At 37.3% G+C, this 72,089-nt stretch overlaps 2 protein-coding genes across 2 annotated transcripts; both read right to left on the reverse strand.

Annotated features, from left to right (window-relative positions):
* Nucleotides 1-37,930: 37,930 nt before the first annotated feature.
* Nucleotides 37,931-42,785, reverse strand: LOC145068392 (chaperone protein dnaJ 16-like). The gene is made up of 10 exons (XM_079015353.1): nt 42,409-42,785; nt 42,009-42,132; nt 41,845-41,927; nt 41,640-41,751; nt 41,442-41,546; nt 41,300-41,350; nt 41,098-41,187; nt 40,917-41,022; nt 40,608-40,810; nt 37,931-38,408 (listed from the first exon to the last, which is right to left on the reverse strand). The coding sequence occupies exons 1-10, from the start codon at nt 42,543-42,545 to the stop codon at nt 38,214-38,216; spliced, it is 1,206 nt and encodes a 401-aa protein (XP_078871479.1). The 5' UTR covers nt 42,546-42,785; the 3' UTR covers nt 37,931-38,213.
* A 15,931-nt stretch (nt 42,786-58,716) lies between these two features.
* On the reverse strand, nt 58,717-59,370 carry LOC145068245 (uncharacterized). The gene has a single exon (XM_079015203.1). The coding sequence runs from the start codon at nt 59,368-59,370 to the stop codon at nt 58,717-58,719; it is 654 nt and encodes a 217-aa protein (XP_078871329.1).
* Between the last annotated feature and the right edge of the window lie 12,719 nt (nt 59,371-72,089).

Consider the following 72,089-nt stretch of genomic DNA (forward strand, 5'->3'; position numbering starts at 1 on the left):
AAACCTTGGTGACCATGCAGACTTGGTGCCAAAACCTTGGTGATCATGCAGACTTGATGCCTAAACCCTGGCGACTATGCAGACTTAGTGCCTAAACCCTGGAGACTATGCAGACTTGGTGCCTGTTGTGTAGACCATGGCAACGATGGACTTCATGCCGATTCCTTAGGATGATCCTTAGGAATGAATGAACGAGGAATATCTAATTCTTAGGGTAAGTCCTTAAGAATAGAAAATATAATGGGGATGGGTAATGGGGTTTAATTGCTTGATTGTTTAAACATAATAATTATATTATTTTGGGTTGAAAACCCTATGTACTCACCAGGTTTCCCAACCTGACCCACTCAGTTTATTTATATCACGGGTGTTGATATGAAGTCACATTACACTGAGAGATTTAAAGAGATGTAGATCACTAGTGTAAATAAATGCAAGTTCTGTTTATGCTTATGTTTCTGTATTAACGATGACATCCCAAACGTTTTAAAATGAATAAAATACGTTTCTTCGAAAATGTTTTAATAACGTATTTATCATGTTTTTCTGGGGACAAATTCCGCAACATTTTTATTAAAAGAAGTACTCTGATTTTTATAAAGCATAAACAAAATCAGTCTTTTCTGGCCGTGAAAATGGGGATGTCACAGTAGAGGTCGTCGGGGTGGTGAAATCCAGCCATTTGACTGTACGAGAATAGGGTTATAAGAATTGAATAAAGTTTGGAACATGTAAGACTAAACATCTATGTTAAGCTATTTTATGTAATAAATACTCCTATAGTATTTAAATTCGTGTGTTTGCTTCTTTTGATGTTTTGGTAAGTTTTGACGTGTTGCTCACTACGAGCATTCCTCGATATACATTGGCCCGATCTCGGACAAATATAGTTGATCATGCTATATTTGGCCCAAATCTAATTACATATATAGAGTCTTAATCGTAGTGTCCAAGTTGTCTAAATACTTCTTGTATGGTTATAATTATGAAAATAAGTCGATGTATGCATGTATTTGTACTTAAATGAACTAACAATTTAAGTTAAATGAAACGCGGCTTAGGCGTAAAACAAAAAAATGTTTTGCCAGAGGGTATTTGCCCCTTAAGGATTTATAGTTTGTATATCTTATGTGGTTCGATATACTTAGTTCACTATAAACAATGCTCTGATACCAATCTGTCACACCCCCAAACCGGAACGGCGGAAACGTTCGGGGGAGGATAACTTCATGTAGTACTGTAACAATTGAATACATAGTAAAGAAAGCCACATAACCATCATATATATAATTGAAAGTTTACATTGTTGAAATATACATGTTCAAAACCAATTACAATATGATGTCAAAATATGAATTTAAACTGATGCCGCAGCATCCCTTCTGCAAAAGCTGTTTGTTACCTATAATTACTGAATCCCTGGGACATACAAGTAGTTTTGAAAGAGTAGATCAGCATTTAAGCTGGTGAGTTTCATAATTATTTAAATGACAATGTTTGTATGAACTAAAATGAAATGTTTTTTTTTGTTTGTTTCTTCCTAGAAAATCCCATATTTTCTACTAGTATAAATGTAGTCTTCTAGCAAGACCAATGTTTGTTTCTAGAAAATTTAAGTATGTGTAAGGTCACCAAAACGTCTGAAAAACCCCATAAATCAATGTGTTTTTAATACTCCATGTGATTTTTATAACCATGCTATTGACTGAATTTGCCTATACACAATGTTCTTCAGGCGTTGGAATGTTCTGACGTTTGTCACCCCAAATGGTGTACTGTAGCTAACAATCAGGGCGCGGGGTTACCAATCCCGTATAGATCTATACACAAACACCATGCTCCCCTCCAAGGGATTTTGGTATATAATACAGGACTTGAAATGTGTACTCGAACGTATGTGAAGTTTAATTTCTCACAAAAATTTAGTATAAAATAGATTAACGTATGAAAATGTTCGTTTGTTATTGTATATGAATGTATCTCCTTGAAATAGTGTTTCTAGTATGTAAAAGTTCGTGATGTGCTCGTAAAACTATACCTATTATAGTTTCCTGAAAGTGTGTCTCATTTGTATAGTACACCCTAGTGAAATGTTCACTTGTTATGAAAGTATAACTTTTGTAGTGCCAAAAATGGACATATATACATACAGTACAAGCAGGGTGTTTGACTTATATATATATATATATATATATATATATATATATATATATATATATATATATATATATATATAACAACATTTTTCATTTCAAAAGACAAGATGTTATCGTGATATATTTTGCATATGAAAGTTTCCTTATAATAGTTATAAATCACATATGATTCCATTGATAAAAAGTGTATAATAAAACTTTATATAACACATGATAATAATCGTGTGTTTTACTTGTATTCCCCCCCCCCCTTAAAAGCATATAAAAGTATTTATAAAACATTTAAAAGTGTGGATTATCGGGGTATGAACTCACTTGGAAGATTGAAGAAGGCGAGATGAAAACCGAGCAGAACTTCGACCCGAGAAAGCGGATTTTCTCGGGATTCTCGGGAATCTCGGGAGCGCAAACGACCTTCGGGACTTGAGCAAGGTAACCGGGACTTCGGGATATCACTTGCACGGAAAACGAGGCAAAATGCAAGGAAGTTGAGAGAGAAATGAGCCCTTTCTTCTGAACCCTCGCATCCCTTTTATAAGGGCTGGGAACCGCCTCGATACGCTGGGCGTACGCATGAGTCATGCATGACCGAATCCTCGACTGCCTCAGAGCTCGGATGGGACGGGGCATAGCCTCGCATAAGGGCGATGTGGACGATCCGAGGCCTAGTCCTCGAGTACGCTGGGCGTACGAACGTAAGCTGGGCGTAACTCGGATCGACTTGGTGACTCCTCCTTCGGATAATGCCGAGATTAAATAATAAAATTTATATTTTAATTACTTAATAAACTTCAAAAATTCATATCTTCTTCATACAAACTCCGTTTTCGACGTTCTTTATATCCACGCGTAGATGAGACTACGCTCTACAACTTTCGTTTAGATTCCGTCGGCAAATTTTGAAATTATTTTTATTATTTATTTTTAAAAGGTCGCGATAAGAAAATTTCGTTAGAAATTCATAACTTCTTTATCTGACGTCTGTTTTTGCCAGACTTTTTACCGTTGAAAAACCATTGTTGAGACCTGCGTTTCTCATTGAGGTCATTCCGGTCAAAAGTCTCTCGGTCTCTGTTTCGAGTTTTTAGCTGTCTGTCGCTAAGCCGAACTTGGAAAAATCATAACTTCCTTATACGAAGTCAGATTTAGGTGTTCTTTTTATGTACGATCACGGTTTAATGACATCTAACATAGTAGTAATTTATTTGAGACTTTTGGACATTTTATTTTCGAAGTTAATTTCATGATATCAAAAGTGGTTACAATATTTGACTTTTTAGGTCATTGCATAGAGTTGAAATATCGGGTTGTCACACTCTTGAACCTCCATAACTTGAGGACAAGACTCTTCATTTTTGTAACTATTGCCAACTTTTATGAGTTTTATGAAACTTAAATGTGACTTTTCATATAACTTGAGGACAAGTTACAAAAGCATATTTTAGAATCAACTCTTAGATTAAAATGGATTGAAAACACATAAGCAATTAACTTAGCTATTAATCTAAGCAACTCATATAAGCAAAGATAATTCACATCAAATTTTTTCATGTAATTAGCATAACTTTTAAACTGATACAAAACATGAATCTATTGACAATTATCTTTGAAATTGGATTAGCATGAACATTAACACATCAAAAACAAGTTTATAAGTTCAAAAACAGCTTATGGTAATGTTCCTAGTCCAATTCCAGCCAAAAATCGTCGAGTTCTTGCAATAAACCATGAACTCGTCGAGTTTTCTGTCTGGACAGCTTCTTGGCTTCGAAAAATGTATTTGCATCAAGTATAAGAGAAAGCAAGCTTAGGCTCTAATACCACTGTTGGGTTTTAAGCATTCTAACACTCCTAAGTGTACATGCAACCCTAAATACCTTGGATCTATGTTTTCTCTATTATACATGCAAATATGAACTTTCCAGGGTATTCATCCTAACTAGCATAATAACATTGATTCATGTGAATATCTCAAGTTAGAATTACTTACCTCTTTGATGTAGAATGTCCTCATGAAGCTTGAGTGCCTAGTGCCCCAAGTGTGACACCTCAAATGGTTCACACAACACCAAATACACATGAAATGACTTGAGAGAACTTCACACTTCATGAAATCAGCTAGCCCTTCATTCTCACAGATAGTCGCCGATTTTCCCAAGAATATGATCTTTATATAGTGTCATAATTAGGGTAAACCCTAATGGGTTTCCATTTCCTTGTATCCATGGGTTCAAATACACCATGGAGCATCCTATGGGTTTTAGCCCAACTTGATAATCCATGGAGTCTTAGCCCACTATACAAGTATGGATGATTTACACAATCAACCCATCTATTTAATTAGTCTTCTTTTGATCACTTAATTAATCCTAGATTAATTCTTGATCAATACTAATTAAATAATCTTATTAATATATTAGAACTTATAATATATTAACAAACCGTAAATGTTATTTCTCTCATTATGGTCTATCCAAATGCATGAAGCCATGCAACCCAAATGGACAATGCCGGGTCGGGTCAAGTCTTACCAATTATAGTTATGGACTTAGACATTAATCCAACACGGGTCACGCTTCAAACCCCAAAGTCGTAATCAGACAACAACAGGAAGAGAGGCTCTAACACCACCCTCGACCTGGGTCCATCCACATACCCGCAATGTGTCACTACTGATGTCTAATGAAACCCGAATATCCTTTCTTGTGCAATCCCTTAGACCAACGATTCTCCCCCACTTTGGTTCAACTGTGTGCTTTCAATACTCAAGATTTGACGGATTTCCAATTCATCTCACAACCTTATGATTCAAATTGTTGACAACCTGAGCTTAAAAATGTCAGCGTTCCATTACTAGCCAATATCAATGGTTTCATAAACTCTTAAAATCCAGATGAACACTACCCATCCGATAACCACAATCGCTTCCCATGATAGAGCACCGCATCCTGTGACATCCCCATTTTCACGGCCAGAAAAGACCAATTTTGTTTATGCTTTGTTTGAAAATCAGAAATAAAAGTGTTGTGGAATTTGTCCCAAAACAAAATATAATAAAGATTTATCCAAAGCATTTCCATAGAAATGTATTTCATAAAAAAGACTTGGGATGCCATGTTCGATACAGATCATAAGCATAAACAATACAGCATAGGCCTTACTATATTATTCCGTATTTACAGGCCTAAAATCCCTTAATTTCTCATCCCAAGACATCACATCTATGCTCATTCGCCACTACCTGTAATACAAGAAACTGAGTGGGTCAGGCTTGGGAGTCTGGTGAGCACATAGGGTTTTCAACCGACAATAATTAAGTTTATTAACTTTATCAAATCAAACAAACTCTATTACCCATTCTCGTTATCCTCACTTTACGTCCCTAAAACATCTAACATAAGGGACCTAGTCTAAGGAATTTCATCAGGATGGACACTACTGCTAAGGGGATTCCTCAGCAATAAATGTCCTTACGGCAACCATGTGGGGGACGGAGTACACCTGCTAGTGTTCCATTGGATTGCCTAGAATAGTCCATGGTCGTCATCTATACTCCGCTAGATGACGGATCATCAATAACATCTATAACGAGACCTCTCATCATTTTATTTTGTCACAAAGCAACTATTACAGCTACTCATGTTTTACCCAACACATTTTGTAGATATAAAATATGGATACATTTTAAATCATTTAAAACATGTATAAAATTGTTCATCCAGCATAGATAGCAAGTATACAGATAATATGCACACACAGCATGTAATTTATATAAATACTTCATATCTATGTGTAAGCTGAATGTAACTATGCACTCACTTGAAAGGTGGTGACTCAGCACTCGGACAGCGCTTCGATACTCTCAAAACAATTTTCTTTCTATAAAACCTAGTATCAATACCACTAGGGTTTAGTCTAACGATAACTGCGACAAATTAGTTGTCTAACTATTATTACTATTATATAAGCGTTAAACAAGACTTATATAACTCATAATAATAGCCCAAATAATTATTTTGAGGACCTAATAACATTACTATAATTATTTGAAAGCTATATTAAAAATTGCGTAAGCGTAGCTCACTTACAGCAGATTTTAAGGAAAACCGGGCTTTGCTCGGAGCAGCGTTTCGAAACCGAAAGACCCTTTTTCTCAGAACTCCGGGAGCCTTGGTGCTTCCTTTGGGTGCTAGGGATTTTTTTCTAGGGTTTAGGGGGGTAAAAGGGGTAGTGAGAGAAAGAGTTGTGATAATGTGTGAAAAATCCGGGAGAGTTCGCATGGTATTTATAGGGGCGAAGCCTCGGATCTACGTGTGGCGCTCAGCAGGTTACGCGGGGCGTAACTTCGGTTAAGGGTGCCAGCTTGGCACAGCTGGCTTGCACTCGCAAGAGGATTAGGTCCGAAGGTACGTTGGGCGTAGTAGTCTTGGACGTGTGGCGTAGGGTGAAGCGAGGTGGCGTTCATCAGATGTTAGACCGTGGGGAGAAAGGGAAGGCCGGGATTGGGCCACGTCATCGCGTCTTGCATCAGATTTTGCAAATTGCACTCTCGACTTTAAAAATTAGTAACTTTCGCGTACGAGCTCTGTTTTCGACGTTCTTTATATCCACGCGAAGGCGGGGATGCACTCTACAACTTTCGTTTAGAATCTGTCGGCTAATTTTGATATTATTTTAAAAGATATATTATTAACAGGCCGGGACAGAACTGGTCCGTTAAATTCTCATAACTTCTTCATCCGGCATCCATTTTCGTCTGTCTTTTTATCGTTACACTACAATTAACGAGATCTTCAATTCTCGTTTAGGTTGTGTCGGCTACAAACCGCTCAATCTAATATTCGAATTTCGGGTTGTACACTGCTAAGCCGAAACTTCGAAAAATCATAACTTCCTCATACGAAGTCAGATTTGGGCGTTCTTTTTATGGACGCTCTTGGTTTAACGTATTCTACGACTTTCATTTAGATCACTAAGGCTAAATCTCGCTCTATCGTAAATTCACTATTTACGCTTCTTGATATCGTGTCGGTTCCGTCGCGAAACTTCGACGGGTCATAACTTCTTCGTTATAACTCGGATTTCGGCGTTCTTTATATTCCCGGGATCATTGTTTCAACCACGAAAACTTTTTTTAAAGATATCGGGCTTATCTCACACTTTAATTTTTTCGATTATTTTTATCCTTTATTAATTATATCTTTATAATTAAGTAATAAGCACACAAATACACATAATTCACATAGAATTCAAATATTTCATCTTCATTACTTCTAAAAGATTTACAATAGTTGACCTAGACTATTACATTGTCTAAAAATGCTTAGCCCTGAAACTCGGGCATTACACATCCTTAAGTCCTTTATGCTAGTGACAAAGACTATATTCCTGGACCGGAACTCGAAAATCTTCACTCCAACTTCTCACTCTCCGAAGATCTCTGCATTCTGACCATCTTCAACCCTTGCGATTATGACATTTCCCTAGCACTTCCATTGTCCAAACAAACTCATGTGACTCCCAACTTAATCTTCTTGCTACTAATTCTTCCCTAGAAACAGTAGTGATTGGACCCAAAAGTCCTTCCATAGACGATTGTTGATCCTACCTAAACAAATGCTGACACGTTTGAACTCTGACTCCGTTGATGAACTAATCCAGCTAATTCGACCATATATCTTCCAATCGATACCCTTGAATTGATCCCATCAAAGAATCGAAACAACAACCGAACAAACTGAATCCCGCTAAGCAAGATACGACCCACTAATAACTCCTGGCATTTAAAACTGGCATATACTAATTCTCGATGATAACCCAGACAATAAAAGAGAAATAAACTAAAGATGATACTTACAAATACTGACATAAGATTCCAAAGCAACTATAAATACTGATAATAAGGCATGGAGGAATAAAAAAGATAACATACCCGTGACAGCATCTGATGAAACTCTGGTCTCCCCCGACTAACACTGATAAGCTTGGCTCCTCATTATTGGGGCTCTTGCCTTACCCTCACGACCCTCAGTGGTCCTCAAAGTAACTGGAGCAGGTGAACTCACTGCTCCACCCCTCAACATCGGACAGTCGGCCTTCTTGTGGCCCACCGGGTTGTAGTGAAAACACATCGCAACAGATCCACAGAGGCAATCCCTACTAAAATGACCCATTTGACCACAACTGATACTATTGGATTAGGTGTCTAAGCCCATAACTATAATCTGTATATACTTGAATTGATAGAAGCACAAGTCCTTTTGGGTTGCCTTCACTCTTGCAACTAGACAGGATGACTTTTGGAGATAAGTTAAATGCTTTATTCAAATGTTATGAAGATAATATATTAATTGGAAATCATGTTATTTAATTAATATTTAATCAAAAATTAATTTGGAATTAATTTTGGGATTACAGGAATTAGTTAAAAGTACATGGGCGGGTTTGCAAATCATTGATCATTGTGAAACTGGGCTCTTGGATTTCTTAGATAGGAGTGGACGAAAATTATAGGGTGGCCCTATAAGTTTTTTTCCAAGGCTTCATATTAGGTATTCCATAGGCTTCTTTGGCCTTAATCAGGGAATTAGGGTTCCCACCTAAAAACCCTAGCTTTGGGACTAACTAGTGTGCCTCCTTCCCTCTCTTTCTCGTCCTCTTGAAAAGAGTGTTTGTAAGCCATTAGAGGTGTCACATTTGAGGCACTTGCATTCAAGAGTTCAAGATCTACGAGGTTTTTCTTGTTATTACTACATAACAAGTAAGGTACACATCTAAACTCATTTATTTGGTCAATTTTTATTATATATAGTTCATTAGGGTTTACTATTTGATATTCAAGTTGTCATGTTCAACTAGTGAAAACCTAGATCCTTAATCTTAGGGTTGCATGAACACATAGGATTTATAGTTATGCCCATAACCCATCAGAAACATCATCGGCCTATCTCTCGAAATCCTCCCTCATGAATCCTGACTCTTGGGCCCGAATGTGAATCCTGACTCTTGGGCCTCTTCACGTTGCCCACTGCGATCTGAGTCTGCTTAGACTTTCTCTTCTGGAGGTGCTCCAAATTGACCTCCCACTCTCGGGCTCTAGCTATCATATCATTCAGCGTCTCGCACCCTGACAAACTCTTAAACTCCCTGATGTCATCCCTCAGCATGTCATGATACCTAACCTTCTTCTTCTTCTCATTTGTTTCATATTGTGGAACCAACAAAGCTCTCTCTCCGAATGTGGTAGTTATCTCTTCCACAGTCTCTTTCGTCTGGCGAAGGTCCTGAAAATCCCTCGCCAACTGATGTACCTCAATAGTAGGTGCAAACTCGGCCCTAAACTGGGTCGCAAACTCATCCCAAGTCATCGTCTCCAAGGATTCGCCTCCCAAAGCAAATTCTACCTCTTCCCACCAATCTTGGGCTCTGTCTTTCAAAAGACAAGAGGCTAATTTGACCTTCGACCCCTCAGGGCAGAAACTCATTCGGAAAGTGTTCACCATATCCGCAAACCATCTCATACTAGCAATGTGGTCCGTCTCTCCAAAGAGCTCGGGAGCTCGACAAGCACGGAACTCACGAAAAGAAAGAGTGTTACTGCTAAAAATAGCCATAACCTTGGTATAGAAGTCGCTCAGATGCTAATCTAAAATCTCCATAATCCCCTCCTTGACCGTTCTAAAAATCTTCAGAGTCCGCTCTAAAATAACGTCTCCAACGAGATGAACTCTCGCAACCGCTCATGAATCAGCTCAGTACCTGCACCTGAGCCAGAACCAGAACCTAAACCTCCTCCATGTGAGCTCATTGTCACTTTGAAACAAAACAATCATACGAATGATCAGAATATAACCAAATATTTGGTATGTACTTGACCCGAGAGTAGCATGGTCCATTTGGGTTGCACTTCACCCGGACAATTTGAAGGATGGAATTTTGAGAAGAGGATAATGATGATTTATTAATATATTATAATTTCTAATATATTAATATGAAATCATATTATTTAATTAGTATTGATCAAGAATTAATTTGGAATAGATTTTGTGATCAAAAGAGAGACTAATTAAATATAAGGGGTTGATTTGGTAAATCATTCATTCTTATAAAGTGGGATAATGATCCATAGTTCTTTATGTTTGACTAAACACATGTGGCGACCCATGGATACTCCATGGAGGTTTTAACCCATGGAGCATTAGGGATATGGAAGGTCATTAGGGTTTACATGGTGTAACCCTAGTTTGCCACACTATATAAGAGACCCTAAGGCTACCAAAATTGGCACCTAAGTGAACTTAGAAGAGTGCTAGATGATTTTGTGAAGCAAGGAATTCTCTCTCTAGTTCTTCCATTTGTTGGTGGTGATTTGTGGTTCCATTTGAGGCATTCACATTATTGGTAGTAGGCTTTTAAAGTATCAAGGTTTTGAACTACACTAAAAGGTATGTCATCTAACTAAAATTTTGTATTATAGATACTCCATTGTATGCTAGTTAGGATGATGCTTTGGAATTTTTAAAATTTTGCATGTATATTAGAGAAAACATAGATCCAAAGCATCTAGGGTTGCATGTACACCATAGGAGTGTTAGAATGCTCAAAACCCATCAGAATCCACATCCCACAGGTTTTCTAGATTCTCCAAGACTCACCTCAATTCGAGTATGGATAATGTGCTTTCAGTAGTACGAGCCCAATACTAACTTCCACACCTATCCATACTTTCCTAAAGAATCATCCTGAATCCTCCAAATCATCCCAAATCTTGGCCAAGAAACTTGAAATGAGCATGATGGTTGAACTAACTTTCTTTTTGGGCTTGCAGGTCAAACAACTAACTAATGGTATTTTCGTTTCTCAAGCTAAATATAGTACAGATATGTTGAAGAAGTATGGTTTCATCCATTGCAAACTGTAAAAGACACCAATGTCTTCATCAACATCTATTAGCACTAATCTAAGTGGAACTGATGTGAACGCAACTCTATTTTGAGGAATGATAGGCTCTCCACTCTACATTATAGCTAGTCGCTCTGACATTATGTTTTTCACCATAATGTGTGCTCGCTATCAGGCCAGTCCTAAGGAGTCTCATCTTCATGATGTACAGAGTATCTTCCGATACTTAAAACATACACCCAAACTTGGGTTATGGTATCCTCATGACTCTGAATTCAAGCTTGCGGGATACATTAACTTCGATCATGGTGGGTGTGTTATTAATCGTAAAAGCACTTCAGAAGGATCTCAAATGCTTGAAAATAGATTGGTAAGTTGGTCTAGCAAAAAAGAGACCTCAATGGCTTGTTCTACCATTGAGGATGAATATGTTGTCGTTGGAAGGTATTGTGCCCATATTCTATGGATTCAGAATCAACTCTTGGATTATGGTTTGAATTTCTCAAATACACCCATCTGCTGTGCTAACACCAGTGTCATTCAGATGATTCAAAATCCAGTGCAACATTCCAAGACTAAGCACATCGACATTCAACATCATTTCATCAGGGACATAGTTCAAAAGGCAAAAGTGGAATTGCTCTATATTCCATCTACTGGTCAACTATCTGATATCTTCACCAAGGCATTGGGTGAAAAGAGTTTGAAAAAATTAATTATTGATCTTGGCATGCTTTCTATGGTTTAATTGTTAATTAACTTCTTTTTGATCTTATGAAAAACTCAAAAACAAACAAGTGCTTCTTTCATTATGAATGCAAATTCTTACATTTACTATTTACATGTATTTCCTTTTCAAACCTATCTAAGATTTTTCTGCATCTTATTTCAAAGGATTGAAGCTGTCTTGAAGTATCTCAATGCTCTTGGTATTGAGAAAAAAAATGGCATCATATCCTTTTCCTCTTACCGATACCCTCTTTCTCCTCTACTCACTGTTATGGATGCAAAGAGCAACCATCAAAGCAGTAAGTCTTAGCTTCATCTACTGACTCACGATCCAATAAAACCTCATATGCCTTCGTGTTAATCTTGAAGACACAATGGTTTTATGGATTCAAGTCAGTTAATTTTTTTTGTTAAAAAGGCTTATCTTTGCTTCTCTCTTGCCCCTGATAAAGCTTGAAATCCATCTGTGACGCTTTAATGATAAAAGACTTCATCAATTGTGACTTGCTTGATGATGCACTTACCTTTTTTTTCTCTCTTTTATAGCTGAAATTTCATGTGGTAGATATCTCACAAAATGGAAGGGCATTAATGACCATTGAATTCCAAAGATTTGATGGATCAAGTCTTTATCACTTTTTATGAAAAAGTTGCACATTTTTTCTATTTAAACTATTTCTTGTTTGACTAATTCTTTTGTTTATATTCTTATATTAATCTCTTATACCATTCTATATAAAAGGAATCTGACGGGGGCAATTTGAGCCTAGTAAACAACTTTTAACATATCATCTACCCTAGAAGCATGTTGTTGTATGTGATTAAATATCTCTAAGTCTCTCATCAGCAAGACCATCTGTTGAGAACATTGAGTCGCCATCTCATGCAGATTGTCTAGCATTTTCTAAACTCTTAGAAGTGAGATAGCCTGGTCCAATGAAAAACATTGATAAAAAGGATAGGGTGTTTATTATTTTTGAATTAATCATCTTTACCTGAACCTGTCCCGGGAAGCATGTTTGATGTATGAATCAAGTCTCATCATTTGCTGAAACATTGAGCATAACCCAATGGCTTACCCTGATTCCATAGTCATTAGCATAAGAGATACTTGTCATGTCCTTAAAAGACAAAGGGTTGTTCATGTCCCTGGCCTCCTAGTTTGAGGTAGACATGGTACCATTATGAATTAACGGTGAATCTTTGATTCAAGATTGCAACTTACTCTATGATACGGAAGTTTAAACCACTTCTTGTTGATGAGTTAAATTGTTAATGATTCACGCTGATTTCACCACAGCGTGACTGAAACAATCCATTCTTGCCCTTATATTCTTCTTTAAAGTTATATGATTCAACTTAATGTACCTTATGCTGATGAGAGCATGAGAAATATGTGCTGACGGGTATATCATTGGCCGTCATATATGAAACCACATGCTGATGAGATCTCAAAATACTATGTCGGTGAATGGTAGTTTAAGCCCACACTATCAAGAGACATCACAATCTTACTAGACTACAAGTTGATATTCTATTCTGCTTGAAGTTAGCCGCTGATGTCAAAAGGGGGAGAGAATATTGGTAAAATAGGAAATCTTGTTGAAGAAATATCGCCACTAGAACTATAGAAAAGCATATTCTAATAGGGATTCAACTCAAGCTAAAGTTAATCTCTGCTCAATCTTACTTGTCTGTTGAAGAGCTAAGAGCATTTGTTAAAGCTAAAGAGTTAGAAGCATTCGTTAAAGTCGAAGAGTTAAAAGGGGAGCACGAGTCAAAGAATTCATTAAAGATTTGTTTTTATATCATCGGATAGGGGATATTGTAAGCTCACATCTTATGATTTAATGAGTCAAACACATAACATGTTGATCCATCAGCATCAACGTCTACGATTCTATAGCGCTAGCGCCAGCTTAACAAATTCAATAGTGTCGGCTTATAGTTGTTCTATTGTAATATTTTGTGTATTAGGGAATTATTATAGATAAATATAGAATAGATCAGATCTCGTATCTTTATGATAAGATCGGTTCTTAGTATAGATTAGATACAATCTCGTCAATCAAGGGATATACATGTACAGATTGGTATATATAGTACATTAGGGCACACCCTAATGTATAAAGGTTGAGTGCTAGAGTTCGTGGCTTTGTGTCAAATGTCTTTGTGAGAAACCCCATCTTCTTGGTGAAGACAAACCTCTTTTCTTGGTGAAAGTAACATTTGGAGTAATTCTTGTGTCATTTATTTTATGTTTCATTCGTACTTGAAGTGTATTCGATCATTGACAAACCTTTAATACCCTTGGCTCCAAATCACAAACCGGACTCCCAGATCATTTAACTTATCTTACCCACACCCAAAAGGGTCTAAATCTCTCTTTCCCAAAGGCCCTAAGCCTTATTATAACCGATCTTTGGGTCACAACCTCGTATTAGGAAACAATTCGGAACAGGGTATTACATGGTGGCAACCTATCATGGGTATCTTTTATAAGAAATTTATGGAATTCTTTCAATAATGGTTTTAGCTTCTCGGGGGGGGGGGGGGGGGGGGGGGGGGGGGGGAGGGTGCATTCGTTTTTTCCTTGTATTCTCCCTTCACAACTAGGGTAAATGTTGACCATGTCTCCTTGATTTCCACATAGAACTCATGGTGAGATTTTTTTATAGTTAAAAGAGCCTTACCTTTTATCTTTGACAGTGAAGGAATAGTAGTCCTTGTGGTTAGACAAACTATCTTCTATCCTTCACATGTGAAAATATACATATTTTTCCTTCCCTTATGGATCGCATTCACGTCATGTTGCCATGGTCTCCTCAATAAAACAGGCAGGTATACATGTCCACTAAATCACATATTACCTCCTCCTTATAGGTCTTTCCAATAGAGATAAGAAGTCTACAAATCTATGTCACTTTGATTTTTGGACCTTTTTTTATCCAACCAATATGATATGGTCTTGGATGTGGTTATGTAGTTAGTTTCAAGTGACTAACTAGGGTCTTTGACACAAGGTTTTCACAGCTGCAACTATCTATGATTAAGGTACAAACCTTCTAGTTGATTGAGCACTTAGATTGAAAGATATTGTTGTGGTGTGATGTATCTTGTAACTTTGGAGAACATAGAATCCGTTGGACCACAAAAGTTACTGGTTCACCTTCAACTTCAGTATACTCATCCACATCTTCATTAAACTCCTCTGTCATGATTTCTTCATCACCGTCACCATCAAAATCAACCAATAGGGTCTGTCTTTGTTTTGGACACTCATTGGATCAGTGACCCTCTTTTCCATACATATAACACTTAATCACTCTCGACTTGTCATATGGGTTGGTTGTAGGTTTAGGGCACTGACTAGTAATGGCTCTATTAATTCCACTTCTGGTAGGTACTTTTGGCCCCTTTTTGGGTTGCAAATGATATAATAGGGAAGTTTGGTTAGTTTGTGCGATACATAGAATTACATGTGTAGGTTGTCTCATTTGTTGATCAGCAAGGAACATAGGTGGGTCTGGACATCAACCTCTCTTCCTTTAGGGCTAGGTTTTGGGCTTGATCGACACACTAAATAGGCTGCAGACCCATGTGGTCCTGGATATTATACTTCAAACCATTGATGTATCGAGCCGATTACTGTTCATCAGTCTTATTCAGGTCGCATATGCATTGTAGTTGCATAAACTCTATTGTATAGTCAGCGACATATCGTGTTCCTTGAGTGCAATTGTGATACTTTTGGTAGAGGATCAGCTCATAATAAGGGGGTAGGAATTTTCCCTTGATCAACAACTTCATTCGGTACCATTCTTGCATTGGACATTTTTCATGTTACCTTCGTCCCTCCTGGACATGGTCCCACCAAGCTGCGACTCCAGCACGAAGTTTGTAAGCAAAAATCTTCACCTGGCAATCTTCTGGAAAGTCCATAATATCGAAGAATTTCTCGACCTCATACAACCAATCAAGGATGCCCTCTAGTTCAATATTGTCGTTGAAGTCAGGGATCTCAGCCGTAATACAGTAACTTGGCCCATAATCATTTTTTCCACGTCTACCATGCCGATTGTCAAAAACTTCTTCATCTTTGACATCAGAAAAGTCATTCAATTGGGTTGCTCTTCTATTGTTGACAAAAGGGCGACGACCTCGTCTAGCACCACAACCACGGTTGTTTTTGTATTATCTTTGATTTCTGACATTATTTCCAGCCTCATGATTTTCATGGCCATTACGATCATAACGCGTAGTTCTGTAAGTTGGGTAGTGAGAGCATCAACTACCTGCCAAAGATCCTCAACTGTGCGGCCCCCATCATTAGGGTTTGGTTGTGGACCACCTTCAACACATTGTTCGCCATCAGGATGCAAATATGTTCTGATGCCAACTGACGTAGAACGAAAGAAAACAATAGAGAAAAACTCAAAAGTTTTTTATTACTAAAATTCAAGATGCCTATATTGGCTTACAAGAACCCTTTATAAAGGGTGATGCTAAATTTGGCTGGTATCAAAAAAATTAAGGAAAGCGGATATTTTGTCATTAAAACAGAATAAAATAAAAATGGGAATTATTTGAAAATTAAGGAAACTGATATTATGTCATTAAAACAGAATATATTTCGTTTTAAGTTGGCCTCTTTTGGTCCCATTTGTCTTTCTCTCACTTGTGCATAAACGCTTCTGTCAGATCATCTATGTGCTCCGCATCAATACACTATCACATATCTTCAACACACCAGATCGACCATAACCTCTTAATCGATTAGTTTTCTTTAAACATCATCAGATCTCTATCTTTATCAATCAAATATATTTCGACATTTCATATCTTCAACTTCATCAATCAATTTTACTTCAACATCATCATATATCCATCATTGATCACCAACACAAATCTTAATGTCGATCATCACATTCAAACTTTTTTATGTCAAGACAAATATCAAAATTAAGGTTAGAAAAACAATAATTTGAGTTCTTTTATATCAAAATCTACATATCTATGAAGTTTAAATAATGTATATGTGAAGATTTTTCTAAATTTTATAAGTTAGTTTTCTACTCACCAATTGTTTGATGAAATGCTCTATAAAGTTTTGTTTTTTTTTTGAAAAAATGTTGGTTTCTTATAATTCTATATTGACCTATAGGTTTATAAAGTCAAAATAGTTTATATGTGAAGGTTTTTTCACAATTATAAAAGTAAACTTGTATGCACTCCAACTATTTGATGAAACGCATAAAATGAACATAACACATCATATTCACATGTGAATATTCCTTCATACAGGAACTAATATGTGTTTTTAAAAATCAAAGAGCAAATCTGCAAAGATTGTATGTAACTCGTATCTAAATAACATATAAATATTATATTCACATGTGAATATGTCATCAACTTATGTACACTCCAACCTTGTGATGAAACACATAAAGTAAATATACGATGTAATATTCATATGTGAATATTCATTCACCATGTTGTGCGTGTATATATATATATATATATGTGTGTGTGTGTGTGTGTGTATAAGCAAGTTCAATAGAGAACTATGTTGGTTCTCATGTCATTTTTCCCATATAGAAGGGAATTTATTTCCATTGGTTTTGAGGTGAGAATTCTTCCTTTATACCCCCTAACTTTCCAAGTATTTATCAGTAGTGCGGTTTCGATGACTTGATGATGTTTAGGCATGATTCAGATGTAAATAACATTCGGGTATTTTTTATTAATGTTATATTATGCCCAAATTCATAGGAGAATCCATCCTAATGACCTACAAAAAGAAACAATTCGATTTTTTTGGTATTTTGTTGAAGATTTAATGTTGCGTCATTTGGCCCGTTTTGTTTAGTCCATTTTGTATAAACAAGTTATGCCTGTCCACTCGTATTTACTGCTAGGGTTATAGTATATAAGGTGCATGCATGCTACGTATTTTTGTTAACTTTTATAATTATCTTTATAACCCTATTTTACGCCTCTATAGAATCAATTCTTCATTGAGTTCTTCTGAGGCATGACTGTTAATCATTCAGCACCAGTTTGATCACATTGTGTTCTTGTTTACCTGTTTTAATCTATTCGATCATTAAGGATTTATTCTTATCAATTGGTATCAGAGCAGGAGACTGTGTACTTAATACGCAACTCTTCTGTGTGAAGAAATTATTACGGTTTCCGCAAATATTGGATCTGTTAAGAGTCGTCACTGATTTATTGACGTTACTTTGTGATCTCAATATTAACCTAATAAGTGTTTACAGTCTGATTAATTGCAGGTAATAAAAGATTATTCACTATGCAGAACAACGATTCAAACATCAATTCCTTGAATATCTCAAGCAGCATCAGATCAACAACCAGAATCCCGATTCTTTTTCCTCATGAATATGAAGTCTGAGCGCTGCACTTTGAAGATTAAGTTTTAGGTTCAGAAGAGAATGGTTATCTGATTTTGAGATGCAATCGCTCTAGGTCTGTTTGTTCACACAAAGACCAAAAGAAAAATCAATACCCAGAAAGAGTACAACCAACTACTTCTTGATGTGAAGGACGTGCCTCATGACGAAAAAGACAAACTCATGAGCAACATTAAAGGAATGAGGATCATCAGATTCGCTTTGCAAGCAAATACTTTTCATCTCGTTAGTTCATGTGACACAGTGAAGGCTATATGGGATAGGTTGAGAGAGCTCTATTCCACAGATGTAGATCTAGAACACTTGACTCAAACGCTCTTGTTATCCGAGTTTGACGAGTTCGTTCAAAAGCCTGAAGAAACTCTGAGTGCCACTTTCAATCGATATAATCATACTCTCAGCAAGATGATGAAGCACGGGATTGAACTTGAACTAATTGAGAAAAAGGTCATGTTCATGAACGGACTACGATCATAGTGGAAAGCAGTGGTGTCAACTGTTAAAGCACACGAACAGTTCAAGAACTCTACTCTTGCGAGGCTTGTGGCAATTCTAAAGGCACGAGAGAGTGAAGTAATGAAAGAAGCAAATGTGGTATCTGGGATGGGGTCTTTAGCCTTAGTTGCGAAAGGCAAGACTATTGCTGATGACGGATATGATTCAAATCATTCTGAGTATGAGCTCCCAAACAAAGATTATGCTTTAATGGTGTCTAACCCTAAGCCATTTGCTAGGAAGAAGTTTCCCTCAAGAAAAAATAGGAACTGGCAGGAAAGCTATAGCTCAGAGAAAATGAGAGAGGAGAACAAAAGTGGTTCCCATAAAGAGGAAGAGAAGAAAGAGAAAAAGGTATTTGGTGACTCCACATATGATTGCAATTATTGTCATGGTAAAAACCATCTTGCAAAGGAGTGCATGTTGAGAAGGAAGAAGGAGAAGAATGAAGGAGAGGATGAGGAGGCCTATCACATGCGGAAGCTGGAAGAGATTAAGAAAAAGAAATCTAATGATAATTCTATGCCTAATTTTATTTTATAGGAAAACTTAGCTCAGGTTGAGTTTGGAGGATTGGAATTCTGGTCAACAGACTCAGAGGATGAAGAAGTACGCAAGCCCAAACACGGAAGGACGTTTGTTGTGAAAGAACAGAATTCGCAGTACTCGGGAAGATGCTTGATGGTGACTGATGGTAGATCACAAATGCAGGAGAATGCAAGTGGGAGTGGAAGGAGCGAAGATAGTTGTTTCGCGGCAAGGCATGTTCCAGAACAGATCAACGAATGCGAACAGTTGATCAATAAGGTAAATTCCATTCTTGAATCGCTTAATATTCCTGTATCTAGATACGAAACAGAACTTAACGATCTAAAATTCACCTTTTCAAGTATAAGCGATAGTTTAAAGCAAACTCGGTTATCAAACTCTAACCTAAACGATCAGTTGAGCAGGGCAACATCCAAGAGTGAGGAGAGACGTATGTAGATCCAGAAGGTTTAGTTGGATTTTTCTAAGTCTAGGGACTAATCTATTTATTTGCAGATACATAATTTAATGCTTTTAAAATAGCGAAACATTTTTTGTTTGATTGCAAAAAGTCTTTACTTTAATATCACTCAACTGCACCTTGATTGTGAAATCAATAAGAAAATCCATAAAATGATTTTTCCATTTCTCGAATAAAAGGAAGACGAAATAGACACAGACTTCTACAATTGCGAATCTATTGTTTCGTCTGAAGAAACTTCTGATGCATACAAAGTCGGACTTGAACGTATTGAAAATTACATTAAGTCCAAGGACCATAAAAACATGTTGAAACAAATTTTGGATGAAAATGATAAAAAGCAGATCAAATATGAGACTGTGCAAAAATTTGATTCATTTAACGCCAATTTGAGTTTAGAAAATAAAATAAATGCTGAAAGCACTTCGGAATTTGATGAGGATAGTGATATGAGTGACATTTTTGTAGAGGATGAGGTTGACTGCTCAAAGTTTGTTAAAAGTGAATCTCAACCTGCGAAAGCTCTTATTTCTGAAAATTTTGTTGAGTTCGCAAGAGTTGTTCAAAACAAACCTGAAATTTAAAAAGAAAAGGCAACTGTTTTTCCAAAAACTCAATCAACGCCAAATAAATTTTTTATAGTCAATGGGGTAATCGAAAATCTAACCGTCGAGCTGAATACCGTCTCGTTAGTTCATGTGACACGGCGAAGGCTATATGGGATAGGTTGAGAGAGCTCTATTCCACAGATGTAGATCTAGAACACTTGACTAAAACGCTCTTGTTATCCGAGTTTGACGAGTTCGTTAAAAAGCCAGATGAAACTCTGAGTGCCACTTTCAATCGATATAATCATACTCTCAGCAAGATGATGAAGCACGGGATTGAACATGAACTAATTGAGCAAAAGGTCATGTTCATGAACAAACTACGATCATAGTGGAAAGTAGTGGTGTCAACTGTTAAAGCACACAAACAGTTCAAGAACTATACTCTTGCGAGGCTTGTGGGAATTCTGAAGGCGCGAGAGAGTGAAGTAATGAAAGAAGCAAATGTGGTATCTGTGATGGGGTCTTTAGCCTTAGTTGCAAAAGGCAAGACTGTTGCTGATGACGGATCTGATTCAAATCATTCTGAGTACGAGCTCCCAAAAAAATATTATGCTTTAATGGTGTCTAACCCTAAGCCATTTGCTAGGAAGAAGTTTCCCTCAAGCAAAAATAGGAACTGGCAGGGAAGCTATAGCTCAGAGAAAATGAGAGAGGAGAACAAAAGTGGTTCCCATAAAGAGGAAGAGAAGAAAGAGAAAAAGGTATTTGGTGACTCCACATATGATTGCAATTATTGTCATGGTAAAAACCATCTTGCAAAGGAGTGCATATTGAGAAGGAAGAATGAAAAGAATGAAGGAGAGGATGAGGAGGCCTATCACATGCGGAAGCTGGAAGAGATTAAGAAGAAGAAATCTAATGATAATTCTATGCCTACTTTTATTTTATAGGAAAACTTAGCTCAGGTTGAGTTTGGAGGATTGGAATTCTGGTCAACATACTCAGAGGATGAAGAAGTACGCAAGCCCAAACACGGAAGGACGTTTGTTGTGAAAGAACAGAATTCATAGTACTCGGGAAGATGCTTGATGGTGACTGATGGTAGATCACAGATGCAGGAGAATGCAAGTGGGAGTGGAAGGAGCGAAGATAGTTGTTTCGGGCATGTTCCAGAACAGATCAACGAATGCGAATAGCTGATCAATAAGGTAAATTCCATTCTTGAATCGCTTAATATTCCTTTATCTATTTACGAAACAGAACTTAACAATCTAAAATTCACCTTTTCAAGTATAAGTAATAGTTTAAAGCAAACTCGGTTATCAAAATCTAACCTAAACGATCAGTTGAGCAGGGCAACATCCAAGAGTGAGGAGAGACGTATGTAGATCCAGAAGGTTTAGTTGGATTTTCCTAAGTCTAGGGACGAATCTATTTATTTGCAGACAGATAATTTAATGCTTTTAAAACAGCAAAACATTTTTTGTTTGATTGCAAAAAGTCTTTACTTTAATATCACTCAACTGCACCTTGATTGTGAAATCAATAAGAAAATCCATAAAATGATTTTGGCATTTCTCGAATTAAAGGAAGACGAAATAGACACAGACTTCTATAATTGCGAATCTATTGTTTCGTCTGAAGAAACTTCTGATGCATACAAAGTCGGACTTGAACGTATTGAAAATTACATTAAGTCCAAGGACCATAAAAACATGTTGAAACAAATTTTGGATGAAAATGATAAAAAGCAGATCAAATTTGATACTGTGCAAAAATTTGATTCGTTGAACGCCAATTTGAGTTCAGAAAATAAAATAAATGCTGAAAGCACTTCGGAATTCGATGAGGATAGTGATATGAGTGACATTTTTGTAGAGGATGAGGTTGACTGCTTAAAGTTTGTTAAAAGTGAATCTCAACCTGCGAAAGCTCTTATTTCTGAAAATTTTGTTGAGTTCGCAAGAGTTGTTCAAAACAAACCTGAAATTTAAAAAGAAAAAGCAACTGTTTTTCCAAAAGTTCAAAGAATGCCAAATAAATTTTTTATAGTCAATGGGGTAACCGAAAATCAAACCGTCGAGCTGAATACCATTGTCGAAAAAGACAACAAAGACGGATGTGATGAACTCTTCTGGTCAGTTCCCATAGATAATGTTGACAAAACCGTTGGTTTATCTGAAAGAACTTCCTGAAAAGTATATTCTTGGGTTATTCACTAACATCCAAGGCATATACGGTTCTCAACAAACACTCTAAGAAGATAGAAGAAACCTACTATGTCACGTTTGACGACAATTATCTAAAGCGAATTCAGTCGAACGAAATCTAGATCGTGGAAATCTTTCCTAAACCTTGTCCAGCCGTTATTCCTATTTCCAATCTTTATGAAGAATTCATGTTGCTCTTTGATGAACCTGAGAAAGCTATCACATCTGAAGCTAAGGCAGCGAATAATAAAGTCGATGAACTTAAGAAGATTATCAATGATGCTGCGAAAGACATGTCACAGCAACCATCCACTGCGAATGTCGCTCGAGACAGGCACACCACTTTCCAAGGGGAGAATTCTGGGTCTAACACACAATTCCAGGGGGAGGATGCTACACCTCTAACCATGAATGGTTCTCTGCAGGGGGAGGATTTTGCATCACCTATTTCTATTGAGCCTCCTTCTGGTGGAGATTGTTCCCCACCAACTATGACCCACGAATCTCCATTCGCAGCTGATGATTCAATTCCTGAGGTCAGCGAGTTCACATCATTCGAGGGGGAGAATAAAGAAGCAAATGATTTCCCGGACGCTCAATCTATTCAATCTGAATTCGAGGAAGTAAATGCTAAATTAAATCCATCCTTAGATCCAAATTATCCTCCTATGATTAAATGGACAAGAGATCACATAAAAGCTCAAGTTATTGGTGAATCCTCTACAAGTGTCCTTACCTTTGCTCAACTGAAAGCAAAGAAAACTACATTATTCTCGAAAGTAGAATTTTGTATGTTTAATTCGTTCATATCCAAGATTGAACCCAAAACCGTCAACACTGCTCTCGATCACTCCGACTGGGTGCAAGCAATGCAAGATGAACTCAATGAGTTCAAACGAAACAAAGTTTGGAGACTGATTCCAACTCCCCCAGATGCATCGGTTGTTGGTTAAAAGTGGGTTTTTCGAAATAAAATGGATAAAGAAGGGAATGTGATCAGGAACAAAGCTAGACTCGTGGTGAAAGGTTATTGCTAGGGAGAAGGAATTGACTACGAAGAGACCTTCGCACCCGTTGCGAGGTTGGAATCAGTTCGCATCTTCTTGGCATATGTACCACACAAAAATTTTGAAGTTTTTCAAACGGATGTGAAGTGTGCAGTCTTAAATGGCGAACTGGAAGAGACCGTTTATGTCGAGAAACCACCTGGATTTGTAAATGAAAAATATCCCAACCACTGTTATATTCTTGACAAAGCAGTTTACGGTCTAAAGCAAGCTCCAAGATCCTGGTATGAAACACTTACTCATTTTCTTAAAATGTCCAAATTCAAGCAAGGTTCGGTTGAACCAACCTTCTTTCGCAAGAAAGAGAGTGACCACTTGATGATCGTACAAATTTATGTTGATGACATCATCTTTGGATCTACTAATCGCAGCCTAATAGCTGAGTTCCGAAAGCTGGTGGAAACTAAATTTGAGATGAGCTCAATAGGTCCAATTAACTTTTTTCTTGGCCTAAACATTAGACAGGGACTGGAAGGAATTTTCATTAATTAGGAGGTTTACACGAAGACCCTACTTGCTAAGTTTGGAATGTTGGGAGACTCAAAGACGAAGGTTCCAAAGGCATTCGGAACAAAACTGACTCCTTCGCTGGATAAACCAGCTGCTGATAGGACCCTTTATCGTCAGATGATAGGTTCTCTCATGTATCTAATAGCTAGTAGACTAGATATTATGTTTTCAGTTTGTTATTGTGCTAGGTTCCAAGCCAACCCACGTGAACCTCATATGGTGGCTGTCAAGAATATCTTTTAGTATCTAAAACGAACGTCATCTCTTGGAATATGGTATCCTGCGAACTTAGGTTTTTTCGTACAAGCATTTTCAGGTGCTGGCCTAGGCGGTTGCGATTTAGATAGAAAAAGCACAACTGGTGAATGCCAATTTCTTGATGGCAAGCTGGTGAGTTGGCAATCAAAGAAACAAACATGTGTTTCGTTTTCAACAGTTGAGGCTGAATACATAGCTGTAGCTTCGTGCACATCTCAAGTCATTTGGATTTAAAGCCAACTTCGCGATTATGGCTTAAGTATGAGAAGAATTCCTCTCTATTGTGACTCCGAAAGTGCCATTCGCATTTGTCACAACCCAATGCAACACTCAAAGACGAAACACATAGCACTGAGGTATCACTTTACCAAGGATCATGTGGAAGATGGTAATGTCGAGATTCGTTTCGTAAGATCCGCTGATCAATTGGCTGACATATTTACCAAGGCCCTACCTGAAACAACATTTAATAGAATCCTTCAAGGGCTGGGAATGATGGAAGCTGATTCAATACCAAATCCACTATCGCACTCATAAAATCTTCACTGCGAATCAGTACGAATGTTCGCAGGCTTTCGTAGTTAACTGTTCATTCACAGTCCATTTTATTGATGCGAATCAATGCGAACATTCGTAGTAGTTTGCAGAGCACTGTGCATTCATGGATTGGTATTTCATATATCCTTTTGTACATTTTGTATATCATTGCTTATCTTTATTTTCAATTTGTATATTTTTTTGTAATTTAAGTTTATTTATTTATTTATTTATTTTTATTTCATCTTCAGAAAATCTCCAAAACCAAAAATAATTATTTGTTTTATTTTTAATGTTTTTCAGAAAAATAAAAATCACAAAAATATTTTTAATTTGTGTCTATTTTTATTTCTTTTCTTTTCACAAAATATTAAAAAATTGCAAAAACGATAGATTCACACCAAGATCATAAAAGAAGATGTTCACAACATTTATCAACTTGTGTGATGGGGCAGGTATAAATCTCGTTAGTTATGTATTAGCTAAGTGTCCCTAGAAGCATGCTGTTGCATGTTGACCTAAGCCTCAACGACTCGACTGTGAAGCCTTAATGAGTTGATACTACCAATCAATTCTACCAAATCAGACTATGAATTCACATTAGTCATGAGCTACCTTACTCTTCTCACATTAAGTTAAAAGTTATCTGGATGGTCACTTTCGCATTGCAGAGGTACTTTCACTTTCTTGTAACCATCTACTCTCGTCTTCATCATTTTCACATCCATACATGTAATCCTTGAGACTCTCAGGAATTACCACTGAGTTTTATGGTTACACAAACATCTATGTTAATGATCTTAGTTTCGTTCTACCATGAACTGAGTGAAACCCAAAATTCAATACCTTATATGAGTTGACGGTGAACAAGCAAACGTTCTAGTATTTTCACCCAAGAATTAAAGAAAGTCCCCATTCGTGGTCAGTACCAAGAAATCTCTTTTCTTTTGAGAGATCCTAATAAAGTGTTCTCATCCCAAGACATTTCTTCCAATGGATCTAGTTTTTTTTTTTTTTTGAGATTTCAATATTTTTCCAAGTCACTTACATAAATTCGAAACCTACTCGTTCAACTGACTACACTAGTCACACGAGTACCTCCTCTTTCGCACTTATGTCAAGTTCGTAGTTTGGATGAAGGATGAACCACATTTATAAGCCTTACTAAAAGATGCCTTTCAGTGTTTCTCATCAAACATTTGAACGTATTCAACAGGAAACCACACAGACACTTCTTCATCTCTCTTGACTACGAAGAAAGAGATCTTTGCTTGGGATCAATAGATTTATGACTCTCATTAGACATCAAACATCCCACAGATAAACTTTGTTTTATTTATTTTTCTTTAACACTCTTGCACGAAGATCCTAGTGATTATCCAAAAGTCTAGTTCATGGTTACAAATAATTTTCAGGTTCGCAGTTGTACTCATGATTAGTGACACTAAACGTCCGAGGTGTATGAATTCAACGTGCTTTCTTTACTGCGAAAGGAGATGAGCTGACGTGGCAAGTTTTAAAAGATAAGAATTCAAATGGGTGCGTGCAAAGTTAAACAAACAGATGTTAATATGTCGTGTGACGCAAGCTTCTGACTTATCACAACTGTCAAATTGCGCTTTTTCGGGCGACGGTTCATCATTCGAGATACTCTCTCTCTGGATTTTCCTCACCAAATCTAATCGTATATAAAGGTTTTGATGGTTCCATATCTCTTTACCACTTTCAAAATCTCTAAACGGTTTCTGGCGATCACAAAGCTCTCCACTGTTCATCTTCTTCTTTAAGCTTCATCAATGGCGGCTTCATCTGAGAATCTTTCTGTTCAAGACCAAACTACTCATTCAACTCTTCTGGCCATTAAGCAACATCAAAACCTCATCATCAATCTGGATCCAGCTAGATATGATCCCTTTCTACTACCTCTAATTGAGTGCCTGAAATACTCCCCTCTCACCATTGCTTTGACTCAAGTTGAGAATGTTCCCATATTGATTCTCTCCAAATCATACACAACGGCCAACTATGTCAAGGAAGAACAATGGATATACTTCGACATTCATAATCATACAACCTCGATTTCCAAAACCCGTTTCTGCAATCTGTTAGGGTTTCCTCAGTTAGAAAACATGGTCAACCCGAAAACCATTTCCAATGCTGCTATCTTGGAAATGTTTTATCAAATGGGGGTACAAGGAAACTCTCATTGTTGTTTCCAAGTTCAAGAAACCCAATCTTCCACCTATATGGAACACCCAATTCACTATCTTGTTTAAAGCTTTTTCTGAAAGGATCACTGGCAAAGACTGAGCAAGCTCTTCATGGGTCTGATGTTTGGCCTTTATACTGGTCAAAATGTTGACTACGGTTCTATCCTATGGGCTCAACTTATCCAGAGCACTCATTATGTTACTCGTCATAGTGAGATCTCATGTGCGAGATTCTGGACCATCATCGTTAACAAGGCAATTAAGCAGCTCAAAATTCCAGTCATGTCTGATGCACTGATGGCTTCTATTGCGACACTCCATACAACTAGTATCATTATGGCTGATAGATCAAAGTTTTCTTTCATTGAATCGATTCCGGAAGCTATGTTTCGTGATGTTCCTCCTTCCAGTAAAATTCTATAGGTTTATCGTTCTCTTACTCCTTCAGGACCTCGTCTATTGACTGAAGAATTTCAAGCAATTTTGGCTGAGGCATATAAAGCCAAGAAAGGGGGAAGAGGGTCAAAGAAAGCTGCCAAGAAAGACACTACGAAAGAAGGACCTTCTGAGGCTGCAAAACCTCCCTCTAAAAAGCGAAAGGCTCCTGCTGCTTCTAGTGCTGCACCAAAGCGAAGGAAGCAGCTAGCTAAAAGGCAAAAGTCTCCAACTCCTACTTCATCTCAGAGTGAAGGAGACAATTTTGAATCCGATACTAAGTTGGAGATTCGCATTGAGGAGGATCCCTTTGTTCGTAATGCAGTAGATGAGCCTATTCGCACTGAATCTCCATCTCCGAATCGTGAGTGTCACACCCCCGAACCAGACAGCGGAAACGTCCTGGGGCTTGTTCGTGACTTCATCTTGAAATATCATTACAGTGAATATAATTGAAACATAACATCATAATCATCACACATGTAATATAACAACATTCATTGTTTACACCGAGTATTGTATTTGAATATTACATGCCAAAATAGCAAGAGTATGATGAAAACAAAATATAACACAATATCCATTAGTTTGTTTCATTCATCCTGCTTCAACGGTTTTCTGAAAATACAAGTTATTTTGAAAATGGTCAACATAAAAATGTTGGTGAGTTCATAAGCATGTTTTTGAAAATGATTTGTATAAGTTTGAAAACCACCATAAAATCCGTTATTTTCTGAAAACTGTTTAGTATGTTTGTGTCAGATCTTGTATTAATGCATGTATGCTTTGGTTTATTTGACTAAAAGGGGTAAAGAGAATGTAGAGAGAATGTAAAGAGCATGTAAAGAGAATATTCCCAGACAACCCGATGTTTTCTGTAAAAGAGAAAGTTACGATACCAACTCCCGAGGTTGAGTACTAGTAAGAGAATGCTTCCGAGTAATCCAAGAGAAAAGAGAATGGTCTTCCGTAAACTTCATAACGTTAATTCCTATAAGCGAGTCGTGATAAGCATACTAATTAATGACAATTTCACCTGCCTAGCATCGTTGGACACCGACGGAAAATAGAATAAGGTTTTCGTCACCCTAGACTGAGTTAGTCTAACTGTAGTGAACAGCTCAGGTGTGGGGTGCCATCCCCATATAGATCTATACACAAATCCCCGCTCTCCCTTCAAGAGACTCTGGTGATAACTACAGGTTACGATCGTACACTTAATAGGTGCCAACCGATAAAAACTCACTAGATCCTTAATCGAATTTATGCGAAGAAAAAGTATAAACTCATTCTAGGCCCAATGATCCATGTAAGTGAACCACTAAGGCATCGCTAAACATGAAATCATTTCAAGACCCAATGAGATTATATAAAATGGGCCCGAAATATATGTAAAAGGACAAATAAGGCCCATTTCACATGTAAGGTATTTACAGGCCCAAATAGCACGCAAATAGTATCCAAGGTCTGTCTCACATGTTAATGGGTCAATGAGGCCCAATAAACATATAAATAGTATACAGGACCTATCACACATGAAAATGGGCCACTAAGACCCGATAACTTAGAAAATGATCAAATTAATCCATTTGTTAGTTTATCGTTGGTTTTGGTTCTAGTATTCACTTAAATAGCATAAAAGTCCACTTTTTGTAAAAATGACGTTCTTGGCCCAATAAGCGAAAAGTTTACAATTAAGGCCCAATTTTTGTAAGAATAACACTTTAGTCTCCATCTTGTTCAAAACTTGTGTTGATGACTAGTTTGTCGTAAAAATAACATTTTAAACCCATTATTGTCAAAAATATCATTTTTGGCTTGATCTTTGTGAAAATACACATTTTTCTGGTTTTGGGCTTTTCCGACCTAGTTTTTGGAAAATTTGTAGAAAAATCATCGTAAGTCGAAATTTGGATCCGTAAATTCTGGAAGTTTGGAACTTTTGTCTACTTTGTTCATAATTTTTAATAGCTTCTAAAAAGTGTGAAATTTCTCACCTTCACAGGTTGGTCCGAAAATATTTCAAATATGATAGACAGTTTTGTAAAATTTGCCAAAAATTGTAGAAAAATCGTATGAAAACGTGAGAGTGGTCATTTTAAAGGTATAAATCTGAACTCTATCCATGTAAAACAGTTTTGAATAATATTTCCATTAAGAGGTTCAAAACAATCCGAGATTGGACCAAAACGTTTCTGTCAAGGGCTGTTTTATGAGTTTAAATTATGGATCCTAGAACACAACACTCATTTTTGTTATTTAAAGTGTAGAAATCCCAGATCTACTAGTTTATATGTAATATATGTGATAAAACATACTTTTCTCAAAGTTCTTATAAATATCCAAGTGATAAACTTCAAGTTCTTAACATATTTTTAGATTAATGAAGTAATCAACACATAATCACCAAATAATTCATGGAAAACACACATAGTCATGCATATACACATAGATCTACACAAATCAACTTGTATTCTCCCCCAAAAACAAGTAAAAACCAAAAACAATGGGGTATGAACTCACCTTTCTTTGTTGTTCTTGGTTTGAAGAAGAAATGGTAGGAGGTGATGTGATTCTCGGCCCTAACAAGCTCCTTGAAGGAGTTTTCGAATTCTATGAAGTTTAAGAGTATAGATCATGAAATATTATGAGTTAAGAAGAGATTTTTGAACTAATAAAGAAACTAAATCATAGATCCAAGTATGAACTTACCAGAAATGATGATCTTAGTGGAAAAACCTTCTTGGAGATGCCCACAATCTCGAAAATTTTTAGAGGAGTATGAAGGGTTCTTGAGAGAGTTTGAAAGAAAGAATTAGAGGTGGTGTTGTGGGGTGTTTGGCCGAGAGTATTATGAAAAGAGGGGAGGATTGATTTTCTTGCATGGAGGGTAATAAGCTTCATAGATGTATGTGATTCCTAGATATATGTTAAACAATTATGTGTTGTCATGAGCCTAATCCATCCTCCTTCCACTTCTTTTCACTTTTTTTTTATAAATATTAACACATTGGGCCAAGAATGGGCTCAATGAATGAAGGTGAAATAGCTTTGGGCTCAAATCCTTGGATTTGATCGAATTTCATAGGCCTAATAATATTTTCCGGCCCATTGGGCCCTTAGGATGGTTCACGGCCCAATATGGTATAGATAAATGGGTTATGGCCCATTAGGGTTAATTAATTCATTTATGGCCCATCATGGTCCATTAGAGGTAGAATGAATTATTCTAGGCCCAAAATGTTATAGATTGATGAGTTGATGATTTATTGGTCCCTTAGGCCCAATAAAAGAATCCTAGTCCAATGTAAACTTGAACCGGGATGTCTAGGGTTTCTAACCCCTAGTTGAACATATGAGATGTATTTGAACAAGAATAGAGTATAGGCTTTTACAATGGATGATGCTTACATGGGAATAGAATTTCCTAGCAAAATGCCAGTTGTGACAGTGAGGTAACTCCACCACTTAATGATTATATTCCTTCTCCACCTCCCTCACCAAAAACAACTACTTTTATCCCAATCACCATCGCACCTCTTCCTCTACCAATATCATCTCAACCACCCACCACTATTCCAGTCTCAATCCCTATTTTTGCAGAATCACCTATTTCGTCCCACACCTATGTTGCACCTGCAAGTTCAGTCAACGTATCTGATAAGGGGGCTAACACTTCAGGTTTTTCAAGTCATGTTACACCACCCATCTCTCCCATTTGCACCAATGGCCCGGAAATGATTTTCGGAGATGATCAAGATGATGATTTGGACAGATTCGCTTATGGTCCTTTTCAAATAAGGATTGACAATGAAGATGAAGTCTCTACTACAAAAGGGGAACTCAAATCTCTTCATGAGAAGATTGACCAGCTGATTGTCGCATCCAAAGTCTCCACTTCTGAGGCTTACTCCAAAGCCGTTGTTTAGTCAATTCTTGAGCGCGTTACGAAGGAACATACTGCTAATGTCTCTACTTTTGTCCAAGGTAGTCTCTAAATCTATTGGTGTCTGCAAGACAACGACCGAAAAATTCGATAAACTAATTATTGATACAATAGAATTCATGGAGGATTACAAGAACATCTACAACGCCAACATAGTGACTACAAACAAGGCTATTCAGAATGTTGGTACCATGTTCCAAGCGGAAAAGGAGAACTTTGTCAAACTTCGAAAAGCGCTTCAGTCTGATCATAACACTGCGAAAATCACAAAGCTTCAGGAGGATCTGGTGGCAGAAAACAAGATTATGGATGCTCTCGCCATCAAGGAGGAAAAGTGTAAAGTGTTGGAAACCAAGCTTCACTACACTGCAAAGAAGGTCGATGATTTGCTAGTAGAGAAGGCAGTCACGAGAAGTTGTATCTTCGACGTGACTGGACTGCTCTCTTATATCATTTAGACTCGTGATCCCATGATCTCAATCACAGTAAAGACACATTTGGCTAAAAAGATAAGACCGGTGTTTGCTATGTTACACCGTTTGGAGGCTGTTTTGACGCCGATGTATTTTCTGAAACAAGGGGGAGAAGGTAGCTCCAAAGTTCAAACGAATGAAAACCCCAAAGCTCCAATTAAACCTCCTGTCATCAAGCAAGAACAAAATAGAAAAGAAAAATTGTTCAATGAAGAACCCATTATTGATGATAGCGAAGACGAAGAGCCTGATGAAGTTGAGCTCAAAAGGCGGAAGGCTCGCGAGGCAGAGATAGATGAACATGCTCGCATTGTCAAAGAGGCAGAAGAAAAAGAAAGAGCCGAAAAGGAAGCTCAGGCCACTCTTAAAAGCAAAATGTTAATATTTCCTAAGTGGACGCTGAAGCGCATTCAAAACCAAGTCGTGGATATGCCAATCCAGTATTGGTTGGATCCAATTGCTTCTTTTGAAATCTAAAATACACAGGATTCGCAATTGGACCTACCAATCACACCAAAGGTGTTCAGGTTTCGTCCTTTTGTAAAGGTTGCTAATGTACCTTTCACAGACAGCATTGCGGATCAAATGTTGTTTACCTTCTACTTGAAGCACATGAAGCCCCAGTTTGAGACTTGGAGTGCGAGCAAGATTGTTGCTGTGAAGGTCACTGGGGCAATCGAGACTGAAAGCTTCCCTAATGCGAAGTTTAAAGTTGCGAGAGGATCGGCATGTCAAGCCTACGAATTCACTCTCGTAGACTTGCCTTTCTTGAACCCCCATGACTGGATGGTGATATATAATATTCTGTTGAGACAAAAGGAGAAGTACAAACATGTGGTGTCCCATCTTGAACTTTTGATCAAGTCATATATTCAGGAAGTTAGAATGATGGATGTGGATATTGCTACTGTTCTGAGGCAAAAACCAAGTGTTGTTCCAAAGGAAGCTCCGAAAGACTTCGAGAAGCTCAAGACAGGAAAATTTTACAAGGAAGGATGGTTTATGGTATACACGTCTAGAGATCGTTCAGAAGAAAATCAACGCAAGTTATACTTTCATCTCAAAGACAAACATCTATTTACTACTACTTGTCTGGAGTTTATTTTCGAGCTGGTTGCGAGGTTTAAGGGCAACAACAAGGATGACGTGAAGCGTTTCACGGATGTGATTACATGGTATATTCAAGTTTCCAAGCTATTGTTGAGCTTCATTCCCAAAGTCTACGACGTGCAGAAGCGAATCAAGAACTAAATGGCTATGGTCTCAATTGACGCAAAGGGGGGGATTGTTGAAGATTTAGGTGTTGTTTGTTTTTACGAAGATAAAATGTCTGAAATCTGCGGACCACCTCTGCAATCCTCTATAGGAGAAGAGGTGGAACAAATGAATGCAGCATTTAATAAAAAGTATGTTTGTTTTTTAACGTCTACAAACTGTTGTAGTAAGTTAAACTAAGGCGTGAAGAGGTATGAAGAAGTTGGTTTAGTGCTGCGCCACGCAGCACACGCGTAGTAGTTTTTAAGTCAGAAGTCTTTTGAAAAATAAATAGTTGCGAAGGGACAAGTGTTGCGTGTGTGCTGCATGGCGCAACAATAAGTGGTCTGAAGTGGTTTTTTTTAAAAAAACAAACAAACAGCACCTTAATGTTGCATCATTGGGCCTGTTTTGTTTAGTCCATTTTGGGGGTAGCTCACTAAGCCCTCGGGCTTACAGTTTTCAGTTTATTGTTTCAGGTACTTCTGGAGATCATGGAAAGGCGAAGGCGTGACCGTACCGCTCCTCATCCTTATGTTATGATTTTTGGGACACTCTGATGGAAAATGATTTGAAAACATTTTGTAAACAATGCTATTTGGTTTTTATTTATGTTTGAAAAAGTTTAAATTTGGCGTAAAATTTATGGATGTTACAACGTATTTTTGTTAACTTTTATAATTATCTTTGTAACCCTATTTTACGCCTCTACAAAAGCAATTCTTCATCGAGTTCTTCTGAGGCGTGACTGTTAATCATTCAGCACCAGTTTGATCACATTGTGTTCTTGTTTACTGTTTTTAATCTATTCGATCATTAAGGATTTATTCTTATCATGTTTCATAGTTGTGGAAAATCCTAAAACTAGACAACCTGCAAGTATTGTTGGTATAGCCTTGCAAAAGTAGTAGACATAATATACACTGCCTAGGATGTGCTTTCATGCCTCTTGGGTAAGCTTGAGGAGGGATACACACATGAGGCATACCGGCCGACCCAACCAAAAGTCCCACTATGATCTTTTTAATTGTCACAACTTAAATATATGTTATCAAAGATAGAATTAGTAAATTATTTTGGTAGTTGGCACTAGCCTTGCCCTCCAATGTATTCTCATTAAGGGAGTTAGATTGTACTCATTTTAGACTCAATTGAGCCCATATTGTTATTTATTGTCACAACTCCTTGTGTTAGGATTGGATAATTTGCATGTATGCTTCCTTCGTTGGATGTGGTAGTTGTTTCTTAGTCCCTATCTCTGGATTCGAACCCTAATTATTTGTCACCTTGTCACCAACATAGTAGACCATTATCCTCCCATCGAAAGTTGATAGGAAAACAAATATGATTGATGTGTCGCTGACACAATGGCCGAGACATCCTTTGAGTTATCATGGATCATCACAAGAATAGGCAGATCCCACGTCAAACTTTTATCTAATAAATGTATTTCTTATAGAATTCATGGTCCGTTAAATGTATTAGCTTTCGAATTACCAAGATTATCCGAGGTAGTGGATATCATCAAATAAATCATAACTGATTTAATGAGCCATTCGCAGTTTCGTGGCTTGAATTTGTTCGTACTTACACATGAAAGACTTCCATATCCAAGAGATCAACATATGACTACCGGTAAGATCAACTAGGTAGCATTCATCTTCGATATAGCCTACCACGCACCGAAAAGTCGACACATGAAAGACAATCATTTAAAGAAGCAAAACAATTAGTTAGAGTAAAAAAGAACATGATCATGAAAGACTTCCATATCCAAGAGACCAAGCAACTCTCCATGGGTCATGCCATCGAAGTGTTGGCAATGACATAATCGACCACAAAGACCGCTTCAAGGTCTATTGATGCCGTGCATAGAGTAATACAAAAAGGAACCTTGTTCACAGGCCCGGCCCAAATACATGGGCGAGATGGGCAAAGGCCCAGTGCAGCACAAAAAGGAGGGCATCATCTTAGCACAATAACTAATAGTATGTATATATATGTTTTGGCCCAAAAAAACTAATATCCTTGATACTCTTTTCCAGCGCAAGGCCTGCAAGATGGGGCGGGAAAGCAAAAAATAATTAGTGGGGCGAAAGTTGTAATCCACATGTGTCATTGGCTGATTGCCAATCGAGTACACCTAGAAATCTAGAAGCTTTAGAAGATGAAGGGGCATCCTCATCAAATTCAAATCAATGAATGCTCGTTTTGAATCTAGTTTCTATTTTTCTTTTCTTCTCTCCAATTTCTAAATATCTTTAGGGCTTTGTAAGGATTTGGCGATTCCAGTTTCTCTTTTACGGTTAGATTTTTGATTTTCTGATTCATTGATTCCCATATGAGGTATACCATTTTCTGTTTGGTGATTCTTTTCTCCTATTCTCATTATCTGATCACTATTCTCATCTGGTTATTCCAGTTTCCTGATCTGTATGATTAGTACACTTGAAGTTCAAAATTGGACTGCTTGAGACAAGGAGGTCGAAGCCTTTGGTTCAAATTTCCGTATTTGAAAGAGTTGTAGAATGGAGTTTGAGGCCTTCTTACTTGGTAATTCTTAAATCCATGATTCCGTTTTTAGGTATATCATATAATAATCAATTGAAGTTACTAATTTTTGTTTTATGTTTTGTGATCTAGGAGGCTATATGTATACCGAATAATAATCAATTAGAATTCTAATTATTTTGTTTTTTTTATTAGAAGACACAAGTAGGTATATAATTTTCCATTGTTGCTATTTCACAATATTTTTTTTTAAAAATGATTCATTTTATGATTTCATTATTCATTTTTCAGGTCAGTTAACATCTTGAAAGTAAAAACATAAACATAAACTTTGGTTCTTTTGTTTCGGTCTTTCACTTTTCTGTTTTCAAATGACTTTTGTTTTTATTGCCCTTTATCTTGAATTCTTGAAAACGAATTTGGAGTTGGGTTTTTTCCCCTTTGGCTTTGATTCTTGACAGACGAATTTGCCAAGCAGATAAAGACTTTTCCCGGTTGCCCTTTGTCTTGAAGACTTGGTAAGACATAACTCATCAGTGGTTTCTTATTTTTATTGTAGTAAATAGCTAATTTACTTATTGTTTATTCATTTTTATGATTTTGCTGTTTTGTTAATTTTAACTGAGTAATGACTAATTGATTCTAATACCATTTTTGTTCACAAAAACAGGCTTGTATGTTTGTTTTGGAAGTGGTAAGGGATGGTGATTTTTAAATTGTTGATTCGTTAAATGGCTCTCAAGACAATGGTTCTAAGTTTTATGTAGCTTATTAAGGTAATTTAGTTTAACGGTTAAATTCTTTTAGTTTGGTAAATTAGGAAAAATTTGTATAATTTGTTTATCCAGTTTTATATTTGTACAACTTTTATTTTTAGTCACTTCTCTTCAAAATATCCATTGTGATAGGATAGTTGCTTTTGCTTGAAGAACAACTACAAATAAATGATTATTTATTGACTTTTAGTTTGTATGAACCTCAAAAGGTAACTGATTGCTATTAATTGTTTGATGGTTGCTTTTTTTATTCAACCACTTGGCATTAGTTTACATGGAGACGAGTTTTTTAAATAAAAAAGAATGTATGAATACGAGTTTCTAAATAAAAATTTTATTCAGTTACATTTTATAAGTTTACTAGTTGTGACATCCGTATATTATACGAGTTGATTAAAACAAAATGTTAAGTACGAACGATTAAATAGAAATTTTATTTGAATTTGAAATTGAAATAAATGAAAATTACGATGAAAAAAAATATGCAAAAAATAAATAAATTAAAATTATGTGTTTAGTGTATACTAAACGGGTTAATTATAACAAAATTATAAACACAAAGGTTTGAACTGTAAATTTATTTGAAATTTAAAATTTAAAATTTAAAATTTGAAATTAATAGTCATTATGGTAGGTTTAATTTATGGAAACTAAATTAATGATATATTGAAAATGAAAATTAAAGTAATGACAAGTGGAAAATAAATATATATAAAATTATGAAAAAATGACATGTGACTAATTTTATGAGAGAATGACATGTGGTAAAATCATTTTCATTTATTAGGGTAGATGGTGTGTAGTTTAGATATAGGGGCATTGTTAAGCCTTTTTGCCTAGGGTAACAAAAACCTATGGACCGGCCCTGCTTTTTCAAGTCACACGATGACGTCTATTAGGTATGCAACCGATGACCCCACTTAATGTTCAACGCTAAAGAGCCATGTAATATGTAAAAAGTTAATAAGACTCCTAAAATGTAAAGTTTTATCGAGTCACCAAATTTTAATTTTGATCAAGTTTTCAAATTAAGCTTATTTATAATGAGTATTTTCAATGTCCCCAAGCAATCAAATCTAACCGAAAGCCTTGGTATCAACCTAGCTTGGTATGATTGTCATAAAATTCTTGTCATCTTTTAATAAAAGGGAATGAATTTGTAGATATTTTATATGTACGATAGACCCACAAGTCTTCCCCAAAAAACGCCATTCACATGGATAATTATAAGCATGGTGGTAGGGATCTTCTGTCTTCATTCATCAATCTACCCATCCCTAATAATTCAAAACTAAACAAATATTATATCAAACATCACTCATACATTTTTGTCATACCAAGATCTTATTTGAATCCTATACTATTCTTACAAAAAGACAACAACCATCTTCCAAAAAGAGTAAAAACTAAATACCCTTAAACCTAGAAACACCTAAAAACGTCGACACTATTCACCGAGGAAAAAGACACCAAGAAACGTGTTTAACTTGAATTTTACTTTGTTCAATATACAGTTACATGCTTTTTATACCAAAAAGAAGAAGAAAACAAGACATACAGACCCTACCCCACCTAGACATATCCCTCCATCAAAAACGTCAAATTTGTGCATTAAGCACTTGTACATTACGTATCCAATTGTACAAGTGAAACATGCGTGGTGATGTGGCCAAGCTAAACTCCAGTCTTTTCTTTCTTTGTGTAGTAATTTTCAACAAGAAGACTAAATCTTTACAAGATTGATGACGTCAGCCGGGTTTTCTCTTGTCGAGCTTTACTTGAATATTGTACCATTTTTTCTTTGATCCATCTTTTATGGATGCTTTTTTTTCATCTTTTAAAACAACCTTTTTCTTACTTCTACTGCTACTATTACGCTTTGTTTGTGAGGTAACTGTGTATGATGCGTGTATTTCGTTTCTTTGTTTAAGAAGCTCATCAATCTACAAGAATCATAATATATATATAATATTAGCTTTGATTTAATTATAGATGAACAAAAAGGTAAATAACACAAACGACACTAAGTTTACACTAAAATTTCAATTTTTTTATAATTCTGATAACGTTACCGGTCAACCGAGTTACCAGCTGATGTGGCATGATGACATGTCAATTTTGATGACATGGCATGTTGACGTGTCAAAATTAAATTTTTTTACCTACAAGACACTAAATTTTCATTTTTTTCGATTTTGATACTAAGTTTAATTTTTTTTTTCCAATTTTGACACGATTTTTTTGTTCCAAATTAAACGTCATTTTTTCCAATTTTGTTCATTGTTGACAATTTTCCATTTGAAACAATATAAATATATTCTTTATTACATTTTAAACCGTATAAATACATTTTTTTTCGTTTAAAAACCACATTTTTGTTATAAATACAAGGTTTTTTTTACATTCAAAACAAGATGTTATGCATAAATATGGATTAGTTACATTATTTATAAAAAATATTTATACGATTTCAAATGGAAAATGGTCAACATTGAACAAAATTGGAAAAAATGACGTTCGATTTTGAGCAAAAAAAGTGTCAAAACTGAAAAAAAAAATTAAACTCAGTGTGAAAATCGAAAAACTGAAACTTAATGTTTTTGGTGGGAAAAAGTAAGCATGTAATGTCAGCATACAATATCATCAAAATTAACATGTAATCACGCCACGTCAGTTGGCAACTTGGTTGACCTATAAAATGGTCAGAATTAAAAAAAATAAATAAATAAATAAAATAAAAAAAAAAAAACTAACAGTGTCAAATTAGAATTTTGGTGTAAACTTAGTGTCTTTTGTGCTATTTACCGTTAAAAAACAGTCCAAAACTAAAACTGATCATGCACTCACAAGAACAAGAAACGGGGCCTAATAAAAAAAGAAAATTAAAAGTAAAAAGATAAAGAAATTGGTTTTTTTGTTTGGAAAAAGGAAATGTTTAATTATATTCTAAAAGGGGTCTTTGTGCATCTCTAGAGTTGATCTCACTATAGAATTTCAATAAAGAGAATGTGGTCAATGCAACAACTAACACTATACGGTTTGTATGTATTTTTAATGGGTAAAATCGTCTTGAGGGAAAATTTGCTTCTCTTATGTCATGTGGTTTTGGCAACCATTTCTAAGGATATGACTATACTCGAAACGGATGAAAGAAAATTTACTTAAAAGACAACTTTACCCCTTTACAAAGGTATCATGTTGTGATAGCATGTAAAAGAAAAGAGTAAATTACACGAATGGTCCCTATGGTTTAGAGTAATTTGCGTGTTTGGTCTCTGACTTATTTTTTTTTATCTCGGAAGATCCCTATTATTTGTTTTTGTTATGCAGTTGGTCTCTGTCTTACCTAAAAAGACTATTTTTTCCTTTGATTTTTTAATTTATTTAAATAAACACACACCCAACCCCACCCATTCACCTTACCTTACCTACCCCACCACTTTTCCATATTTAAATAATAGTCTCTTTAGGGAAGACAATGACCAAACGAGTAACAAAAAAACAAAAAGTAGGGACCAAGCGCGTAACAAAAACAAATAGTAGGGACCTTCCGAGTTAAAAAAATAAGTTAGGGACCAAGCGCGCAAATCACCCCAAACCATAAGGACCATTCGTGTAATTTACTCAAAAGAAAATTAGGATGTTTATGTAGGCAAAGAGACAAGAATCTAGGTAGCGTTTGATACGATGGAATCAAAGAAGGAATGGAATGGCTCATTCCATTTGAATGAAAAAAAAAAAAGAATGCGGTTTGCTATGCATAATGGAATGAAAAGGAATCTGATTCCTTTCATCCTTTTAATTTCCATTCCATCTTAGGATGGCTTGAAAATTGTATTATAATACATTCTTATATACAAACTATAGTTTCATTTTCTAAAACTAACTAGAAAATAATGTTTTTATTATAAACTTATTTGGGTTTTAGTGTAAATAACAAATTCTATCATTAAAATTACATAATACATAGAATATTGTTAAAACTTAAAAGTATACCTTTTATTTACATCTAACTTATAAAAAAAAAATAAAAAAATAAAAAATAAAAAAAAAAAAACTTATACGAATATCCATTCCTTCGTGATTCCATTCCATCCAACCAAACATAAAAACTAAAACAAGAAATTGATTATTAAACTCACCGTTTGCATTTCTTGTGCATATTTGTTTGTCATCTCTGTAAATTGTGCAATAACTTGTTTATATTCACTTTCAAATTTAGAAATTTCTGTTCTTTTTGAAGAAATCTGAGCTTCAACAACACGAAGATTCTCCTTTTCATCAACAAAAGAACCCGCACAAAGCACTTCAATTGTGTAATTAGCACTTTTAAAGAAATTGTCACCTAACCCAAATCATAAATTAATAACAATAATAATTAGAATCATGTATAAAATAAAACCAATATAATAATCTCAAATGGGTAAATTCATATATTTCATAAATCTAACCATAAACAGCAAATGTATGAACTCCAGCTTTTAATTCGCTAATTTCACATGGCTGAAATCCTTCGAGCTTTTTGAAGAAAGCAGCATCTGGGTCTCTTTTAATCATCTGGATCCGATAGATAATGAAATGAAATACAATTCAAATGTTAAAAGTTTGGGGGTATTTTCGTCTTTTACTCACTGTGTTAGATGGTTGATCCAATTTATAGACTGGGAAACCGAGGAAATACATCCCAGCAGATGTCAGTTTTCCTTTTTTTGCACTATCTTCCTGAAACATGAAAAGACACCTTTGTCCTTTTAGTTTTTTACTAATTGCGTTTTCCAAAACTACCCCTAACAAGAAGAAAAACAGAAAGTAGTCAAAGTACAATGGTGTATACCTGCAAAGCGAGATACAATCCACCATTTTCGTCTTGATCAAAATACAAAAGCTGCAAAAAATCAAAAAATCAAAACCCTATTTACGAGTTTTCACCCTTAATACGAGTTTTCTAAAAGGACAAAACAGTAAATTTGCAAAACCTTGAACTTGCTCTTGTCTGCTGATTGCACTCGACAAACTATTCCAGCCTGTGCTTCTTTCTCTGTTATCCTAATAGAATAGAAATGCGCACATTGCTTTTCAACCTGTTAAAAAAATACAAGATTTTATATGAACAAACAATCACAGTTTTTTTATAAAATTAAATTGGGTTTAGTTTTCAAGTATTCAGAATCTACCTTTCTAGAAACAGATTTCCCCAAAGTTAATGGAAGTGTAGGAACTGAACCATTTATTGCCTCCTCCAACACAGTAGCCGATACAATAGTTTTTATTGGAACTCCAAGTTTACTGTAACAATATATAATATGTATAATCTCAAGTTATTTATAAAACCGATTCAAAATCAAAGAAAAGGGTAGGAATCAAGAATGTAAAAAAGACCTAAAAATTGCAGCAAACATGGTGTTCATAGCTCCCAAACTTGAAAGATCGAGCTCCAAATCTTGATTTTCAGCTTCAACAGCCTGAATGATTATTATTATTATAGTGTCAAAATGAAATAAAAGCTTATAAATTTTATTAAAATTCAATAATGAAATGGTCACCTCAAAACCAGCACTATCATACTGTTGTCTTTTGTCTGGATCGGATAATATATTATAGGAATAAGTGATCTCGTTAAACATATCAGCTGATTTAGGGTCATTTGCATTTTTGTCTGGATGATACCTTGGATAAAGATAAATAGATACATCTGTAATTAATATGTATCATCGATAAAAATAAAATTGAAGTTTTTGAGTCTCAAAAGTGAAATATATGTAGCTTTGTAACGTATTTAATAATTACTATCCTTGAATTTACAGAAAAATAACAGGCCGATATTGAATATACGTGAATCTTATAATATGGTATATACATAGATCAATTGGATAAAAGGAACAATAAGATTAAAGAACCTAAAAAGGGGGAAAAGAGAACAATCGACAAAGTAAGAAAACATACTTCAAAGCTAATTTACGGTAAGCGGTTTTGATTTCTTGATCTGTGGAGCTACGAGAAACACCAAGAACATCATAAGGGTCTCTCCTTAATTGAATTTCTTCCTCGTTCTTCTCCGATTTTGATCTGTGAGCTGGCATTTTCAAGCAATTTTGAAAATCAACCTAAAAACCCTAAAATGTGTTCAAGAAAAGAGAAATCTTTCTCTACAAAAACTTGTTTGTGATCATGAAGAAGACGAAGAAGCATAAAACATGATCATTTGGAGAAACCCTGGTAACAGATCGCAGCTCCTTTGATTTGTTGGCAGGGCTTCCTCGTTGGAGGAGAAGATGTAGAATTCTTTTTGGGAAAACGAAGTTAGAAATCGAAGAAATGGAGGGGAAATTAGTTGGAACTCTTTTCCATGTAATCTCTCTCATTATTTATATTTTACACTTCATTACCTTGAGCTTTACATTATTAAAATTTAGTCCCTCTATTTTTCTCGATAATCATTTTAAAGACATTACAATAAGTTTCTATTTTTACGAAGTTCGAATATGGATATTTGTTCAAATAAGTTAGCTTAATTCTTTGTAGTCCTCCGCCCATTCAAAGGGTTTTGGTAGGTGATGTCATTTATTTCATGAAGGTCATATATAGGGGGGGATAAAAGTCATTTTCCAAAAAGTTACAAAAAGTCAGGTTTTCTGACTTTTCCAAAAAGTTGGTTATTTTTTTATCAAAAATTCAAAAGTTGCTTTTAAAAATGTTTTGTCAAACATCTTTTGGTTTTGATCTTTTACTAAAAATTCTTTTACATATGAAAAACTAAGCCAAACAACCCTAGATGCATATATTTATCACTTTTTCAATCAAGCTAGTTCAAATAGTTATGAGAGAATTTTCATGGTTAACTATCTATTTTTTTAGAACTATATTCTAACACAAGCTTACCTGATATTTAGTCTTTAGATCTCATAAGCCTATTCGATATGTTTAAAGGTAATGGCTCTTCTTTTCATGTTTCAATGTGTTTCAACTGTGAAATGTTGTTTGATGCTATAAGATATTTATTTATAACAAATGATCAAATATTGGAGGAGTTATAATTAAGTTACATTGTCCCCATCGAATCAGTTTGTAGTTGTGGTAGCCGATGTGCAAGGTACGTGAAGAATACATTATTGTTTACTATATATAATATTATATATAGTACATTTTATGTTATCATACATATAAACCAATATTTTTAATAAACATGGATTGAATACTAACCATTGGAAAAGGAAGTTTGAAAGTGGAAGGAACAATAAGAACAACGTTATTAATGGTTCCATCTCCAAATATATCCCGCGCGTTGCGCAGCGCAGTTTAAAAACATATTGTTAAAATATTAAAAAATATATATTTAAAATGGTTATGTTATTGACATTAACTTTGAAATACACTATATATATATATATATATATATATATATATATATATATATATATATATATATATATATAATTGCAATTATTTTGAACAATAATATTCATTGACATCAACCAACATTTTTCATTAATAGAATTAAATATAATTATCTATTTAGTATTATTTTTAACAATTATTATGATTGATTAATTATATTTTTTCTTATACGATCATTTTCTAATTTCAATAATGATGTTCATTTAAAATACAATTTATTTGTAGTTGAATGTAATTTATAATTTGATGTTATTATCTTTAAAAATTATTATTAATTAATTTTAAACCACTTATTATTAATAATAAGTTAAAGAAGACTCTTAAGAAATACTTAATATTATTATTAAAAGACAAAACTGTAAATTTGGTCCCTGTGGTATGTGGAAAATTGGAACTTTGATCCAAAAAGTTTTGGAGTTGCACCACTGGTCCAAAATAAGAATTCTATTGCATGTTTAGTCCAAAATTGTTTGAAAATATTTCAAATGACGGATTTGCCCTTTTAATTTTGTTTTTTTCATTTTCTTTTATTTCCAACAATTAAAGAAAATTCTAAATTAAAATACTCTATCTCTCTTCTTTCTCTCCCTCTCTCTCTCTCCACCAAAAAAACCATCTCAAAAATATGGCTCTCTCTCTTCTCTCTCTCCCCTTTTCTCTCTCGTTTATGGCCTTCTAAGGATGAATGCAAAACATGAATCTGAAAGATTTATAGAAAAAAAAAGATGAATGAACAAAAGAACATGAGTCTGAAAGATTTATACTAAAAAAAGTTGTTCTTGAGCAATGAAAATGAAACCAAGAACCACAAACACACCCGATTTCAGAATTTACAAAAAATACACCTTAAACAACCACAAACATGAAGTCAAGAACCACAAAGAGCATGAAAGATATACCCCTTTTCGTCTCTGTACCTAAGTCAAAATTTATTTCCCTTCATCCTTTCTTCATTCATACAAACACACACCGATCTCAGTTTTGATTCAAATTTAGGGTTTCGATCGGGCTCTCATCTATTTTTATATTTCCTGGATAATAGGTTTGGTCATCCTTTTCTAATCGATCACAATCCTTCACTCTTTTCGAATTTGATGTTGCAGATCTATCATTTCTGGAACTGAAGCTCTATCAAGAAAACAGTTTGTGTATGTGTGTGTTATGTTCTTGGGTCACAAGAATCCTTTGTTCCTCTGCCACTAGAATTTCCAAAGCCCCTTTGATCTGTTACCGATTTGACAGGGGAATGAACAGAAAATATAGAATTTAACCTTATTGCACCATCAATGGTGAGGGGATGATCACAGTGACGAAGATATAAATGTTTCTTGGAAGAAAAACTTAAGAAACAACCACCGTCTTCCGCATCCATTGCAATCTTCTGGTAATCCAACGACAAGGAAATCTCCCATGATGTCCCATTCCACCGCCAACCCAAAAAGGAAGGAAACCAATGACAACTTGCAAGTATTTCGAGGGTTGGTGAGGGATAATTCCTTGGCTACAAACCCTTTTATTAGTTCTTCGATTGTGAGATCGGGTAAAGAAGAAGATAGGTGTAACATCCCAAAAATACAGGCCAAAATTTTCATTTTTAAATACGTCATTATAAAACCAACAGTGTGATAAAACATCTGTAATACCATGTCATGTCAAAACCGAGTAGGAATAATCAAACGTTTTATCATAAAACAATATCAGAGTGTAATCCCAAAGATCTCATGTGCGGAAAACCATAGTGTGATGCGTTGCGATCAAGCCGACTCCTTTCCTTTAAACACGAAATACCTGAAACCAAAACTGAAAACCGTAAGCACGAAACTTAGTGAGTTCCCCCATCATACCACATACCATACAATCATATAATGAACAGCTAGGAGATACGGGCCTCGCCCAGGCTCATGGAGGTACGGGCCTCACCCACGCTCCGCTAGCTGGGAGATACGGGCCTTGCCCACACTCCACTATCTCTGAGATGCGGGCCTCGCCCACACTCAGCCACTAAACCATAGCATACAAGTATATACAATCATATACTAAACAGCTAGGAGATACGGGCATCGCCCACACTCATGGAGTTACGGGCCTCACCCACGCTCCGCTAGTTGGGAGATACGGGCCTTGCCCACACTCCACTATCTCTGAGATACGGGCCTCGCCCACACTCAGCCACTAAACCATAGCATACAAGTATATACAATCATATACTAAACAGCTAGGAGATACGGGCCTCGCCCACACTCATGGAGGTACGGGCCTCGCCCACACTCCACTATCTCTGAGATACGGGCCTTGCCCACACTCAGCTACTATCACGAATATCATAACACAAACATACTATCAAACATATTTGGGGTGTCCGAACTACCCTTCGGTCCTAACAACCGGACTTGGGGACTATTCCCCCTCCTACTACCACCATCACATATAACATATCATGCCAACGTATAATAGATCGGGTAGTAGCAAACCTAGATGATATCACAAAGACAATCATCTAACATACAATTCCTACTAGTGGGGTGGCATTGTGGCCGTAGACCCACCGCTACTGGAAGGTAACTCACCTCACACTGCTGAAGTCCCGAAGACACAATCCCACACTTGTTGTAGTCCCGCAGACTCGACCCCAGCTGTTGGCTGACAGATTCCCGAACTGTCAACACCAAAATAACACCTAATTAATAATTGGGTCCCAAAGCATAACCGCAGACTCGACCCCAGCTGGTGGGGCGGCATTGTGGCCGTAGGTTATTTAGGGCTTTATTGGGCTTATCAAGCCCACTAGAATGTCATCAAGTCCATTAGGGTTTTATTGGGTCAAATAGAGTCCATTAGACTCATTAGGGTTTTCTCTAAGCCCGTTTGGCTTCATTGGGCCCCTTAGGCTCACAAGGCCCAATAGGGTTTCAAGCATCCCCAATTGAGTCAACTCACAAGACGAGCACACCGCCACCCGACACGGCGGCCGGTGGCGGTAGGAGGCGGCAACCACCACCCTATGGTGGTGGTTTTCCATTTCTATTCATAATACCATTCTTGTTACAATTTACAATGTCAATCCGATAAACATATACACACACTAATCTAACTAGACACACACACAACCACCCTTGTGGTGGCCGGTGGTGGTAAGTGGTGACAGCTGCCATGGTGGTTTCCGGCCAACAAGCACACCCTCCTTTGTCCGACAACACCAAAACACCCACTCTCTTGAGCTGAGCATGAAAAAGAACACACCCATCAAGATCTTGCGATGGTGGCAGCGGTTGTGCGAGGTAAACGGACACCAGCAGCAACAACTATCGGTCTTCGATTTTAATGGATGTAGGGCGGCGACGTTAGGGTTTCGACGGTCACAGCATCGACGGAGCGGCGGCTAATCGCGATTCATTGCCAACGACAGAAGCAGCGGCGGAACAGCAGCAGGTAACGATGGTAGTGGAACGGTTGGGAGTGGTGGTAGGAATAAAACGGTCGGAGGGTGACGTCGGAAAGGAGCGGTCGCGACGCCCGGCGACTGCGACGTCTTCAACGGGAGTGGCAGCCACCTACGATTCCATCCCCGATCTTCAACAGCCTCCCTCGGCTACCCACGACGTCACCGGCAGCAGCTGTGGCTTTGGATGGCGAAGCAGCGGCGGTAGTCGGCTGGAACTCGCCGGTCTCACCTGGTCGGAAAAACACGAAGGTGGGGTGGTGGCGGCTAGAGACGAGATGTGGCGGATGAAAAATGGTCCTAGGGTTAGGGTTGTTTGAAGCCATGCTTTTAAATGGATGCCAAGAAGAAGGGTGATGGGTTATGACCCCGTCCAATTCCAACTTAAGCCCAAATTTCACTTTTAGTCCCTCCTTCTCAATTTCTTCTCACTTAGGTCTATAAGTTACAACACAGCCCCCAACATTATAAATTCTTAACAATTCAAGTCCCATAAGTTATCAATTAACCCTCAACATTTCAAAATTCTTTTCAATCCAAGCCCAGTAATTACCAAACGCACCCCGACTTCTGAAATCATTTTCAAATTAAATCCAGAGCTTACACTTTTAACCCCCAACTTCTAAAATTATAACATTTGGCTCCCAAAACCAACATCTCGTTGAATAATATGGATTTCAGGGCTACTACTCTTTCATAAATTTTATCTATTTATTTAATAAATAAACGGGGTTTTACAACTCTCCCCCACTTAAATTAGATTTCGTCCTCGAAATCATTCCTTACTAATCCTTGCTCGCTTGACCACTCTAGTAGCATGGTCACCAATCTGGGCACGCCCTAGCCTTCCCAGGGTAGCCATGACCAATCCTCGTAAAGCCCTAAAATTTGCAGGTGCCGAATTCCTTGCAACAAGACCACATGCACTCTGATCGAAATCTGCTGTCTCGAGATGGTCTGAATCCCTGGTAGACCACTCATACTAAATCATTACCGATGGAACCAGCCCGCTTATCCCTCAAATGACTACTTAACTTCTGATAGCATGTGGTTCCCACCATAAACCTGGGTCACAACCCAATTACCTCTGCAGATCACTTATTCTCGGCTAAGGCTCAGCTAATCTCGCTGTGAGTGACTTGTCACTCCCCAATAAACTAGTTATTCCGTGCGCATATGCAAGTAAAACACACATACTATCACTGCCCAAACGTTGAAACTGCTCGAACACTGAACTGCCTGAAGTAGTATACGCTGCTACATAGCTACTTACCAAAAAAATACCGAGACCTCCTGGGTCTCAATTCGTTCACCAATCATCTGAAATGTTGGGTTCCGGCCCGACTGCGGAGCCAAAGGACTCCCACTTAGTCGCCTGACACGACTTCTGAACGATATCCTCCTCTGGAACTAGTTGCAACTAGTTATCATGCCACTGTGACTCTAACAACTTTCTGATCTAACCGATCGAATCCATACATCGAATCCTGTCATCATCAAATCCAACGCTGGAGGTAATTGCTACCTGACCAATGGTAGCCTTATATCACACGCAATCTTATACCGTCCATCGCTTTCCTGATCCCATAACTGTAGTGGCGCTCCTACAGTCCTATCACTGGCTCAACCAGATCTAATCCATATGGGTAATTCCGATATCCAATCCGTGGATTTCCTTATCCTTACTGCTCCACCCGAACCGGTGGGTACTACCGTTCCTTTCGCGTTCTAACAACATGCTCAGGCCATCTACCACCCTAGTGAATGCTACGGCTACACCCGCAGACTTACAACACTCTAACACTATCTGATCGCTAGTGAATGCTACGGCTACCCCCGTAGTCTTACAAAACTTCCCATGATAACTAATTGCTAGTGAATGCTACGGCTACCCACGTAGTCTTACTACACTTTCCATACTAACTGACCACTAGTGAATGCTACAGGTTCCCCCCCCCCCCCCCGATAGTCTTACAACACTTTTCAAACTATCTGACTGCTAGTGAATGCTACGGCTACCCTCGTAGTCTTACAACACTTTCCATAATGGGTCGAACACGCACTCGACCTAACACACAACTGAACTTGAGTCCTAACCGGAACTCAAATCTGGTTCTCGAAACCTGTTATCACGTGACCCCATTGTATCAGTACCGTACCCATGCCCGTGATCAAAGCGTCACGGAAAACCACGAAATCATCTACACCCTATGGCAAGGTGAGAATCAGTGCCTCGTACAACCGTTGTCTGAGAGCCTCGAAGGCTGCCTGCTACCTAGGCCCCCAACGAAAGGCCACTGATTTCTTGGTCAGTCAGGTCAAAGGAACCACAATCTCGAAGAAGTCCTGCATAAATCTCTGGAAATAACCCGCTATACCCAGGGAATTCCGAATCTCAGATGGAGACCTCGGAATCTCCCACCGCATCACGGCCTCTATCTTGGCCGAAACAACTAGCACACCCTTCTGGTTGACAAGGTGGCCAAGAGATTGCACCTTGCGCAACCAAAACTCACAGTTGGAGAACTTTATAGAAAGTCTCTCCCCCACTTAGATTCGACTAAGTCTTCACGGCATGCGAGAATTGAAGGATTCCCAATCCGTCTCACTTTCTAATATCCCACCGATGACAAAATGTGCTTACCAATGCTAGCGTTTAATCACCGATTAAACCTTAAGATCTCCCATCCTCGGGAATCTTGATGAGTACCCTTGAAATCTGGTCCAATCTGACACCTTAATCTACCTCCCATGATGACAACTGGAGGCCTTAATTCTCACTCTGGCTGATGAATGCTCGCCCTCGCTTCCAATCTTGCATCACTACTAAACTCTAACTGAACACAGCCCATGCGAAAATACAATTCTCTTGAACATGCTATGACCAACCACTTTTGCATCTAACACCCACGACTGATACTACCCTTTTCATGTCACCAGCTCTGTCCTAGCAACGGTAGTGCCTTGAACTCCAAAGTTCATCCATAGACAATTATCGACCATAGTTGAACAATGATAGAATCCCCAAACGCTGACTTCATTGGAGAACAATCACTCCAACCCTGATCGAGTATCCTTAAAATAACACTCCTGCATAGATCCTGACAAAGATCCGAAATGATAACGGTGTGCGCGGAACCAACTCCGCAAGATGCGTCCCTCTTTGGGTTCATCAAGGACCTTTCGGCATGCAGGATGTCATATATGATCCTTGGTAACCCAAACACTAGCAGAAAACCGACCCGAGATTTGACTTATCCAAACTCACTCACAATTCCAAAGCGATATGTGTTCCAAACATCCACCTAATAGCAATAGCCGCAACATCTGGAGGAATACTGATCCCCTTCTGCTGACATGACCAACCCCGCTACCCTGTAACAGCCTAAATCCTTGGAGTGACAAACTCCCTCGTGCACTTTCTCGTACCTGTTGCACCGTCTCCGGCCCTACTGGCCTTTCACCTGATGATCAGAAGTCCTGGGTCTCTTCCCGGGACCTTCTACTATACACACCTGGCATAACCCTCTCTTTCCAGGGTGTTCCCAGTCGGTCTCGCATCTGCAACTCTTGGAAATCATATCCTTCAGGATCTGACACCCTGTCACGCTCACTAGCTCGCTTTGCCAATGGCTAAGCTGCAACAACTGGAACATCCTTTGTCCCTAACTGGGTCACAAACTCTTCCCTGAAGCTTCTTAGATTCTCCAAGACTCTCACTGATTCGAGTATGGATCCTGTGCTTTCAGTAGTACGGGCCCAATACTACCTTCCACACCTATCCATACTTTCCCCAGCAATCCTCCCGGATCCTCCAAGTTACTTCCTCAACTGGTACACCCAAGTCTAACTGAGCCTCACTTCTAACTCACTGAAATATATCCAAGGCTTCCCTAGGTTCCCGAACTCACCCAGTCCTCAACTACTGAAAGATTCCCAGTAATGTCAACTAGCTACCTCGTGAATATAGCCACATGCAACAGAGATCAGATAATCCTTCGAGTAAAAGACCCATCCCCAGAACCGTTGGACTCAGACAAGAGCTGCGCAATATGATCAAGTCTCGCACTATGAGATTATCCAGCCTGTGTCCCATGTGACCTAGCATATTCACTTAATAGTTAACTCACATTACTAAGAGTCCCACAAAGCACAGAGCAAGCAGCATTCAGACAATGGGTAATCTAACCATCATATTCCAATAAGATCATTCTATCCTCTAATCAGGAATCTGTACATGCAATTCAAAGGCTCATACAATCAGGCATAACCTAAATAGGACATCCTATCACTGACTGATCAGTACTACCATGCAAGTCTACAAGCACATACAATAGGCATGTAAGGCATCCTCCTAGATCTTTAGCCCTAAGCTAGCATGCAATTCTCATAATCATATCATATCATAACATCTCATAACATGTACAGATATCTTGGGGAAAACTTACTTGAGCTCGGTTGATTGCACGCATCACACACCTTGTTCTTTTCAAAGTCATTTTCTCTTTTCAAACTTCTTTTTATAAAATGCTTTTACTTTTGAAAATTTTTATACCAAGCCCTTAGTTTGAGTTCAGACACACCCGAGAGTATGTCCGAATCCCTCAAACCAAGGCTCTGATACCAACTTGTAACATCCCAAAAATACAGGCCAAAAATTTCATTTTTAAATACGTCATTATAAAACCAACAGTGTGATAAAACATCTGTAATACCATGTCATGTCAAAACCGAGTAGGAATAATCAAACGTTTTATCATAAAACAATATCAGAGTGTAATCCCAAAGATCTCATGTGCGGAAAACCATAGTGTGATGCGTTGCGATCAAGCCGGCTCCTTTCCTTTAAACACGAAGTACCTGAAACCAAAACTGAAAACCGTAAGCACGAAGCTTAGTGAGTTCCCCCATCATACCACATACCATACAATCATATAATGAACAACTAGGAGATACGAGCCTCGCCCAGGCTCATGGAGGTACGTGCCTCACCCACGCTCCGCTAGCTGGGAGATACGGGCCTTGCCCACACTCCACTATCTCTGAGATACGGGCCTCGCCCACACTCAGCCACTAAACCATAGCATACAAGTATATACAATCATATACTAAACAGCTAGGAGATACAGGCATCGCCCATACTCATGGAGGTACAGGCCTCACCCACGCTCCGCTAGTTGGGAGATACGGGCCTTGCCCACACTCCACTATCTCTGAGATACGGGCCTCGCCCACACACAGCCACTAAACCATAGCATACAAGTATATACAATCATATACTAAACAACTAGGAGATACGGGCCTCGCCCACACTCATGGAGGTACGGGCCTCGCCCACACTCCACTATATCTAAGATACGGGCCTTTCCCACACTCATCTACTATCACAAATATCATAACACAAACATACTATCAGACATATCTGGGGTGTCCGAACTACCCTTCGGTCCTAACAACCGGACTTGGGGACTATTCCCCCTCCTACTACCACCATCACATATAACATATCATGCCAACGTATAACAGATCGGGTAGTAGCAAACCTAGATGATATCACAAAGACAATCATCTAACATACAACTCCTACTGGTGGGCCAGCATTGTGGCCGTAGACCCACCGCTACTGGAAGGTAACTCACCTCACACTGCTGAAGTCCCGAAGACACAATCCCACACTTGCTGAAGTCCCGCAGAATCGATCCCAGCTGCTGGCTGACAGATTCCCGAACTGTCAACACCAAAATAACACCCAATTAATAATTGGGTCCCAAAGCATAACCATAAGTACATTCTTTGGGTAATTGCTACATTGCCCCTCGCTTGGCTTATTCAAGCCCAAGGCCCAATCCGTAGGCCCAAAGTCAATTAGGAATCAAAGCCCAACACATGGCCCAATTTTCCAAATTGGGCCTAGGCCTATACATGGTCTTATTCTGAGGCCCAACATCATGTAATTATTAAGGCCCATACTATGGCTCAATTTTCCAAATTGGGCCTAAACCCCTTACATGGGCCTTACCCTAAGCCCATTAAATTACTCTAGTTCAATTGCTTGCTCTTGGATGGTCCATTATTTTCTCAATCATTTAGGCCCAATAGAAAGGCCCAACAATAAACCCAAGTGAAATTACGGTTTCACATAAAATGATGATTAGGGTTAAGTTTCCTGCTTAACCCATTAAGGACTTAATCCATTAAGGGCTTACTCCATTAAGGACTTAATCCATTAAGTCCAATATTGCTTAGATTAATCTTTACCAATGATTATTATTTAATATCTCAAGTTATTAAATAGTTTCTTGTGTGTCCCGATTATCCCAAATTAGTGTTTCATTGCATTAGGGTTTTCTAAACCCTAATTAGGGTTTCCAACTCATATACTAGCCCATTTATTTATTTTTTGGACTTTTAGGTTATTTAGGGCTTTATTGGGCTTATCAAGCCCACTAGAATGTCATCAAGTCCATTAGGGTTTTATTAGGTCAAATAGAGTCCATTAGACTCATTAGGGTTTTCTCTAAGCCCATTTGGCTTCATTGGGCCCCTTAGGCTCACAAGGCCCAATAGGGTTTCAAGCATCCCCAATCGAGTCAACTCACAAGACGAGCACACCGCCACCTGACACGGCGGCCAGTGGCGGTAGGAGGCGGCAGCCACCACCCTATGGTGGTGGTTTTCCATTTCTATTCATAATACCATTCTTGTTACAATTTACAATGCCAATCCGATAAACATATACACACACACTAATCTAATTAGACACACACACACAACCACCCTTGTGGTGGCCGGTGGTGGTAAGTGGTGACAGCCACCATGGTTGGCTGACATGGTGGTTTCCGGCCAACAAGCACACCCTCCTTTGTCCGGCAACACCAAAACACCCACTCTCTTGAGCTGAGCATGAAAAAGAACACACCCATCAAGATCTTGCGATGGTGGCGGCGGTTGCGCGAGGTAAACGGACAGCAGCAGCAACAGCTATCGGTCTTCGATTTTAATGGCTGTAGGGTGGCGGCGTCAGGGTTTCGACGGTCACAGGATCGACGGAGCGACGACTACTCGCGATTCATTGCCAATGACAGAAGCAGCGGCGGAACAGCAGCAGGTAACGATGGTAGTGGAACGGTTGGGAGTGGTGGTAGCAATAAAACGGTCGGAGGGTGACGTCGGAAAGGAGCGGTCGCGACGCCCGGCGACTGCGACGTCTTTAACGGGAGTGGCAGCCACCTACGATCCCATCCCCGATCTTCAACAGCCTCCCTCGGCTACCCACGACGTCACCGGCAGCGGCTGTGGCTTTGGATGGCGAAGCAACGGCGACAGTCGGCTGGAAGTCGCCGGTCTCACCTGGTCGGAAAAACACGAAGGTGGGGTGGTGGCGGCTGGAGACGAGATGTGGCGGCTGAAAAATGGTCATAGGGTTAGGGTTGTTTGAAGCCATGCTTTTAAATGGATGCCAAGAATAAGGGTGACGGGTTATGACCCCGTCCAATTCCAACTTAAGCCCAAATTTCACTTTTAGTCCCTCCTTCTCAATTTCTTCTCACTTAGGTCTATAAGTTACAACATAGCCCCCAACATTATAAATTCTTAACAATTCAAGTCCCATAAGTTATCAATTAACCCTCAACATTTCAAAATTCTTTTCAATCCAAACCCAGTAATTACCAAACGCACCCGACTTCTGAAATCATTTTCAAATTAAATCCAGAGCTTACACTTTTAACCCCCAACTTCTAAAATTATAACATTTGGCTCCCAAAACCAACATCTCGTTGAATAATATGGATTTCAGGGCTACTACTCTTTCATAAAATTTGAAACCAGTTATTATTATTAATAAGTGAAATAAAGTTTTAAAAAATACTTATTATTATAATTAAAATGTTAAAAAATCCTAAAATATAAAGTGATAAGATAGACAATTTGTATTTAAAAAAAAACTTACATGGATAATATGGATAATATGACATATCCATGATTTTTAACTAATTATTGCTTTGAAGCAACACGAACATACAAACATATATACAATAGCTAATTAAATATTATATATATTACCTTCCATAACGTATGATCGATAATATGAATCTAATCTAATTTACATTAAAATTTCAACCACAACATACAATGATATTCTTAAAATAATACTTAAACCAAGAAAATACAAAAAACAATTAGTATATAACAAACTTACAAATTAAAAACTTCAACATAATAACATAGATCGAAAAATGGTTCAAAACTCTCAAACCAACACAAAAAATTTAAAATTATTTTCTTTGTGAAAATTTTATGTGATTTGTATTTATGTGTCTACTCAAAGATATTGACATTTTTATAATAGTCTGTCAATTAGTTGTTTATTAAATATATTATATAAGTTATAAAACCTTTGAATTGTTAATCATTATTAAGAGACTTTTGAATGATATTCATTAAAATAAGATGTTTCAAATGCATGAGATGTTTGCAAATTTTTTTGAGGGTTTCAAATGCATAAGTATAGTAAGATATTCATTACTATATATCGACATCGCTTACAATTGGTAAGCTAATAATTTATATAAATTTAAATATGTTTTTCTACTTTAACATAAATTACATTATTTCATTGTGGTTTTTGCAAGCTAAGGAGAAAGGGCATCATCCCTCGTGGTCATGAGTTTTTAAGACGACACACCTGGAAAGGAGTTTCATAAAATCAACTAGAAGCCAGGCTAAGGAGGTTATTATATTTAGGGGTGCAAACGAGCCAAGCTACTCGCGAGCTACTCGGGATCGGCTCGTTAAAAGCTCGACTCGAAACCGGTTTTAAACGAGCCCGAGCCGAGCTCGAGCTTAATATTAAGCTCATTTATTAAACGAACTTGAGCTCGAGCCTATGTCACTAAGCTCGATTAGGCTCGCGAGCCTAAACGAGCTTTTATATAATATAATTTATTATTATTTTCATATATTAAAATAAAAACATATTTGGGAAATTATGGATTTTGGGTATTAGTAAACGAGCTTCTTAACGAGCTTGAGCCGAACTTAAGCTTATTTAGGTACATCGCCCGAGCTAAGCTTTTATAAATTTTTACGAGCTCGAGCTCGAACCTCGTATAACTAAAACGAGCCCGAGCCGAGCCCGGCCAGGCTCGAGCTCGGCTCGGCTCGTTTGCACCCCTATTTATATTCTTGGAGAATATACGTAAGTTATCTTTATCCCTTTAGATATTTTGTTGGATGTGTTTATTTGTATTAATTCGTGGTTTTTAGTAAAATATTGATCATGTTATTTTGGTAACTTGTGTGAAGGGTATGAGAAGGAATTGAATGAGAAGTATGATGAAGATCTTACTATGAAGTAGTTATTCTTCGGTTGATGATGAACTGTGGGAGCGATATGCAAGTGAGAGAAAGAAGGTTTGAGTTTTTAGGGTAGGATACTTGGTTCCACACTTTGTGGTGACGAGGACACCGAACGGTAACACACTTGGCTTGTTTTAGTAGTTTATGCTTTTTAAATTTTGTATTGAAAACTTTATAGATTTACGTTTATTATTTTGTCTTGTATTGTAGAATTTGGAATTATTATTTGTTATATTAGATTTTTATGTACTTATTATAGAAAAATCTAGATTTTTCTATTTTTCTGTGCATTCTTTTTGTAAAAAACATTAAATTACTCATGGATAAAAATATAACCATCGGTAATCCTTTGATAAATCTACTATGTCACTACTCTTGGTATGGGGATATTATCGATAATTTTTCGGTAAAATCAAAATATCGGTAGTCCATTAATAACTAGTTATTGGTTTACCGTAAATTTGAAAAGATATGTCAGTAAATGCGTTACTAAGGTCTCGTTTGTTATTTGTTGTCCGGAAAAGTACTGTCTGAAAAAGTGTTATATGAGAAAGTTTTCTGACTAGGAAATAAATTATGTGGTGTGCTTTTACATTTGATTGACTGTTGAATGATTAAAAATGATCAAATTATCATATACTTATATATTGTGATTGATGAAGTTGTTAAATAATTATAAAAACATATAAATTGTCATACAAAGTAATTAAATGTAAAACAATTAAAATCTAAATAAAATGTTGATTATGTTGTTTTTAGTTTATTGTTTTTCTAGTTAATGTTACGTTGTTGTTCTTTCTATCCATTTTTTTATAACTTAATGTGTGATTTTTGACCCGGTTTATGTCCGATAGTGGTGACATGAATGAAAATTTTTAAAATAAATTAGGATAATGGTAGTGTTGTAAAAAAAAAAGAATTAATCCAGTAAAAATAAATTAAAAAATAACTAAAAAAAATTAATAATCTGATAAAGTAATATTTATTAATATATAAAAATATTGTATATTATAAATAATATTTATTTATTTATTTTTATATTTATTAACATATAATAATCTAATAAAATAGAATTTATCTATAAAAATGATAGTAATAAAATTATTTAAAAAAATAATAGTCCAATAAAATAATATTTATTAATACATATATATTATATATTAAAAATAATATTTATTAATATATAATAATTCAGTAAAAAAGTAATAACCCAATAAAAAATTTATTCAAAAGAAATTAGTAATTCAAGAAAAAAAGAGAAAAGGTTTGGGGCATAATTGTTTTTCCGATCTATTTAGAAAGACAGAAAAATATAATTTTGGGGTTTTTTTGAAAAAAAAAACATCTCTTATTGAAAAAAAAAACCATTTTTATGAAATATATTTATCAAATGGGCCTAAAGATTTCCAGGATAAGACAGTTTGTTGTGATGTTGTACTGTACATTAGTTAATTAGTAACACCTTTTATCAAAAGAAATCTGGTGTCCTCTAATCTTTCTTTTCTATATATTAATTTTATATTTTGATTAATAAATTATAAACCAAGAATTATCTAGAAGAAGGTGACGAAACGGTTTTTTAATTAGTCACACCTGATCAACCCTTTACTTCTTGAGATAGACACGCGCTAGCGCGCACATAATAAATATAATAAAAATACCCTACACACATATATAAAGAATTAAATTAACCCTGAAGAACTAATTTAAAACAAAAATGATAATAAACAAAAACCCATGAAAAGAATGGTTCCCTAAATCTTTGGTTATCTTCTAAAGAAACCCTAGTAATCAAGCAACATAATTGATACTAAAATATATTTCTTTCTTGTCTTGCTTGCGTTATTAAATAATACTATTTTTAATTTATAGGCTACCGAACATACAAAAATAAATAAATAAAAAGAGAAATATACTATACAGTAGTTATGCATCCAATGATGCTCTTGTTCGTCATCAAAAAATCATACAAAAACAATGATTTGAATATTAGTTTCAAGATACTAATTTACTTACATATGATCATGAGAAATTCATGGCTTTTCACTTTTCTTGTTTTACATGATGGAGTTCGAGCTCAAACTCAACTGCAGATCCAAATCTGCATGGTTTTGTTTTAATTCAACAACTCGAGGAGCTGGTTTCATAGAGACTGGTATGTAGTTGCCTCTTGACCTATCTACATGTGTAAGAGTAAAATTGCATGGATCTCTAAACGACAATAGATCATCATCATACCGACTAAAACTAATATTAGACTCGAACTCTGAATCATAATAACCATGAAAATCAAAATTCATCCCATGTTTGTTATGGGTATAAGGTTGGAGGTAGTAGTTGATTCTTTCCCTTCTAGCTTGTAATTGCAATCGTTTTTTCTTCAATCTTTCCTTCTTGTGTGCATTCTGGTGACCTCCTAACGCTTGCGAGTTTACAAACTCTTTGAAACAATATTGGCACTCGAACTTTTTAACCTCTGTAGGAAGATCATTCTTTTCAATCGTTGTTGATGATGAATTTACGCTCTCTTCCCCTTCCGTTGGCCTTAAATGGTTGGTTTTGATGGTACTTTCGTCAAGGGAAGTATGTTGTAGCTCAAACCCGAAGATTTTGAGTTTTTTCTCAACATATGTTTGTGTTGAGAGTTGATCTCTTGCATCTCCTTCTTCCCATGTTGATGAAAGAAGATCATGACATACTTTTTTTCCCATTTTCTTGAAAATATATGTTGTAAATTGGGGTTTGAAATTGATGTACCAAAATGGGGTATTGCCCCTCTTCCTTTTATAGCAACTAAAGAAATTGATTCTTATTTATTTTACAAATGTGTAGATTATGTATTATTATTTAAAACACAATAAGGGTAAAGAACAAACATATAAAATAAAGAAAGAGAGAGGAAATAGTCAAGATAGGGGGAGGAAGGTTGTCTAAAAGCAATATTTGTTGAAGATCTCTTTCACCTAAAGTAGGAGACATGCCTTATATTAAGAGGTTAATACCACTTTAAAAAAGTCTAAATTTGATTTTGAAATCAGTTTTTTTTTTAAGAATTTTTTTTTTTTTTTTTTTTTTTTTTTTTTTTTTATCAGTATGACTTATTTCACAAAAAACGTTTTTTTGAAGAAATGGTCGTTAATTGTCACTCTAAATGGTAAATAGTCCCATAATTTTAAGATTAGGGTTATGATAAAACCCAAAAAAAAAGGCATTAAGTTAGAAACATATATACAATCCCATAAACGATAATTTAACTAGATATATTTGTAATGTACTGTTTTAAAATAATTATAGCCAAATAATCTAATATAAAAACCTTAATGATCATATGATTTTTCGTGAATAGTTTTTAAAGAAAAACACAAATGAGTTTAAATCTTGAAATTTAATTAATTCAAATTCAAGTTTAAAAAGAGCAATTATGGTACCACTTGATCATATATTCCATACCTAATAGTATTTTAATAATTTTAAAGAAAAACAAAAGTCAAAGAAAGGGGGATGTAATCACCTGGAAAGAAAGAGGTCTTCAACTGCAGCAAATCTAGTGCTTTTAAATATTGATTAGTTTTTTAATATTACTTTACTTGACCAACAATTAGTGGGTTAATTCTTGTAAATTAAATATTCTCTTGCATAATCTTTAATATATTCCCCCACAAATGCTATAATTAGTCAAATATGATTTTAAATTCCTTATTTATCAATTTCTTATTATTTTTATATAGTTAGTTCATAATATGTAACAACGTAATTTTTCATTTCAGATTAAAGTATTTTCATTCAAAACAAGGCATAAACATTTCATGTGTTATAACAGAATACAAATCATACGAATCCCAAGATCACAAAACATCTATCAGTGTGTACAGATCACGCCGGCGCCTTCCCACGGTCCTCGCTAGTACCTGAAACACATACACAACAACTGTAAGCATAATTGCTTAGTGAGTTCTCCAAAATACAACTTACGTACATACGCCTTTCCAGGCCCTGACCTTCCGGTCCATGTGTCTCAGGGGACTTCCGTCCCTGCTGGGTAAACCTTCCGGTCCTACCCACGCCAACCTTACGGTCCAAGACTCACAACGCCTTCCGGCCCATAACATAATCGCCTTCCGGCCCTTAACATAATGCCTTCCGGCCCACATAACATACATAGCACGTATAACAATTAACTTATCACATATAGCACATATATCTCATATCATATCCGACCTTCCGGTCACACAGTCAAACCCTTCCGGGTACGGTATAGTGGGAAGACTCACCTCGTAAATATCGAAAGCTAGCAAATCCCGAAGTCACTCGTGCTCGATCCGTCGAGCTACAATCTCCCTATAACATCATGCATCTCTTATTAACACTTTTATCTTCTAAGTTTGACTATCCCTAAGAAGTCAAACATAGGTCAACTCTGGTCAACGGTCAACGGTCAACTTGACCGGACTCGGCGAGTGCACAAGGGCAACTCGGCGAGTCTAGACGCATCCGCCAACTCCATAGGATTCCCTTCTTACTCGTCGGGTACTTCCCCTGACTCGACGAGTTCCACCTGGGAGAGTCGCGGGGCCACCCTGACTCAACTCGCCGAGTCTCAAGAACAACTCGGCAAGTCCCAGCTCGACTCAGTCCACCTGTCGACCCTCTCTAACTCGTCCTGACTCACTGAGTCAACCATAACCCGGTCAGGACTACACACTGGGTGTCCTCAAGGACAATCTTCAAGCGACTCGTCGAGTCTGTTCATCAGACTCGGCGAGTCCATGCCATGCACCAGCCAAAACTGGCTTTTGCGGTCAGATCCGTTCCATCCATTCATAGATCTGGCCTTCCCAAGCTTATTTGTCACGTAAAGTCTCAGTCTTGGTTGCCATGCAATGCGTACAAGGCTTATTTTGGGGAAACAACCTCTAATATGACCACCTTAGCTTCTAACTAAAAAGGATGGACATAAAGCTAGTCATATGGGGTCTCCTGGACCTGCTAAGGCCCAGATCTAGGTTCCATATCTCCATGGAACCTTTCATACTTCCAATTTAAGCCAAGAAATGCAAGAAGAAACCCTAGATTTGACACATCAACACAAAACACGAAGTTTGGCTCTGAAAGTTACCTCAAGAAGACTCCCTTGATGAATTAGCAACAGATCCAAGCTCCCCAACTCCTCAAGTTTGATCCTCTCCCTCCTTTCTTGCAATATCACACAAAATGGTGAACAAATGGCCTCCAAATACACTCACAAGGCTCACAGCCGTATGGGGGCTCTTAGGGTTCAAGGTGGCTGCAAATGAGGGCCATAAGGTCCTTTAAATAGGGCTCATGACCGGGAAATTAGGGTTTCATTAAACAGCGCAGACTCGCCGAGTCCATATCCTGGACTCGCCGAGTCCAAACGAATCCCGTGTCCAGAATCGCGACCCTACTCGGCGAGTCTGAGCTCCAACTCGCCGAGTCCCCTCTCAAAACACAAAATAATCAAATCAATAAAGATACCTGGAATTCCGGGCTGTTACATAATAAATTTAGTTTGTCATTGTTTTGTACGCTCGCGTTTGTAGTTTTGGTATAAATAAACAGTTTAATATTTTAATAAATAAAATAAATAATATAAAATTCACAAGTTGTAAAGAAAAGAAAAAATAATTGTATTTTTGAACACAAAATAAATTCATATTGTTGTAACGCAAATTAGTTCACCTTAAAGATCATGCAAAGATTCTCATTAGACGATGTGAATATGTATTACAAGAGTACATGCCAACCCTTTATATAGAGTAATGAGTGGGTGAACCAAAGATTGTAATCCATCAACCCTAGACCGAATTCTAACTTTCATGAACTGCAAGTTACTCTGACCCATCGCAATGAAACCATAAAAAACGGATCGACCAATGATCTTCCAAGCATATTTTTGTTTCAGTTCTCCCCCACTTCGAGTTTGAACCATTATCGGCTAACCTTTGCTATACCAAAGCCTCGCACCAACACAGCCAGATATGCGCCAACATTAACTTCCGGTATGCAAAATGGCATATGAAAATCTTCCACATAAAGACCAACAAATCGTAAAGAAAACCCTGAATTTCAGATGAAAACCTTGGAAACTCTTCCCCGACATCGTTGTCGCAGTCTCAATGAAATCCATCAAAATACCCTTGGATTGACAAGGTACCTAACAAACTGAACTTACGCACAAAAACCTTGTAATTGTGGACTTGACCCATAACCTCATCCTTCTCTTGAAACTTCAAGAATTTCCCCACAGATGCTCAAAACATAGCATCAACAAGGTCATAATATCTCCATAGCTCTCATGTCCTAAGTCCTAAGACAGGAATAACTAGATGCCTCTTTGGTACACCTGATCTTCTAGAACCTATGATACATATTTCGCCTTTCACATTTCCTTCACCTTGGCCATCAAACCACAAGAACCATCGAGTCTCAAACATCCCTTTGTCGTAACACCGAGACGATTTACTACGAACTAACTTCACATTCTTAGAACATAGCCGATAAAGAGATAACCATCTCCCATCTCAACCATTGAATGACCCACGTCCAATCTCTCTCCTCTCTCGAGCAGAGGAGACAGGAAAAACACAACCTCGATGCAAAAAATAATGTAACGACCATAAAATTCCAACCAATTTAAACTTTTCAAAAATAACCCGATTTCATTAAATTATTACAAAAGGTTTTCAATATAATTAATTTAGAGTATTCCCAGAATCACATCACAACATAAACATGAGGAGCGGTACGATCACGTCTTTGCCTTGCCACGGTCTCCTGAAGAACCTGAAAAACATTAAACCACAATTGTAAGCCCAAAAGCTTAGTGAGATATCCCCAAAATACCAACCACATATACCATACACGCATAACATGCTGTTGGGTCGTGTTTTGTATAAAGTGTTGCGTCTATTGGGCTCGTTAGTTAGTCCATTTCGTATCTCCGGTATGGGCCTGTCCATCCGTGAGTCTTAGTAGGGTTTAGTATAAATATAGGTGCTTGCATGCATCTTAAAAAAACGATAGAATAGAACGATCAGAGCATTATTTAGAAGTTTATTATTATCGTTCTTGTAACCCTAAATCCTCTACAGTGGAAGTTCTTAGTCGAGCTCTGTTGAGGATTGTTTGATCTAATCATTCGACATATTTTGATCCACTCTTGTCTTATTTATTGTTTTGTGTTCATCGCAATACCTGTTACAAAGATCTAATCGATCTTCACGTTTGTTATTATATCTTATCAATTGGTATCAGAGCAGGAGGCTGTGTAATTCATACACATCTTTTCTGTGAAAAAGGTTGCGATTAGGGTTATTCCGCATTAACTAATATTTATTGAGCCGTCATCCCATAATTGACATAACTCAGCATTTATTCGTTTTTCCCTAATTTAATATATTACAAGTCTGATCTTTTAAATAGGTTATTCGATCTAGCATGGACGAGTCACAATCAAATCCCATTAACATCTCAAACAAAATTGGATCAACGACGAAGACTCCCATCCTTTACACCCAGGATTACGAAGTCTGGGCACATCACTTTGAAGATTATGTCATTGGATCTGAGGACAACGGGTATCTTATTTGGGAAGCAATCGTGTCTGGACCATTCGCTCATTCAACAACATCAAGAATCATTAAAACTCATAAAGAGTATAATGATCTGTTGAAAGATGTAAAAGATATTACCCAAGACGAAAAAGATAAATTTCAGTGCAATATTAAAGCATTGAGACTAATCAGATTCGCTCTTCAATCTGATACTTTCAGGCTAGTGAGTTCGTGCAACACTGCTAAAGAAATATGGGATAGGCTGTGAGAGTTATATTCCACAGACGAAGATCTCGAGCATTCCATTCAAACCTTACTTTTGTCCGAGTTTGGTGAATTCAAGCAGAGTCCTGAAGAAACTGTAACTCAGACGTTCGATCGTTTCAATCATCTTCTTAGTAAGATGATTAAACATGATATTGAAAGGAAGTTGATTAAACAAAAGGTTACGTTTTTAAACGGTCTTAGATCTGAGTGGAGAGCGGTTGTGTCCACTGTTAAAGCACATGAGCAATTCAAATCTTACTTAATGGCAAAGCTGGTAGGGATTTTGAAATCCCAATAAAAGATTGTCTTGCAGGAGAAAAATGTAGTTTCAAGCTTGGGATCATTGGCCCTTCTGTCCAAAAGCAAAGGTGTGATGGAAGATGAAGACCTTAACTTAAAGGACTATGACCTTACCTCTGAAGACTATGCAATGATGGTGTCAAACCCGAAGAGGTTCATCAAGAAAAGGTTTCCTACCAATAAGAACCGAAATTGGCAGGGAAGTTATAGTTCTGAAAAGGTCAGGGAAGAACCGAAGGCAGAAGAACCAAAGAAGGAACCGAAAGCTAAAGGAGATTCAGGTGTGAACTGCTACTATTGTGGAGGAAAGAACCACTATGCCAAAGATTGTGTCCTCAAGAAAATAGCAGAAAAGGATGAGGAGAAAGATGAAGAAGCTGTGTTAATGAAAAAGCTGGAAGAGATCAAGAAAAAGAAAGCTGTCACTAACCCTTCAATGAATGCTTTAATTGTGCAGGGTTCGGTAGCAGATGATGAGTTCGGTGGCGTGGAGGTCTGGTCAACCGAATCTGAGGATGATGAAGTAAGGAAGCCATCTCATGGAAAGGCTTATGTTGCGAAAGATGAAGGAAGCGGTGGAAAGTGCTTGATGGTGTCGGATGTATCTCAAATGAGGGGATACAACACAGACGGTGGGAATGAAGACACAAAGGAGCGAGAGGACTTGTGCTTCACAGCAAAACCTCTCAGCGTGCAGTTTAACGAGCTTGATGAATTAATCAAGAAGGTACAATCCATTTTTGTTTCATTCAAAGTCCCACAAAGTTCATATGAAAAAGAATTAACAAATGTAAATTCAAGAATCTCGCATCTAGACAACAGTTTAACTCAAACACGGCTCACCAATTCTAACCTAACTGACCAAATAAGCAGGGTGTCTTCAAAGAGTGAGGAACGGAGGATATGGATCGAGCTGAAGGAGTCCGAGTTAATCAAATCCAAGGACGAAAACATTTATTTACAAAGAGACAATTTGAAACTTTTAAAACAGAGAAATGTCTTTTGTTTAATTGCTAAGCGTCTTTACACTAATACCACTCAACTTCATTTGAACTGTGAAATAGGGTAGAAAATTCATCGCATGATTTTGCCCTTCCTTGAGTTTAAGGAGGATGAAATCGATGCTGAAGCATATAATTGTGAAAGTGTAGTTTCGTCTGAGGATGTAAATCCGACTTATATGTATGGACTAGACACAATCGAATATTTCATAAAGTCCAAGGACCATAAGGACATGCTGAAAAACCTTTTGGATGAAAATGATCAATTGAAACTAAGGACCGAAACCATACAAAAGTTTGACTCATTGAAAGCCAACTTGAGCTCAGAAAATAAAATTGATGTTGAAAATGCATTTGAGCTTAATGAGGATGATGATATGAGTGAAATTTCTGTAGAGGATGTAGTTGACTGTTCTGAGTTTGTCAAGAGCAAACCCGAAAACCACAAAAATCTTATTTCAGAAAATTCTGTGGAGTTTGCTCGTTTGTCCCAACAAAAGTCCCCGATCCTTGAAGAAAAGGCTGTTGTATACCAAAAGGTAAGGACGACTCCAAATCAAGTCTATAAGGTCACAAGAGTAACCAAACATCAGACAGCTAAACTCACAGCCATTTTAAACGAAGATAATGCTGATGGTTGTGATGAGTTCTTCTGGTCCGCCCCTATCGACAATGCTGACGAAACCGTTGGTCTGTCTAATCGGACGTCCTGGAAAACCAAAGGCAGATATGTACCAGAGCCTCTGAACAAGCCTGATAACTTTGACTTGCCAAGTACTAGTGGTACAAAAGATGTTCCTGAAGAAAAAGGAGATCCTACAAAAGAAGTCACTCCTTCAAGCGAAACTTCATCAGTTCAGAGTGAACCGGCTGACAAAAAGCAAAAGCAAAAAGCAAATATCCATCGACAGCCGAAGCAAGTGAAGAATCAGAAGCAGCAAAGGAATATGAGATACAAGAAGAATCTCTCAGAACGAAAACAGTTTTGGCAATCTCAAAACGCCCATTTCTCTTATCATGACAGAAATTCAAAGTCAGAGAAAAGTACTGTTAGATCGCAAGAAAGTCATAACAACCGAAAGGATACGTTCGGTTCTGAAAATTATGATAACCGAAGGCAAAGGTTTGGTTCAGAAAACACAAGCTACCGAAAGCATAGGTTCGGTTCTAAGGATCACAATAACCGAAAGGAAAGGTTCGGTTCAGAGAACACAAGCTACCGAAAGCATAAGTTCGGTTCTGAGAGCAAAAGCAACCAAAGTTCTAGGTTCGGTCCCACTAATGATCAAAAACAAAAGGGTCACTTAGAACCTCAAGTCAAGAAACTATCTCAGTCTAAATTCTCTTGTTCTACTTCTTCTAATTCTTCTCAACCCCTCTATAAATCCAATTCTGTTAATACTCAAAATCCAAAATCTTCAACAGATTTGAAAGGAAAATCGAAGGTTTCCTCAGTCAAAACCGATCAAAAGCATTCCAATGTCCCAGTGCCTAAACCTGAATCCAAACCGACTGTAACAAATCCCAATAAAATTAAGGTTTTCACCATTAAAAAGAAAGATGAAACAACGTTAATAAAAAGAACATATCTTGTTGACATCTCTCTTACTATTCCTGTTGCTGTGAAAGGCTCACGTGGACCCAAGAAACTTTGGGTTCCTAAATCTGCTTAATTTTTGCAGGTTATCAGTGACGAGCAGTTTGACGAAGAATGGTATATTGACAGTGGCTGCTCACGTCACATGACAGGAAGGAAGGAAGAGCTGAGGGAATTTTGGTCTCTTTCAAACGGTGGAAATGTCAAGTTCGGGAACAACTCATTCGGCACAATAAAAGGCTATGGAATGATAACAAATGGTGATTTTACAATTAGGAAGGTCGCATATGTTGAAGGACTACAGCACAACCTCATCAGTGTATCTCAGCTTGTTGGAGGTACCGGTCTCAAGGTCTCATTCGATGATGAGGGTTCGGAAATAATTGAAAAGAAAACGAAAAGAGTAATTCTCAAATCAGAGCGCAAAGGCGAAATGTTTCCCCTGAACCTCAAACCCATCAAAGGGAATCCAACTATCTGCCTGTTATCCAAAGCACAATCTGACGAAAGCTGGCTGTGGCACCGAAGGCTCTCTCATCTTAACTTTAAGGATATCAACAAACTTGTCACTGGAGGTCACGTTCGAGGTCTTCCATTGCTCAAATACAATCGAGAACATTTATGTGTTGCATGTGAAATGGGGAAGCAGAGATGTCAAAGTCACCCATCAATTGTAAACACTAAAGTTGTTGAACCGCTAGAGTTAATTCACGTTGATTTGTGTGGTCCATCATCTATCGAAAGCATTGGCGGTAGCAAGTATATTCTTATCATTGTTGATGACTTTTCGCATTTTACATGGGTGTTCTTTCTGAAGCACAAATATGAAGCGACTTTCAAGCTAAAGATGTTTATCAAGCAGGTTGAAGTACAGCTGAAGAAAGTCGTTCGCAACATCAGGAGCGACAATGGTCTGGAGTTCAAAAATAAAGAATTCGAAGAATTCTTGGCCGAAAAAGGAACCAGTCACAACTTCTCAGCTCCCTACACACCTCAACAAAATGGGATTGTCGAAAGACGAAACCGATCTTTGTGTGAGGCGGCTCGAACCATGCTAAGTTTTGCTTCTTTACCTTTATATTTTTGTGATGATGCTATTGCTGCAACATGTTTTACGCAGAACAGGTCATATCTCAATAAGCGATTCACTCTCACTCCTTATGAGATCATCAACAACAGGAAGCTAAATGTCAAATTTTTCCATGTATTCGACTCCCGATGTTTCATCTTCAATTCTAAAGAACATCGTAACAAGTTCGATGTCAAAGCCGATGAAGGGATATTTCTGGGCTATTCTCTCACTTCTAAAGCCTACAAGGTATTAAACAAGCGCTCGAGGAAAATAGAAGAAACTTATTATGTGACTTTTGATGATAGCTATGTCAAAAAGCTAAAGGCCAACGAAGACACAGTTGGAGAAATCTTTTCTCAAACAGGCCAAGTCACAGCCTCGACCGCAAACCTATTTGAGAAGTTTGTCGAGTTATTCGATGAACCAGAGAGAGCTACTCTCTCGGAAGCCGGTGCAACAGACAACAAAGTAGATCATCTGAAGCAACTCATCGAAGATGCTGCCAAGCAAATGAATGAAGGAGGATCAAGTTCTAACGAACCTCCACAACATGATGCTTCAGTTGAGGGGGAGGACCCATCTTCGTCATCACAGCCGAGCTCACATGTTGAGGGGGAGAACAGTTCTCAAGCTGCTCCCGAACGCACAGCAGTACCCGAAAATGCTACAACACCCGAAGGTGCTACAACACCCGAAGGTACTACAACACTCGAAAGTGCTACAACACCCGAAGGTGCGTCAACACCTGAAAGCTCGACACCACTCGAAACCCCTGTAGCTCCGGAAACTCAAGACACACCTGAAACCTTATCTGTCGAGGGGGAGAATGCCGATATGCTTTATGACGATGATAGTCAATCTGAACTAGAAGAGATGGTAAATGCTGAATTGGATCCATCTTATGATCCAAATTACCCTCCTCTTGTCAAATGGACCAGAGATCATCCTGTTTCCCAGGTTGTCGGTAATGTATTTGAAAAGGTCCTGACCCGATCACAACTAAAGGCAAAACAAAATTCCTTATTTTCAAAAGTAGAATTCTGTATGTTTAACTCCTTCGTCTCAAAAGTTGAACCAAAGACAGTTAACACTGCTCTTGATCACTCCGATTGGGTTCAAGCTATGCAAGACGAACTGAATGAATTCGAAAGGAATAAAGTTTGGCGCCTCATTCCAACTCCTCAAGATGCCTCAGTTGTTGGTCTCAAATGGGTCTTCAGAAATAAGATGGACATGGAAGGCAACGTGATACGAAACAAAGCTCGTCTGGTGGTGAAAGGATACTGTCAGGAGGAAGGAATCGACTATGAAGAAACTTTTGCTCCTGTGGCTAGGCTGGAATCTGTTCGAATATTTCTTGCCTATGCTGCACACAAGAACTTTGAGGTCTACCAAATGGACGTAAAGTGTGCATTTCTAAATGGAGAGCTCGAAGAAACGGTGTACGTGGAGCAACCTCCTGGTTTCGTCAATGAAAAATATCCGAATCACTGTTATATTCTGGACAAAGCCGTATATGGACTGAAACAAGCTCCGAGGGCCTGGTATGAAACGCTAACCAAGTTTTTAAAGATGTCCAAATTCAAACAAGGTTCGGTTGACCCAACCTTCTTTCGTAAGAAGGAAGGTAACCACCTTATGATTGTTCAAATCTATGTCGATGATATTATCTTTGGCTCAACGAATCCTAGCTTAACGGCTGAATTCAGAAAGTTGATGGAGACTAAATTTGAAATGAGCTCAATGGGTCCAATTAACTTTTTTCTTGGTTTGAATATTAGACAGGGACCCGAAGGCATCTTTATTAATCAGGAAGCTTACACGAAGACTCTCCTTGCAAAAATTGGCATGATGGGAGATTCAAAGGTTGAAGTTCCAATGGCGTTCGGCACCAAGCTCACTCCATCCTTGGAGAAGCCGGCAGTCGACATTACGCTATATCGCCAGATGATCGGTTCTATGATGTATCTTACTGCTAGCAGGCCTGATATAATGTTCTCTGTTTGTTACTGTGCTAGATTTCAGGCGAATCCACGTGAACCTCATATGCTTGCAGTGAAGAACATACTCCGTTATCTCAAGCGAACTACCTCTTTAGGCCTATGGTATCCATCCAACTCAGGCTTCTTCGTTCAAGCCTATTCAGATGCAGACCTTGGAGGTTGTGGACTAGACAGGAAAAGCACCACGGGAGGCTGCCAATTCCTTGACGGGAAGTTAGTTAGCTGGCAATCAAAGAAACAAACTTGTGTGTCTTTGTCTACAGCTGAAGCAGAATACATTGCAGCTGCCTCCTGTACTTCTCAAGTGATTTGGATCCAAAGTCAACTCCGGGACTATGGACTCAATATGAAAAAGATCCCACTATATTGTGACTCTGAAAGTGCAATTAGGATCTGTCATAACCCAGTACAACACTCCAAGACTAAGCACATAGCACTGAGGTATCACTTCATTAAGGATCATGTGGAAGATGGGAACGTCGAAATTCATTTTGTTCGAACCACTGATCAACTGGCTGACATCTTCACCAAAGCTTTTCCTGAAGCGTTGTTCAACAAAATTCTACAAGGGCTAGGTATGATGGAATTGGAGTCAGTAACAAAAATTACCTCTCAAACTCAAAAGTAAGAAGCGAAATAGACCGAACGTTCGGGTTCGGGTCTTATACTAATGTACCAAAATGAACCGAACGCTCGGGTTCGGTTGAATAATCTGCTTTTCGCTCATCAATCAAAGGTAGTTTCCTTGGTTGTAGATCTTATGTATAATTGTTCCCAATGCATTTATCTTATTGTCAAAGTTATTCTCTTTTTAAAACCTATTTTCTTTGGCAACCGAAATATACCGAACGTTCGGGTTCGGTTCCAAAATTTTTAACGCTCGGGTTCGGTTCCAAAGTTTTTCACAACCGAAATAAACCGAACGCTCGGGTTCGGTTCCAAATTTTTTTCTCTGTATTTCTTTAGTCTTATTTTTTATTTCATCTTATTTTTTATTATTATCAAAAATTCCAAAAATATTTTTTTTATAAATTCAAAAACTCCAAAAATATTTCGTTCTTTAGTTTTTATTTTTTTTATTTGTGTGTTCGTTTATGGGGAAATTGTTGAATTAGCTAAGTGTCCCTAGAAGCATGCTGCTGTATGTGTCCAAAGCCTCACCTGATTCTGAATAATAGCCTCAATGACTTGGTATACACAAATCTTGTCTTCCCAATTAGGCTTTCTTATTTATTATAATCATGAGCTACCTAACTCTCTTCTCACATGAGATAAGAGTTTTCTGCTTGGTCCTATTTTTCACAGCAGAGGTACTTTCATTTCTTTACACTATCTATGTTGCATTTCTCCATCACATTCGCTTCACAAACGTAACCCTTGAGACTCTCAGAAATTACCACTGAGGTTTGTGGTTGCACAATTACTGTGTTCATGATCTTAGTTTCGTGCCACTACGATCTAAGTGAAACCCAAAATTCAATACCCAATACGAATTGACGGTGAACAATTAATTTGCTCTAGTTTTCACTAATGCATTGACGGACGTACCTCCATGAAATCTCAAAATTTTCTTTTGTGTGATTCCTATGAAATTGTTAACACCAATAACATTTCTT

The sequence above is a fragment of the Lactuca serriola genome, chromosome 8 (genome assembly GCF_051521515.1).
Source record: "Lactuca serriola cultivar US96UC23 chromosome 8, Lser_US96UC23_V15, whole genome shotgun sequence".
Taxonomy (NCBI): domain Eukaryota; kingdom Viridiplantae; phylum Streptophyta; class Magnoliopsida; order Asterales; family Asteraceae; genus Lactuca; species Lactuca serriola.

What these genes read in the sequence shown, in the direction of transcription:
- LOC145068392 (XM_079015353.1), bottom strand. Translation starts at nt 42,545, where the DNA reads ATGCCAGCTCACAGATCAAAATCGGAGAAGAACGAGGAAGAAATTCAA. An exon ending in ATGATAGTGCTGGTTTTGAG is followed by an intron (nt 41,928 to 42,008) that starts GTGACCATTTCA and finishes ATAATCATTCAG; the next exon opens with GCTGTTGAAGCTGAAAATCA. An exon ending in CAGACAAGAGCAAGTTCAAG is followed by an intron (nt 41,351 to 41,441) that starts GTTTTGCAAATT and finishes GATTTTTTGCAG; the next exon opens with CTTTTGTATTTTGATCAAGA.
- LOC145068245 (XM_079015203.1), bottom strand. Translation starts at nt 59,370, where the DNA reads ATGGGAAAAAAAGTATGTCATGATCTTCTTTCATCAACATGGGAAGAA.